This window comes from Euphorbia lathyris, chromosome 9 (genome assembly GCF_963576675.1).
Source record: "Euphorbia lathyris chromosome 9, ddEupLath1.1, whole genome shotgun sequence".
Lineage (NCBI taxonomy): Eukaryota > Viridiplantae > Streptophyta > Magnoliopsida > Malpighiales > Euphorbiaceae > Euphorbia > Euphorbia lathyris.
This window is the reverse complement of record NC_088918.1, coordinates 10665761-10737849: the sequence shown is the minus strand read 5'-3', so window position 1 is coordinate 10737849 and position 72089 is coordinate 10665761. Positions and strand designations below refer to the sequence as shown.

The following is a 72089-nucleotide window of genomic DNA, read 5'->3' as shown; positions in this document are numbered from 1 at the left end:
TACCCTTACCGTTTACAAGTAAGAGTAATTTTACCTTTAAAGTCTAAAATGATATAATTTTGCCCCTAATATTGGCAGCAAAAAACAATTTTACTCCTATAATGACAGCCAAGAGCAATTTTACGCCTAACAATTTCAAACAGTATTCTGCACCAATTGCACGTAAGTTGATTCTAAAAAAAATTCATATTTTTTTTTGTGATTTAATAATGGAATTGGAGATTAATATTTTTAAATTCGGTGAAATATTTAAATTTTTTTTTGTCCAACTCATATAAAATACCATATATGTTTAATTTTTCTTCTTCTAAAATTCCACGTTTAATCATATGTTTGTGATCTGTTACTAATGAGTAATAAAATGACGCAGATGTAAAGTGAGATGACAAGATTCACGACCGAGAAGATAGTTTGATGAATAATTTTTCAAATTGACCCAATTTGTCAACGTTAAGGGAAAAATTGCTCTTGACTGCCAACGTTAAGGATAAAATTGCACCATTTTAGATATTAGAGGTATTTTTGCACATTAACCCTTTATATATTAAATATTTATTTTTAAGTATAAATTTTATTTTTATTACTAAAAAAAATATATATATATTTTTAAGTGGACTTATATGGGCTGCGATTGATATTTGATTTTTGAAATCAGCCTGAGCCTGTCTAAATTAATAGCGGGCGGATTGAGCTTGGGATGAGCATTTTTTAGATAAAAGTCTGTTGAGCCCAATCCGGACCCGACTATGAACAAATCTACTAATAATAATAAGAGTAATTTTTTTTTTTTTTGTATTTTATCCCTTAAAAATATGTTCATACAATGGGATTTTATTGAAAATGTCAAGAAACTCTAAGAAAGTTTTTTTCTTCTAAAAAGTTATAGCAAGAAAGTGTTTTTCTTAGGCTATTTCCTTTGTTATTTCTTGAGAACCAACAACTCAAACCCCTTTGCCACCTTGAATTTCAAAGATTCTACCTCCACCCATATTTCCTACTATAAATACAATTCTTTCCTCTCATTTCTAACCCAACACCTTCTTCCCCTCATTACTTTTCTTCTTCTCTTGATTTCAAGAGAACAAGAGAAAAAAAAAACAAGAAACAAGAATATATCATGGGTGGCAACTACAACAACAACAGGCAAAACACCAAGAAATCTTCTTTCTTTAACTTCTTCAAAAGAAGGCCCCGAAGAGCCGACCGCGATAACTACGACGACGTTTCAATTGGACGAAAAGTTTTCCCTAGCGACGAAGACGGTTGTGGCCCGTGGCGTGTAGGTGATCCCCGTGTTGACACTAAAACTTCTGATTTCATTGCCCATTTCTTTGCTAGTCGTGTCTCCGAATCCGACCGCATTTGCCAACCCGCTTCCAACTCTTGATTGGATTTCTCCGGTATAGCTTTTTTATGTTTTCTTCTCTTTGAGGGAGACATCGCCATCGCCATCGCCATCGCCATCGCCATCGTCTCTAGTTAGCTAGTTCAAGTGTTGATTAGTGTGTCCATATGTTTTATTTGTTCAATAATTATTAATTAATCAATTAATATTAATGTTGTAAGTAGTTAGTTTTGTGAATTTTAATTAATTAATGAATAATAATCCAATTCATATAATGATGAAATTTGTTTAATTATATGTTTTTTTTTTTACATTCAAGATTCACGTGTTTAAAGAATCTTGTTCTATACATATCTACTTAGTAGCAATAATGTTCTTAAAATAAAAATAAAATAATTGTTGCATACTTGTAAAGAAAATTATATTATAAAGAAAATGGTAAGAGCAAAGATATTTGAATTAATATCTGTAGCATATACTAATATTTTAGCATATAGTTATTGACTAGCTACTTACTAATTTCACTAGACTATTCTGGCATCATTAAAATTGGAGTCTGTTTCATAAATGTGAATTTAATTTTCTTTTAATAAAAATCATTAAATTTCAAATTTAAATCCAATATTGATTTCAACCAATTTATATATAAAAATTGGGTAAATTACACCCATAGCCAACTGAATTTTACTCATGTTAACATTGTGGTCACTCAACTTCAATTCTTAATGGTATGGTCACTGAACTTTACACTTTTTTTTAACACCGGTGGCCATTCAACGCCTCAAAACGATCATTGACGGTCTCAAAATAAAAAATTCAAAGAGTTGATGATATTCTATAAAACTTTAATTCTTAAAAATTTTTGTTTTGAGGTCATTTAAGTGTTGTTTGGTTAGGCGAGAGAAAGTGAATTTTTAGAGAGAAAAAACTCCAATAAAGGTGATTTTGGAAAATAAAAAATATGGTTTCATGGTAAATATCGTTCTGAACAACTTTAATTTTTTTAATATTTTCATTTTGAGGTCGTTAACGTTTATTTTGAGGAGTTAGTTAAAGTTGAGTGGTCACCGGTGTTAAAAATTGTAAAGTTCAGTAGTTATATCGTTAAAAGTTGAAGTTCAGTGGTCATAATGCTAAAATGGGTAAAGTTCAGTAGCCATGAATGTAATTTATCCTATAAAAATTCATTAGAATAGTGATGTAACATATTAAAAAAAAACGTTGGATTGTTTGCCAACTAATCGTAATGTTGGACATGTCTAATTTTTATGATTGATGTGAGTTTAAATGGATAGTTAAGATCTAATAATAGTTTTTATTATAATCTTTCTATTGTGCGTGAATATCCGAACTTGAAACATATATATCCATACTCATAAATGGTTAGTTAAGACTCAATAATAACTTTTATTATAATTTCCCCCAACTCTAAATTTCAGTGACCGTCGGTGTAATTTACCCAACTGCTTCATAAGTAGGTGCACAAAACTTTGAAAGTTATGTCACTTAAAAAGGTTTTATAAATCTCGAAACTAGAGATATTATATAACAATTTGGTCTAAAGTAGGTGACACTGCGGTAAAATGACTGAGCAAGAAGCGGTTCTAATAAATTGTGATGAGAGCAGGAATAAACAGAATCCTACGTTGGAAATGGAGAAAGATTGACTATTGTATATTAGCAAGGTGTGTATCCAATATATATGGACGCATGTTAAAGCCGTATAGTCCAATAGATTGGATTTTGCATCAAAATGACAATATCTACGTAACATTAAGTTAGACTGTTATATATCAAATGTGACACTTAATTGGCTTATAATATTAATATTTTGATGAATGTTTATACATAAATTGCGTAGGATGAGTTTATTAATATCAAATGTGAAATTCAATAATTTTATAGAAAGAACGTAAAATTCAAATACACGCAAAATTTTACTTAAAAGACGGCTTACTTAAAAAATTATTTGATCAATTTCGAAACAATTAATCAGATTCATAACAAAAAAAAATCTACATGATTAAAAGGCCATAGCACAAAGAAGTACTATTAAATCCGGATCCGACTAGCTGATTGAACTGAGATTAGACAAACGTTCTATCGGGATATGTTGGGTTTTTAAAAATGCAATAACTCAAGAAAAATAGGGTCAACTTATGATCCGACGGTCCAACCGAAAACCAGAATGACCTTTATTTTTTATTTTTGTTAAAAAATTGATTAAAGAAACATTTTCGGCCAGTATTAAAAAAAAAAATATAACATTGAAATGAAAAAAAGCCATAATCCAGCAAAGGACTCTAATTTGGCACGAGTCCTTCCCCTATCCTAAACATGATATTTTCTTCATCGTATTTTTAAACTTTTTAATTTAGTATTAGATTTTTATTAATATATAATTAATTGTTTCATATATTTTATTGTGATTTTATATATTATTTAGTGACAATGTTTTTTCAGATATTGATTTAATTTTTTAATTAATGTTATTTTGATATATAATTTATAAAAATAGTTTTACATTAATTATTTATTTATTACGTTACCCGTTTCAATCAGCCCGAATTACTTAGTTAAACCAAGTAATCTATATAAATTCTTATATATATATATATATATAAGTTATGTTATTAGTGTTCTAAAAATCAGCTAATGTGGGAATTTTTAGAATACCATCTCGATTTCCTCAAGTCACGTGGTATAATATAAATCGATTTAACGATTTTGACCGCTTGGAAGGCCCAAACGGCCCTTTTATAAAATAGTCCTTGAATTGTATGTAAATAATTTTCATTTTAAATAAAATCTTAAATAATAAAAAAACTACAAAAAAAACCCTAAAACTATTAAATAATATTTTTTTTGGTAGGAATGAAATAATATTAATATTATTTATTGGCACATTTTATTATTAATTAATGTTATTTTGTTGCATCATTTTTATATTTTAAGGATATTAAGGTAACAAAAATTAATATTTCTATATATGTTTTTCTATCTTAAATATTTGATGTTATTACTTTTATATAATGGTGTAGTTGAATTCTGTAAGTCCATTTGCAAACCTGTAATTAGATAGAAACAAGGTCAAAAAGGGGCCATTGTCCGCTAACCAGCTACGATGCCTAAATCAGTTTAAGGATGAACACAACAGTAAATCAAAGATGTAATTTAAACTCAATGAATGAATGCAGTAATGCACCGTTTGTTGTGTTTTCTCTGTATATATTGTGATCGAACTGTAGAAGGCGGTTATATTCTTAGGAGCGGGACGTATTACATATCACTTGTTGATAGATGGACGTGCGCCCATTTATTAGGGTCTGATATCCCTTAAGCCCATTAGGTCCGTGATTTACGGGATCAGGTGTGATTATTGTAACGAATGTTTCCTTGATCAGGTCTTTTCCTGAGCCAAGGCCTCCAAGATGGGGTCGTATTGAGCAGTTTTGCTGTGGTGAGCCATATGTTCTTTTTTCCCGGATGATGGCCCGAGTTTCATAATTATCACATGACGAGTTTATATTCGTCTAATATCACTTAGTATAATTCATATTTTAATTATATTTATATAATAATTTATTTATTAAAAATTATAAAAATAAAAATTCGATTAATCTTCGATTAATTTAGAACTATATCTGTTCAACTAGTTTACAACCTTGGAAAATAATATTGCTTAAGGGTTAATTACAAATAAATGTCTTGTGGTTACACAGATTTGCAGATAGGTACCTCTGGTATTTTTCTTCACAAACACAACCTCGCAGTTTGCAAAATTTTGTATTTTTTTTTACTTTGTCAAATTTGACCGATAACAAGCTCAAACTGAAAATTTTCAAGAATTAAAGTTGTTTAGTATCATATTTACCATGTAATCATATTTTTTATTTTTCAAAATCATCATTTTTTGAGTTTTCTTTCTAAACATTAACTTTTTCTCTCATAAAAAACAAAACCTAAATGATCTCAAATCTAAATAGTTGAAGAATTAAAATTACTTAAAATATCATTTAACTCTTAAAAAATTTCATTTCGGAATCGTTATCGGCCAAATTCTGACAAAGTGAATCCAAATACAAAATTTTACAAACCACAAGGTTGCAAAAAAGATAATAATAAAAAAATACCACAAGTATCCATCTACAAATCAAAGAAACCAAAAAGCGCACATATATATATATATAATTAACCCTAAATAAACTAGTGCATGATTTGAAATATAAAAGAAAAAGAAAAAGTGAAGAAATGTGAAGTGCTTTTTGAATGGTACGAATCAAGGAAGATGCTGCAGGTTGGAAGAGCTTAGACAACACATTATTGATGTAGTCTAGGTAGAAGAATCTAACATTTTTCCAAGAAGAGGGGTTGTGGTTTCTTTAGAACATACATTACATACATCCATACATTATTTTCTTATATATGGTCCCTTTCCCTTCTTACAATCTTTGGATGCTCTTTTTACCTTTCTTTACTCACATTATACCTCTCACTTTTTTCATTTCTTACTTTTAGATGATTAAAGTTAGATATTTTAAACTATTAGCCTTCACCAATCAATTTGATCTTTTGATTTGAGTTGCTATATAAGGGTGGGCCGGGCTAGGCCATCTCGGGTTTTTGAAACAAATTGAATTTGGCTGTAGGCAAAGTCGTTGGCGATCTCAGGCATCTGCAGGAGCGTTGGCTAGGGCAGTGGCAAGGCGTTGAGGAGGATCGGGCCCGTCATCAAGGCAGATTGGGGCAGTTCATACGTAAGTGGTGAATGAGACATATGAATGTTTATTGGCTGGCGGCCTCAAATCGGCGATAGAAACATTATAGGGGGAGACACAGTCACCTGGTGGCGTCGGATCTTCACCAACCTCTAGGTCAGTTGTCGGGACTAATTTAAGCGATCCACTCTAGTTCGGGCATCCGACATTTGGGAAAGGAGACGGATGCCTCCGTAGGATGGAACCCCTACGGAAATTGTGGGCCCATGAGATGGCCCATAGTGCGGGTCCTTTAGGAAGCGAGATTTAACCACGGGAATCCCCTCCGAGACGGACTACGAATATAGGAATTGATGGGATGCTTGATGTCTTAAGGGGATAAACCCTTCTGTAGGAGTTCGCTGGTCGAGACCCGCGGAAATCTCGGCGCCACACGGGGTTTTGGCCTGACTCCAATCCGGCCCCGTGTTCAATCCATTTTATGTGTGGGATTGAGCGGGGCATGGGCCAGACCGGATCCAACATTAAATACGTATGATCAAGCCCAGCCGTGAAGGACGGGATTGGACGAATCAAACGAGACTGTGCCATCTTGGGTTCTTGAGACAAATTCCAAGCTCAACGCATTTTATGCGCAAGATTGAGCGGACCTGGCTTAGCATCAAATATGCATGATCAAGCCCAACCATAAAGGACGAGATTGGGCTGATCAGGCGGGGTTGTGCCATCTTGGGTTCTCAAGAAAAATTCCAAGCTCAATCCATTTTATGTGTGGGATTGAACGGATCTGGACCGAATTGGGTCTAACGTCAAATATGCATGTCCAAACTCAACCGATAAAAGATATGATTGGACGGATGACGTCGGACAACGAGCTCATGAATAAGTCTAGCTGTTACTGGTAGCTGGTAAATGTTAGCTAACTTTTCTATCATGGTAACTATCATCATTTGTTTCTTGATTCTAATGGAACGCTCCTAATCTATTTTCCATACTACAAAAACACAAGAAAATGTTAATAAAATTAATCTAGAAAGATAACGAACCAGAAATAAATAATATTATTCACATCCTTCGTGAAGGGAATAGAGCAGCGGATTCGCAGGATCGATGAGTTTAGGGTATCACAGGTGTGATAATCCCCCTGCAGACCTTATGGACGTCCTTACATCTGATAAGCTTGGAACTGGTATTCTTAGGAGAGCTCGGGATCCTACCTGAGTTCCGTTTTGTTTCTTTTTCCAGAGTGTAGTATCTTTCCTTCTGTTAAAAAAAAAAGAAATAAAAAATAATAAAAAATAATATTAATATGAAATTATAGAATTTTTAACAAACCTTTAGACGAACTCAACTTCTATAGTTGCCATTGTGTTAAACTCAACTTGTAAAGATGGCCTACTAATTGTATTTTAGTTCTTTGACTTCGATGAAATGAGTGAATCACGTAAAAATACACAATAACCCATAATAGATCGTCGTGTACTTTTGCAATTTCCCCAATATGAATATGAGAAGACTTTGAGTCGTAACTATGAGTTTTCTAGATAAAACACATATTGTGTTGGATTACTTTTAACATATCTTAAAGGTAAATAATTTATTAGTCCCTTGCTTTTTACCTAATACACTGTTTAGTCCTCCTATTTTGAAAAACATATTATAAGGTCCCTAGTTTTTGCTAATATTAACACTTTGGTCCTTTTGTCTAGTTTTTTTAGACTTGTAATCGTTATATTTTAGCTTAAACAGATAGATATAAAATAACAGAGTAACATGGTCAACTTGTATTGTACTGTGGTTATTCTAAAAGCTAAGATATGTTCGGTTAAAATTCTAAAAAATAGATAAAATGACCACAAGGTTAATATTGGCAAAAAATATGGACATTAAAATATGCTTTTCAAAATAGAAGGACTAAACAGTGTGTTAGGTAAAAACTAGAGGACTGATAAATTATTTACCCTATCTTAAAATCCATTTTGCTGCAGTTACCTCAGAAGCTGTAGTTTATTAAGATCTTTGATAACAACCCAAATTATTCTAGAATAAGGAATAAATGGAAAATTAATAGAAATAATAGGAAACCATTATTACCTATAAAAATAATAGAAAATTAAGATTTATGCATGATTAATATGGAATTAATGATAATTAATGCATGGGTCACTAAACCGTTATCAAGGAGAAACCTTTGACATTGATGATACTAACAACTCCATTAATACTGAAACCATCGAATATAACTAAAGTAACATCAAAACCCACATTCAATGACAATAAAGGGGATTAATACGATTGTTACAGAATTGCATTTAAAATACCCCAGCTTCCTGGGATCAAATGTACACACAATACTCTAATCCTACTTTGTGATTACAGATTAATATTACTGACTTAGGTATCGGAGTGTCCCTGACCGATCCCAACGGCGCCTCACAGGAAGTGCTCCGATCAAGGATTTTTTCACAAGTTATCAATCTGCAAAAAAAAAAAAAAAAAAAAAAAGGTTTTTCCACTACAAAAAATAAGTTTGGTCTTGTATTAGTCAAATCCTAAAAATAATTTCAGTACTTCCAAATCTTTTATATTGAATTGTTCATGTAAGAAAATTTTGACACTTGTGATCAATTCTTTGTTGTCACTAGATAAAATGATGTCAATCAAGATAAAATACTAGAACTATAAAAGCATTATTGTATTCTCTAACAAATAGAGAAGGATTTTCCTTAGATTGTATAAAATTCAAACTAAGAACAAACTTGTGTTAGTTTGAAATTTCACTGCCTGCTAGCTTGCTTCAAGCTATAAATGATTTATGTAGCCTATACGTATTTTTTGATTTCTTGAGGAAGTTCAATGTAAATTTCCTTTGTTAAATTTCCATGGAAAAATGCACTGTTGATGTCTAAATTTTTTAGAATCCAACTCTTCACTGCTGCAACTGCCAAAATAGTTGTGAATAGTGATGTTCACATATATTCTGAATTCACTGTTAGATCTAGACTTGTTAGATTTAGGCCCTGTTTGGCAATTAGCAATTAGCTGTTAGCTGATAGCTGATTACCTTTTTGGTTAGCTGATTTGATTATCAAATTGTATGAACTTGTTTGGTAAAACTTAGCTGATTGCTAATAGCTGTTTGCATAAAATTATAAATAAGGACATTGTATAACATTTATTTTGAATTAAAGAGTATTAATTAGGGGTAAAAATGTCTATAAAAAGATATGGAACAATAAACTAATTGAAAAAACTCATAAAATGAGCTTTTTCAAAATTAGATTTTTGGATCCAATAAACTCTTTCAAACCTCTATTCACCAAACACCACTATTATCGGTTTGACTAATCAAAACATCTAAAGTGGCTCAAACTTCTAATTTTGCTGCTTTCTACCAAACATGACCTTAAGCTTTATGATTATTTTAATTTCCACCATAGGATTCTAATAAGCATAAGAGGTAGTACACGATTAATACACTATCAACAAAGTTGACTATTGGTTTAGTTCGGGAGGAATAATTAGGGATGATGAGGGTACTTAGATATGTGAGGCAATTCTAACATTTTAAAGTATGTTTTGGAGTGAATTAGACCTTTGTTTATATTAATAATTTCAAAATCAAAACATTTACATGTATTAAGTATAATTAATAGAATTATTTTTGGACCTTTTACTCGTCAATAATTTTTTTTTTTTTTTTTTTTGAATTGAGTGGTTGATTGACACTCTAAATATAATTGAAATTAAATTTGCTACTCATGAATTGACCTAACCTAAACCAATTTCAATGGCTAAAACAAGTCTCACAAAAAAAAGAAAAAATTTCATTTATGTATAAAAATTTCAGAATATTAGACATTCATCATGAAGTGATTTTAATCCTTGATTGAAGAGATTTGATTAATTGAAAAGAAAAGATAATAAGAAGAATTAGTGCTGGAATTACAGACAAGAAAGGATTGGCTAGGATGATTTATAGGTCTAATTTTGAAAAATAATATTCTTTTGAGGACTAAAAATCATGTAGAACAAATAAATAAAATTAAGAATTCAAGGCATCTTAGGACCAAACACATAACAATAGAATCTCTTATGTATAGTGAAGTTCAGTAAGACAGTCACTATATAGGTTTTTGTAAATTACATTTACAATCCTTCAACTATAAAACCATTAATATTATGTTCATAAACTTCATTCTTAAGGTAAAAAAAACCGATAACAATATTAAATCTAAATTAACAAATATCCATTAAAATGAATTTAAGTACAAGTTTGACTATTTTTTACTCTATGTCACGATAAATTAGGATCATATACTAATTTTACTCCAATATAATTAAAAAAAAATCCCGTGTTATTACGTTTTGTCTATTTTGTGGAATTATTTTTGTCCAAATGGGGAGTGAAGTTTTTTTTTTACAACCATGAGATAATTAATGTTCTTCGCTTTAGTAAATACAAGGACCTCAAACTTAAATTGACAATTGACGATCTCAAAATTCAAAAATTCAAAAATTTGATAATATTCTAAGCAATTTTAATTCTTCTACTTTTAATTTTGAGGTCATCTAGGTGTTGTTTGGTGAGGGGAATGAAAGTGAATGTTTAGAGAGAGAAAGCTCCGAAAATGATGATTTTGGAAGATAAAAAATTCAGTTCCATAGTAAGGTGGTACTAACCAACTTTAATTTTTAGAATTTTCCATTTTGAGATTGTTAACAATTATTTTTAGGGTAAATAATTTATTAGTCCCCTAGTTTTTACCTAACACACTGTTTAGTCCCCCTATTTTAAAAAACACATTTTAAGGTCCCTATCTTTTGCTAATATTAATTTTGTGGTCCTTTTATCTATTTTTTTAGATTTTTAACCGAACATATCTTAGCTTTTAGGACAACCACGGTACAATACAAGTTGACCATGTTACTCTGTTATTTTATATATATCTGTTTATGCTAAAATATAACGATTACAAGTCTAAAAAACTAGACAAAAGGACCAAAGGGTTAATATTGGCAAAAGCTAAGGACCTTATAGTGTGTTTTTCAAAATAGGGGGACTAAATAGTGTATTAGGTAAAAACTAGAGGACTAATAAATTATTTACCCTTATTTTTATAGTATAAAACTAAAATATCATCGTTTTTAGGAAATAGATCAATTTACAAGTTCTTGTTTGACAAAATATACAAGTACTTGTTTTCATGAAAATATCACGTCTTATCAAAACATCATCGTACTTATGTATTCATCGTTTTTTTGTTCATCGTTTTTAGCAAATTGATCAAATTGTAGGAAAAGATTAGGGTTATAGAAAAAACTTATCGCAAATTGAAATGGAAATCGAACTGTGCCGTGGCAGGAGGCATTGCCTTGAAAGCGATTTCGGCAAACTGATGTGCAATCTGAAATCTGGTCGCTCCCCAAGATTAACACAGAGGCTTTCGAACATGTGCACTCAAAGTCGAAAGTATTAGAACAACAAGAGTATTTAATTGCCCACAAAGTTTGTGAAGAGCAGAGATTAAAACTGTGTATCACAAAGCTGAAAACCAAACGAATATATAATAGTTATAAAAATCTGAACGTTAAAATGTGCAATTGAGGAGATAGAATATGAGAAAAAACAATATTCATTTTTTGAAGAAAACTTCAAAGGAGTAAAACAGATATAGGGAAGAAAATTCGGGTCCAGTCCAGTCGGGCGGGCGTCACACGAGCGAGCACGCGAGTGTGGTATATTTGACAAAACTCACTAAACGCAATTTAAAGGCTTATAAAGCCCAAGCCTTTATATACCCTTGGAAACTTTGATATGTTTTCCATGTGAATAAGAAAAGAGCTCCTAAGAGCAAAGTGAATTTCTAAATATACCCACACCAAGACTTATATTCAAAGCCATTTCTCACAACAAATATCACGTCTTGTCAAAATATCATCGTACTTAGGTTTTCATCGTTTTTTCAATTTACAAGTACTTGTTTTCATGAAAACCTAAGTACTCGTTTGAATTTTTTTTATAAATACTTGTTTGATAAAACGTGAAAATACATGCGTTTTTTTTTTTTTTGGTTACATACATGCGTTTTTTATGTGAGGAAATGAAATTTAGGAGTTAAAAGTTTCTGAGTAATTATTTCATAAATTTTTATGTGAGGAAATGAAATTTAGGATCAGAACATTAATAGTATTATAGTCCAAGGGCCATAAATGCATTTTACCTTTATATATACGTATATACAGACTACTACAAATTTAATTAATTAGGGTATAAGTCCTAAATAGGGAATAAATATTGTGTCTTTAATATTCTTTTGAATTGTAGCTGTAACTTCTAAAAATGTTGGACCATATTTAAGATGCTTTTTCAGCTTTTCTTGTTTCTATCTTTTGAATAAAAACAAAACTATTTGAATCTTTCTTTTCCAGTCCTTTTATTTCTTGAAAAATAATCTAAAAGTATCTTACCAATCTCGAACCGAGAAAACGAACAAATGATAAAAAAAGGAAAGTACAAAATTAAAATAAACCTCCTGATTTCATCGATTTTCAAAGATAATCCATGTAATTTAAAATTTTGTAATCATGAGGTTTAATTCGTTAGTGAATATAGTCCAAATGACTAACGGCATTAATTTTTGCCGACTTGGCAAAAAATTTCCATTTTTATCGTTATAAAATTCAGATCGGCGAATGAAAAGACAAAAACTCATCTCCTTTTCTCTTATTTCAACTTCAACATTTTTCGAACCCTAACTAATTTTTCTCTTCAGATCCCTCTTTTCCCTCTCCAATCAAACGAAATCAAACCCCCATTTATAAATCATAAATAGAAATTCAGTATCTCGACAAGTCTGTGAACAAGCTCATCCAATTTTTAGAACAAACTAGAATCGTAGATGGTTTGAGTTCGGGAAAGGTGGAAGAACATCAACATATTTTGTGTGTGGTGAGGTAAGTAATCTTACTCCTTAAAGATTTTCTTCTCATTTGATTTTTTTTTTACTTATTTTGATTGAGTAAAATTGAGCCGTAATGAAAGTCGATAATCTCTTTATTTGATTTTGTTTTGTGGGTTTGGTAGTTTATGAAAAAATTAAGGGATAAGTGAACTTACGGATTGCTGGGTTTGGTTTCTCGAAGGAAAGTGTTAAATTTAGAGAAATTTTATTTTAGTTGTAAGTTATTTTTGTGAAGTGCGCAAACGGATTATAATTCTCTACTTTTATTCTTCCAGTCTTGTTTGTTTGTGTTCTAGCTACAAAGTTAATTTTGTCCAATCTTTAATTAATCCAAGTAAATAATAATACCTAAATCATACAAGTCCTAAATGTTTAGAAGAGGGGAAATAAACTCTTTTGTGGAAATAAAAAAGGTAGGTGCTTGGGAAAATAAGAACTTGGCTTTTTTAATATCTAAATTGGTCATTGTTTCATCTTTTCTTTAAGATACTTCTTTTGTTTCTTACATATTTTTTTTATTATAAAAAAGTCATTTTTTTATGGTTTAGCCATGATTCATGTGACTCTTTAATACAATGGATCATTATCAACCTTTCAAACTCTTTTATATATGTAATCTTGACATGTGCGTGGAAAAAAATATTGCGGACGTATTAGAGAAATTTCATATAATTTACCTTACAACAGAGTTTATTGTAGGTTTATTTATAGGTTTAACGTATATCTAGTCTCAGGGATAGATTTAGGGGTTTGAGCATCCATTGGTTACTAGAAAACGCCAATTTTTTTTTATGGAAATTGTGAATGGAGTTCTAATTTTTTTAATGTAAAAAATACTAAAAAGAATTTCAATTTAGCAGTCATAGATCATAATACGCACTCCCTCTCAGTGAATCATGGATTCGTCATTATCCGACCTACTTAGATGTTCGCGTCTAATGAAACGGGTATGAATAAAAAAGATTATATTAGATGTGGCCCCTCCTAGGTGTACTTTGTTTAGGTTTTGTATTTTGTTTTTGTTTTGTTTCTTAATTTCTAGGGTTTAAATTGATTTGCATTTTCATTTTTCAATTTTTCGGCTCTCATTTATTAGTTTTGTGACTTGTATATATATTTTTTTTGTTTTTCAGTATATATCATAATGTTTAAAACTACTTCCAGTAGAAGTGAAGGCCCTAAGGTAGAAGATAAGAAGAAGAAGAGAGAAGAAGAAAATAAGAAGCGGGTAGAAGAAGAAGAAGAAGAAGAAGAAGAAAATAGCGAAGAAGGAGTTTCTGGCTGTCCCAGTAACTTCATGGTATGCAGTTTTTTTTTCTTTTATATAAAAGATAGTGGTTGTTTCTTTTTTATAAATTAGTAAATAGTGTTTTTATAAATGCAGGAATTCATGAGCAAGTTTAAATCAGTGGCTAAGAGATTAGCTACTGATGTTACTGAGATGTTTATTTTGCTGGATGAAGCAGAAAGTATGTTTGCGGAGAATGACTTACCTGTGCGAATGAATACATTTGTTGAGAACATTTTTACGAAGTACAGAGTGAGCAAGGAAGAGAGGATGAGCCAGCATTCAGAACACATGGCAGCAAGTCAGCATTCGGGAAAATTATTTAAAGAATCTGATGGGGAGAATGATTTTTTTAATCTTCCTAGTTTTTGGGAAGAATATAATGCAGTTGACGAAGAATACAACAAACAGGTAGAGAGAAAGAGAGCAGAAGCCTTAGAGAGAGAGAGAGAGAAAGGGAAAGGAGGAGCAGAGAAGGCGAAGAAGAAGAAGAAGAAAGGAGTATTGAAGAAAGTGAGAGGGAAAGTAGAGACAGCGGAAGGACTGAAGTTGAAAATAAAAATGAATTCTGCTCCTCATTTTGAGTTGTTGAGCCAGTCCTTAGGTGATGAAGCTGTTTCAGATAAAACGTAAGTGGTTTTTTTGTTGGAATAATTCTTGTTTGTTTGTTTTGGAACAATTCAATCAATGTCTGTGGATTAATTTATGTTTTATGTTGTTTGTAGGTCTGGTGATATAGGTTGTGGTCCTGGTGCTATTGTTTGTATAAATGAAAATCAAGGCGATGAGGTTGTTGATTGTACTGATGAAATTTTGTAAGTGATTATGTGTTGAACAAATGGTTCAGTTGCTTGGAACCTTTCTATATATATGTCCGGAACAATGTATCCTTTTGTTATGTTTCTGAGTTGTTTTATATTTTGAACAGAGATGTTGATGCTTTGTCAAATAATGGAAGTGAGACAGACAGATCTGATGATACTGATGATGATGATATAGACCTAGATTCTTTGCCTGAAGATATGCCAGATGAATTTGCAAAACTCTGCAGATGGGCTGACAAGCATTTATGTTATGGGAGGACAATTTACACCACTTTTGAAGATTACATTTTTTGTCATGAGGTGAATGCGTGTATTTTGAGGAGGGATCTTCGTGATTTGGCTGATATAGGTGCAATAGGGTGTGGTCCAATTGTTTATTACATGAGGTATTTTTTTAATCTATCATTCCATGTTTGTATTAGTTATTATATATTTTTTTTTAATGGCATGTTTACTGTATATGTTTTGTGTGTGTTTTTTTCAGGCATCTCTATGATGTGATTCAGAATAATGAGAGATTGGATGCGAACTTTTCACTTGTTGATCCAAGCAGAAGTAGTAGTATTGAAAGATTTAAAACGATAGAGGAGAAGATCAAGTTTTTGTCAAAAAGATATGAACAGTCCGGTAGCAAATGTTTATATTTGATACCACGAAACAAAGAGTATGCATTATTTCCCTGTATTGATGATTTATTTTAGTTGGTTAATAATGTAGTTTAGTTGTACTAATGTGATTGTTTTCTTCAGTTATCATTAGACTTTGACTGTAGTTGATTTGGAGATGAAACGTGTTTTTTTGTTGGATCCATTGAAGTCTTGTTTGGGCTTGAAAAATGATGAATGAAGATTTGTTGTTGATGAGTATGTTTAATTATCAAATGCTTTTTCATAATGTATTTTATTTTTTGAATGCAATAGTTTGATATATATATATATATATATATATATATATATATATATGAATTTGATTTTGTAGATTTATTCAATCTTTCTATCATCAGAAGTTTGTAGTAAGATGGATTTACCCTGGGGTACGTCTTTAATTTGTATTTGCTTTTTTTTATGTATATTTGTATATTTTTGTTTTATTGTTTTTAAGTTGTTTGTATTTTGTTTTTGCAGAATATTCCAACTCAAACAGATACCACAAGCTGTGGGTATTACGTAATGAAGTACATGCGTGATATAGTGTCTGAGAAAGTTTTGAAAATTGATAAGATTGTAAGTGTTTCTTCTTGGAACAATTGATGTTTCTTCTTAGAACAATTGGTGTTTCTTCTTGGAACAATTGCTTTTTCTTCTTGGAACAATTTTTTTTCAATGTATGTCATGTTGAAATTATAGTTTTGATGCATGATTTTAATTGTGAATTTAAGCTGTGAGTATTACTTAATGAAATACATGCATGATATAGTGTTTGAAAAAGTTTTGAAGATTGATAAGATTGTAAGTGTTTCTTGTTGGAACAATTGATGTTTCTTCTTGGAACAATTGTTTTTTCTTCTTGGAACAATTATTTTGAATGTATGTCATGTTGAAATTATAGTTTTGATGCATGATTTTAATTGTGAATTTAAGCTGTGGGTATTACTTAATGAAGTACATGCGTAATATAGTGTCTAGGAAAGTTTTTAAGATTGATAAGATTGTAAGTGTTTCTTCTTGGAACAATTGATGTTTCTTCTTGGAACAATTGTTTTTTCTTCTTGGAACAATTTGTGTTTCTTCTTGGAACAATTATTTTGAATGTATGACATGTTGAAATTATAGTTTTGATGCATGATTTTAATTGTGATATGTTTTTTAGTGGGACAATGATCGAAAGAGGTCGGGATACAGTATAGATGTGATAAATGAATTACGACAAGAGTTGGCACATATTGTTTTCAAATTAGTTGTTGATAATGAGGATGCTGGAGGAGGGCGTGGAAAGAGGAATGTTAAGGAATCAAAGTACGTTTGTTCTCCTTTTATTGTTCGGCATCCAAGGTTGGTGTTGAACATGGATAGCTATCAGAGGAGAATTGTCGAATTTGCATTTAGTCCTGATGAAAGCAGGTAAGAAGTTGAAGCTATGCTGTTATATGAATTTATATGTTATTTTGGCATATACTGATTTTTTTTCCTTGTTTTGAAGTGATATATTTTTTAGTGATGGAGAAACATTTATTAATAAAATGGAGATTTTATCTCTTTCTGGCAATAATCATCTTGTTAATAATGTTGTGGATGCCTGGAGTTCAATTTTGAACCGTGAAGAATCAAAGAAATCTGATCGAAAAGTCAGAAGATTTTTTTTCACTACCTATGCTTTTGTATGTTTCTTAACTTTGTAAGTTTGTTTTTTCTTTTCGTTTTGTAAATTATTGTTTAGCTAACCGTTTTTTTTATTATTTTGTAGACTTTACTGTTTTCTGAAGTTAGGGCAGACAGTTCAACCGAAGCTCAAAAGGTTGGCAATTTTAAGCAAAGGCTTGAGAATGAACTTTGTTTTGCCAATGTCAAGAGTTTGGTTGATTTTGACTTGGTAAGTTTTATTTTAAAATAACTGATTCTAGTATAGTTTATAATATATAAAGAATATTAATAACATTATATTTGTTGGAACAATAGAAGTTTCTAGTTGGAACAACATAAATATCCCGTTGGAACAATTTTAAGTTTATTGTGGAACAGCAGCAGCTGAATGGTATGAAATGTATTCAGATACTTATTTATTATGTTGTTTATTAGGTTTTTTTCCCTGCTATCTGTCATGGACATTTGTATTTGATTGTTGTGAACAATCTTTCAAAGGTTGTTGAATTAGTGGATAACAGAACACTCCCCGCTAAAGTTAATCGTGTTAAGAAGTATGGGCATTGCCCAGAACATCTGGTATGTTGTAACATAATTTACTTCATGTTGTGGATTTTTTGCATATGTGATAACATATTTTCTGTTTTGTTTGTTGCAGTTAAAATGCTATGCTGAATTTGTGTACAAAAATAATCATTCTTCATGCAAACAAATTTGTGCATACAAAGTGCTTGTGTCGAAGATGAAGTGGAGAAGCAAGAGTAACGGCAATGATTGCGGTATTTTTGTTTTGAAGCATATGGAAACATACATGGGGCAGAGTGTGAATGAGTGGGATATTGGACTGTCAAAGAATTCTAAGGTATATATTGTAAATTCTTTATTTAACATTTTGTATTACTATTATTCTTCTTTCTTATATCATTATTTTTTTTCTTGCAGGGAAACGAGTTTAGAAAGCTTAGAGTTGAGTATTGCTGGAGGATTCTATTGAATACCAGAAATGATCTTTTTGTTGAAATTGAGGAGAAGTCAAAAGAATGGGCAGTTAGAGCTGGACTTAATTTAGAATAGCATATTTTTATTTTGCATTTGTAAATATACTTAAAAATTTGTATATATACTTTAGAAATTGTACATATTATCTAATGCTTAATACTCATAACCAATTAAATTTACATACCACATTATCCATTTAGTAAACATGATTTTAGATCACATTAAAGTAATTAAAAAGTATGTATCTATTTCTGTTGGAACAATTTTATATGAGTTGGACAAAAAAAATATTTCAACGAATTTATAAATATGATTATTCCATTTCTATTATTAAATTTAAAAAATAGAAAAAAATTAGAACCAATTTATATGGAATTAGTGCAAAATAAAGAACAAAATATTTGTATTTTATAAAAACGTCTGAAATTAACTCAATTGCCAACGTTTAGGGTTGAAATTGCTCTTGACCATCAACATTAAGAGTAAAATGCTCCATTTCAGACAGTAAGGACAAAATTACTCTTAGTTGTAAATATTATTATATTTTTGTACCTTATCCTAAAAAAAATTAAAATAAAACCTACTATAAATATGTTCACAACAATATAACTTTCACCAAAGCATAGTATAATATTATCTTTCTAAAAAAATTCAATTGATCCTTCTGATTAATTATCATAATCAAAAAACATGAAGAAGATTTCAGTAGCAGTTGTGATGATGATGATCACATTAAATATTTTACTCCTCATTAGCACCCATTCCCTTTCAATTAGATCTAAAGAAAATTAACATTTTTCTAATTTAATAATAGAATTGCAGATTAATATTTTTAAATTCGATGAAATATTTGTATTTTTTTTATCTAACTCAATACAGTAAAAAAAATTTAATTTTTTTCAAAAAAAAAAAAATGACATCTATTTATATGATTTTAATCTATTATTAAGTGTGATAAAATAACATAAATGTAAAATGTATATAACATGATTCATGACTGTTAACCCACATTTTCCCGACAATCAATATTAAGGATATTTTTACACCTTCCGCTTTAACTGCCGTGAAATTGTAGCAAAACAACAACTCCTAACAATGCAAGATGTAATAATAATAATAATAATAATAATAAGGGTTAAGGTGCAAAAATACCCCTAACGTTCTGGGCCAGGAACAATTTTACCCCTAACGTTAATAAATTGGATCAATTTGAGAAATAATTCATCAAACTGACTTCGCGGTCATGAATCTTGTCATCTACACTTCATACGTGTGTCATTTTATCAGTAACAAATCATAAACATACGTTGGGATGTGAAAAAAATAAAAAAAAATATACTGTCTTTTGTAGGAATAAGACAAAATAAATTCAAAAAATTCACCAAATTTATAAATATTAATCTGAAATTCTATTATTAAATTATAAAAAACATGAAATCCTTTTTCAAAACAAATTGTTATGCAATTGATGTTGAATAAAGAACAAAAATATCTGTATTTTATAATAGTGTCTGAAATTGACCCAATTTATTAACGTTAGGGGGTAAAATTGCTCCTGACCCAAAACGTTAGAGGTATTTTTGCACCTTAACCCTAATAATAATAATAATAAGAGTACCAAAAAATATTCCCTCAACAAAATTTTATAAATTAAAAAATCATTAATAAAACTTGAAAAATTAATACTAATACTACCCTATATATCTCTCCTTTAATGACTAACATTCATTGACTCCTCTCATTAATTACAATACAATTAGATTTGTAAAATGCAACAATATTCTCTATATTCTTAGCATAAACTTTCAATATTCTTCCTTGTATATTTCTATATTTTTTTTGGAAAGATGCCTATGAGGGATAATCTTTAGAAAGAGAAAATTAAAAAAAAAATAAGTGAAATTGAGTACAAATGATATTTTTCTCTCCCTTGAACAACATATAATTCATAATAGAGGGAGTATAAATATAGAAATTTCAACATTGATAAAACAATCATCACATCAAGTTTAAGAAGCACAAAATCTAAAGTTCTAACCCCAACAATTTGTCTGGTAAAACACACCAGACAAATATCTCATTGCCAAACACCGACGCGACAGCAACAACTTTCGGTTTCTTTGCACCAGACCAAGGTGACTTCTACAAATTCAGAGTAAAAAGGAACAAATCAACAGGAGCACATAAAGGTTGTTAGAATAGTGACTGACATACTAGCAGTTCCATACGTGCTAAACGGTGTTTGAGTCACAGGTACATAGACTGTTCAAAAGAGCTTAATGTATTCAAAAAAGAAATTTGATAAAGGCGTGTATTCATTTAAAAGATCAGAAGCTTGATGCGTTCGAAACTAATTGATCAAGGGCTTAATGTATCCTTTGACCGGAGGCTTAATCAATCAAAATCGAATTGATCCTGGGTTTACAAATGCGTTTTTCCTGAAAGAAAATCAGAAGCTACTTCAAACAGCCATATGCCTTAGAAATGATAAAGTTTTGATGTTGCTATTCTTAGGAGCTACTTTATACAAATTTTCAGCAATGCCATATAGCGGATATTGATGAAACTATCATATTCACTGAAAACAGCTTTTTTTGTAATCATACCGAATAGTTTCCAATCCAACATAGTTGTTAAAGGCGCACCTCAGGCGAGGCTCAAGGTCTTGTGCCTAGTAAGTCCTAGAAGAGGCTCTGTTTAGAAGGCTCTAGCCTTGTGCGCCTCAGATGGGCTTTGAAGGCGCACCTCAGGGGAGGCTCAAGGTCTTGCGCCTAATAAGTCCTAGACGAGGCTCTATTTAAAAGGCTCTCGCCTTGTGCACCTCACATGGGCTTTCTACGCTCTCCTCAGACTGCCTCTTCTGTGTTTTGATTAATGATTAGATTTTTAATTTCTTTTACTGCTGCAATTCTAGCATCTTAGCTCTATTGTCATCACTTAACTTGGTGTTTCTGGCGTTCAACATTATGTTTTCATGTAGTTTTTGTCTTGTTTGTGTGATTATAAATGTGTTTTTAGTTCATAATAACTTGTGCCTAAACTACTAATAGAGTATTAGTGACATTACTATTCGTCAAATATTAATATGAATTGCGCTTTAACTGTCAGCTTAAACTTTTAGTTCAATGGGTGGTTCCGTGACATGGTATCCGAGCCTCTTTGAGTTACCAAGAGATCAAGGGTTCAATTCCTGACAACCCCATTTGTTGATTTAATTTCAACACATGGTAAGATGAGTCTGTGCCAGTTGGCATTAGCGTGCGGAGGTGTGTGAGATATTAAAATGAATTGGGCCTTTAACTATCGGTTTAAACTTTTAGTTCAATTGGTTCCATGATAATTTGATTTTCTATCTATTTTTTTTCATTTTCTGCGCTTCATGTTCATCAGGCGTGCGCCTGAGCCTTGCGCTAGGCTACAGGACCCCTTAGTGCGCCTTGTGTCGTAACAACTTTGCGCTAGGCTACAGGACCCCCCTTAGTGCGCCTTGTGTCGTAACAACTTTTGTTCCCAAGCACAAATATCATGTTACTAAATTCTCAACCTAAGTTGCCTACCTTAGGAGTGGCAGTCTTGGAAGAAAACCCAAACTTTAACACCTTCCGCTGCTCCTGGTCAGCGAGAGCAGTTGCACTTTTCAAAGAATTGGAAATCGGGGTTGATTGAGGTTCCTCCTGTTGTTGTTGCTGTTGTTGTTGCTGTTGCTGTTTACGAGCATCAGCCCTAGATATTCAGAAACGAAGGGATAAAAAAAATGAAGCTGTAAAGATGATGTAAGATGCTAAAGAGCGAAAGCTAAGATATATCAAGAAAACCAAGTATGAGTTGTTACATCTGGGCAAACTTGGCCATTTCTCTTTCTTGTCGTTGTAATTCTCGTTTTTGTCTATCATCACGGCTGCTAGAGCCTTGCATCTCCCTCATCTCCTTAAAACGCTGGAACCAAGTATGAGTTGTTACATCTGGGCAAACTTGGCCATTTCTCTTTCTTGTCGTTGTAATTCTCGTTTTTGTCTATCATCACGGCTGCTAGAGCCTTGCATCTCCCTCATCTCCTTAAAACGCTGGAACCATATCTCGTTTTTGTCTATCATTTCTCTTTCTTGTCGTTGTAATTCTCGTTTTTGTCTATCATCACGGCTGCTAGAGCCTTGCATCTCCCTCATCTCCTTAAAACGCTGGAACCATCAAGAAAGCCGAGGATTAAAACATAAAACGTAACACCACTTTGAATGAAAAGAAAATTCAGTAATATATTAAATAAGTCGTATACCTTTCTGTGATTGTGATCATATGAGCTCAGATGAACTTCAAATTCCATGGCCAATTTGTATTGTTTGTTGCAGAGATCACAATAGAACACCTTCCTTATCTCTTTCACCTCCGTTAGAATTTTCTGCTCACGTTCTGCTAATACCTGAATTTTCATAATGTGCACGAAGCAGGCAGTAGAAGCCACCAGGTAATAAAAACTGCAGGAAATTCTCAAGATCTTCCAAACTTGATGTTCTCCTATGATATACCATTCCCGTCAAAAGACATGCATATATGCTATATGCTGCCTTCTGCTATTAGATGCGGGTTTCAGAAAAAGTAAAGCATCAACCTCAATATAGTATCTACTGGTCAAAGTATTTATGGCCATCTCTACAAATTTATAGACATACCTCTCGTTTCTTTGCGTGTTCCGTCGTTTCCTCAAGCTCAATTTCAAGCTTTTTTCTTTGGATGTTTTCTTCTGCAGTGAAAAAATCATCTTCTTCTTGTTTCCCTATCCCTAACTTGGGATCTCGAATCCCCGATTTTATTGGCTCAGTTATTCCTGAGGGAAAAACCCAAAAAAGATTGTGAAAACCAGAAGAAGCTAAACAAATAAAGATATTTTGAAACAAAATCCACAAAAGAGCTTCAATTATCATATCATAGAACTAGGACTGTAATCGAGCCGAGCAGAGCTTTGGCCTTCTCATGCTCGGCTTGGCAGAAAATGGACAAGCTCGAGCTCAGTTTGAGTTCAACATCCTGTTTGAGCTCGGGTCAATAAAAGAATTATCTGATCGCAGCTCGTTAATTCTATTCATGCATTTTGCTCGCGAAATGCTCATTAATTATGTTCATAAGCTATGTAGTTTCGAACCTATAAAACTAAAGTTTCACACAGAACTACGTAGTCACGAAACCCGATTTACCGCAAACTTGGCTGAATATAGAGATGTAATATTAAATTTAAGAGCATTTACAAGAGTTGAAGAAAACGCTAACAGTTTAAGAGAAAAATCAGACGTAGAAGATCATTTCACCAATTCAAATAACGAGACATGCAATATTGTCGTTTAAGTTTTTGGGTTCTGAACATACCCTGCTCATCCTTCCCAAGACCTTTCCCTTTCCATCCCATTTTCTGAAGAAGCCTAAACCCGATATTAGATGATGTCAACATTGTGTCCAATGAAGCTTGTTCAACATTATCCAGGTCAACATTTTCTGTTGGTTTTTGATTAATAGGCAAATAAAAATCTTCTACCAAATCCTCAATAAGAGAATCCTGATGAGAACAGAGCAGAAAGAGCAAACATTACAAGTCAAAACAGTGAAATATGGACAAATCTTCGAATGAATGACAAGAAAGATATGCATCAAACTTCACTTAACACGTATAGATACAAATGTATGGAAACAAAGTGCTTTCCCAACTAAGCCGGTTCACATGCAAACCATTAATGCAGCAACGAAAGAAAAAAAAACATATATGAAGAAAAAAGCGTGGAACTGACATTCCTTACTTGTTCGCTATCTCGTTGACCTTTATCATGAGCATCTATTTCCTGCTTACTGCCGTACCATTGTTTTCCATTTAATACACCTAAATTGCAGACCAAGAAAAAAATATAATAACATAAAACAAATTAAAATGCTTATCTAAAGGTGAAGAGAATGAGGAGATCAATAAACATCTAAATAAGAAGTCTCGAGAGAGTACAATTTAGGGATAAAAGTCAAATTTCCCCCTAACATTATTGGAAAAGATCCAACTTTACCCTTATTGTTTAAAATAGTCGTCCTCATGGTAGAAACTTTAGCTCAAATTTAACATTATGATAAAGAACTTAGTTCAATTTTACACTTTTCTAAGTAAATGCAAATGAAAATTAGCGTTCAAATTTCTTGGAAAATGATAAATTGACCAAGGATTTCTACCATGAGTGCAAAATTGAGTCGATTTATACAATGAGGAAAAATTGAGCTTCCACGATAACCATAGGGGAAAAAATCCACTTTTATCCCTAAAATTATGTAGACTGCACACAAGTTCATCCAAGCAAGTAAATTAAAAGCAGAAATTCATATGAAAACATCAATTAGAACCCTTAAGCGGATAAACCTTTATCTGACTGCCAAGAGAAAAAACTCAGAAAAGAAAAAAGAAAAGGTTTCTTTATCCCCCATCACAATCCTAAGGAGCAAATTACCAACGTTGGGTAAATCATCTCTAATCTTTAAAACTTGCAACTGGATTAGTCTACCTTGAAATTATAAAAACACTAGGTGATTAATCTCCGATATCCACATAGCTGCAGAATTTAAAATTTCTCAAAGGGCAAAAGAGGTTCCTTTAAATTGAACACAAGTCCAAAACAACAAATCCTTTCAGTTTACTAGATGATATTCAGAAAGCTCTTTAAGATCAGAACTTAGAATCCCCCAATCTAGACTACTAGCAAAACCATTATTATCAAAGCAGATGGAGATTAAGGTCAATGAAGTCTCCCCAAAAATTGAGTAACTAGGGTATGAAATTGCATCGATTGACGAAAACATAATCTATGATTAAAGTGAAACATACCTGTTTCTGAACTCCGATCCGCGTTTCCTGCAATCGGATTCTTCGTCTCCATTTGGTTGAATTGATTTGGGATCGGCCGAGTTTCTTCATCATAAATGGCTGGAAAAGAACTATGGGCTGGGCCTGGATGGGCTGGGCCTGGATGGGCTGGGCTTCAGGACTAGCATTTTCTGGACAAATGTTTTATTGGGCTTTCTACAATGAAATTATAATTGGGAAAATTTTAGGTCTCGATAACGAAATGTGACATTTTATTCATATTATTCCGTTAAGTTCTGATTTTTCACTCCACGTACAATAACGGAGTAATATGAATAGCATGTCACATTCCGTTATGGAAGCCTAAATTGGTACTCTTTTTTAAACTTTAAACCTACATTTATGCTATTTTGTACATGGAGTCTAAATTAATACTTCTCCAAAAATCATAGTCTTATTTTGATACCGTATCTCTATAATTAAATTAAGAAAAATTTACATAGTAATAATTTGAACTATGTGAAATTATATAAATCATTATTTTTATTATTTATATGTGAGTTTCCAAAGTGAGAAATTTGTAGACCTTGACCATTGCCAAATTGAACCGTGTCATATCCTGGATATGGTTGCATCTGTTGAAGCTAAGCTGGATTGACTGTCATGTGGTTTGTGGCTCCAGTGTCGGGATATCACGACTGATGAGGACCCATAAACGGATTTGGTGGTTGTTGCCATGCCATGTGTGCTTGCGGTCCAGAATTATAGTTTGGATGTGAAAAGTTCTTCGGTCTTTTGCACTTATCAGTCCAGTGACTTGGATCTCCACAGTTGTAGCACTTGCCACTCCTTCTCTTTTTTGGATTCTGCTTCTTTGATTGTGTTGATGCTATTGTGGAGACATTGGCTTCTTGGTGCGTAGGTATACCATCAGAATGAAGCAAAGTTGTCTTTCTTGTTGATTGAATCATGCCTTCAACGATCTTTAAACTGTTCAGAAGCTCCTGATAATTGATATTTATGTCGCGCTGGATGACAAGATTCTGAACGATGGAGCGATACTCTTCTCCCAAACCCTTGTAAAGCACTGACGGTAGTAAATGTCGAGGATAAGGGTTCCCTGAGGTAGCCAGATCATCAAGAATAGACTTTACTTTTTGCATGTAAGTAGTTACCGACATCCCCCATTGCTCAAGCTCATGTAATTCAATACCTACCTAAAACTGTTTGGTTCCTATGATAAGCCCATAGGCATCTTCCAAAGCTATCCAAATGTCATGTGAATATTTGAGATATGTTATAGAACTTAGATTTATAAACTATAGATCTAGGATATATTTTTTAGAGTTTATGATTTATAAATTGGGTTCTAGAATTTTTAAATTCGAGTATAAAATTATACTTTATTTTTTTATATAAAGAATATATAGAAAAGAGTAACATATTTAAACTTAATTTAGTAATATGATTTAATTGTAATTTTATATTTAATTATGAGTTTCATATAGAAAAAACCTTAAATCAAGCTATAAAATTTAAAAAATATATATATATGTATAAATTTATTTTCTATATATTGCTGATTTATTTTTATACCTTAATTTATAAATTCTAGGTCCTAAATCATAAATTTAAATTTTAAAAAATATATCCTAAACTCTAAAATATAAATCCTGAACCCCTAATTTATAAATCTGAGTTCTTAAAATATATATATATTTTTATAAAATTTGGGACAATGTAATATCCTGAAACCTGGCATCCCAACTAGGTTGGCACCCCAGGAACAGGAAAAAGCAAAACCCGAAAGGAATCAATAAATAAAAATATAGAGTTAAATAAGAGGGGAAAAAGAATAAAAAATAAGAACAAAAATTAAACTAAAAAAACACAGAATTAACGAAATCTAAAGTGACCAATGTTACAAACATCATCAGACAACAACGAAGCACAAAATGCAGGGGCCGAATTCCACCAAGAAATGGTGGGGGAGGAAACACCAAAACGAGCTAAGGCATCAGCGACCCTATTGCCTTCCCTGAAGATATGTGAAACAATAATAGTCATCTGCGAACACTGGTTCAGACATTTCATCCAATCCTGGTGAACAAACCATGGAAGAGCTTGCTTTGAGCTTATTGACGACCAACAGAGAGTCCGATTCAATCCATAAGTGGTGCCAGTTCTTCTCCCACGTGATATCTACTGCAAAAATTACCGTTTTTAATTCGGCAAGAAAGGCAACCGCATAAGGGATCGGGAAAGCAAAGCTACCACGAGCAAATCCCCTGCTTGTGCGAAAAACTCCATCGGCACCCGCAGATCCAGGAGCACCCAGAGCCGAACCGTCAACATTAACTTTAAGCCAGTCGTGTGGCGGACACAACCAACGGACCTGATAGATATTTGGAGCCGGGGGAGACCTGCGAGGCACTTGCAACCTGATTAAAATGCTAGCATCCCGACTGGTGAAACATCGTCCCTTTCACTAAGGGTGCGATTCCCGCGATAGGCGACATAATAAAATTATTACTTGATATAATGATAGATGATTTTTTAAAAACTGAATTTCCATGCAAATTTTCCTATGTTATTTAGGGAATATTTTGAAACATTTCAATTTGCGATTATATAACTATTATACTTAAAGTATTATTTCACATATCACCTATAAAAAATATTTACGAGATATGTTAATTTGTTACACTTACCCCTCTAATATACAATAATCAATCACATTTAATCCCATCGTGTAGCAATAAATTATATTTGATATAATTGAGAGGGAAATTAGCGTGTTAAAACATGCGTGAGATGATTGACATCGGGTGGAGAAAAATTAATGTTTGTTGAAGCGGAGAAACAAGTTGTTTTGGGGTGAGATATTATATGAAAACTGAGGCAACTAAGTCAATTGGTAGGGGTGTTCAAAAACCGAATCGAACCGAAATAACCAACCGAATCGATGAATTTCAGTTTTTCGGTTCGGTTTTCGATCTATTAGGTTTGGTTTCGGTTTTAAATATTAGATTATATCGGTAATATTGGTCGGTTCGGTTTTTATGATAAAATAATTGAATTAACCAAACCGACCGAAATTAGAATTAATTATCTATTATTAAGTATTTGATGATTAAGACTCCTAATATAAATCGGTTAGGTTCGGTTTTTATTTTAGGTGTTATTCGGTATTCAGTTATTTCGGTTCGGTTCAGTTTTCGAACCGAACCGACCGTTGAACACCCCTATTAATCGGTGAAATCGTATTACAGTTGTGTAGGATTAATCATCAAACACATACATTTAATGAGTCTCCTTATATATTTCTTATTTTTTTTTATTTTTTTTGTCTAAATTGGACCAAATGTGATTGATTGTTATACGTCGGGGGTCTATATTACAAAATAGAGGTTAATAGGGAAATTATAATTTTTAATAAGTTAGAATATCACAAACTGATAACGTCAAAGAAAAAACATAAATATTACTGATATGCCAGGAGCTAAATAATGCTTTAAGCGAAACAATGGTGAAAATATCAATTTTATACCTAATTTCTCTCCGCGCTTCTTTTGGTTGTGAAATAAGATATAAAAATATGCATAGAATTACTGCATAGGAGTAATTTTATTTCTAACACCATAAATAGTCTAATCAAGTGATTAATGTTGGCAAGTTATGTGAATTTCAAACATCATTTTTCCATATATATATGTCTTATGATCGTTCCCCAATAACAAATCAAAAACATGTCTACATATGTAGCATCGTGTGAATTTAATGTCATTTGAATTCTTATTGCGTGTTTTGTACATGTTAGACGAAAAAATCAAACATGTTATCAAACTTAATGGCATTCCAACTCTAATCGCAAAAACCGCAAAACCTTTGAATCAACTAATGTGTAATTAGTGTAGAAAAACGAGAATCTAATATTTGAGATTTTTTTTACGATGTTTGAAATTGATACAATTTATTAACATTAGACCTTCATATATATAGTACTATTTATGATGTTAGAAGTAAAACTATATAAAAATATATTTTGAATTTTTTTTTTATTCATAGATTTTCTTAATCAAGTTGCAATATACCTTAAATTCACCATCTTGCAATAGAGTGGTTTAATTTAAGGCATTTTAAATTAGTTATAATATTATAATTGAATTATATTATTAAAATTAATTTTTAAAATGTCATTATTTTTTATATATCATAAATAAAATATATTTTTATATTTCAATTTAAAAAATTTAAATTTAAATTTATAAATTTTAAATTCTAAAAAATATATTTTAAATTTCTAATTTATAAACTTTAATTTTTAAAATATATTAAAAGTACTGTTATATTTAGTTTGATATAATTTAAATTACTATTTAATTATTATAGATAACTTTTTAAATCTGAATTTCATGTAAATTTCCCTTTTAAAGATAGACCTACTAATGCTCCATCTTATCCGGCCCAACTAGGCCCAGTTTCAATTATAATTGGCATGGGCTTATGCAAATCCAAAATCTAAATATAGTATATCATCATTATTATTAAATATAGTATTTTTTTTGAAACAAAAAGAAATTCAATTCCTTAAATCGAATCAGCAACAATAGTTTCCTGCAGCCAAACCGGAGCAGAAAAAGAAACAAACTCGCTAGCATTGGACAGGGCATGTCGTGCAACAACATGAGCGCCCCTGTTCGCTAGGCGAGGAGAGAAAGACACTTTAAAATCGTGTCGACTACTTAATAAAACCTTACAATCCTGAATAATTGACCCATAAACAGACAAGTCTGGATCAACCGAATTGACACTATTAACCACAATCAAAGAGTCACTTTCAAACAAGACATTAGTACAATTGAGATAGACACACCAATGCAATGCCTCACGTAGAGCTAATGCTTCAGCTTCCCTAATATCATCAACAATAGGGATTATGCGACTACGACAAGCCATGAAGGATCCATCAGAAGATCTAAGTAAAGCTCCCACCCCACTTTGAGATTCAGCTTTAAAGGTAGCCGCGTCACAATTGCATTTGACGAAGCCTAAAGGGGGGCGAGACCAGCTAATATGTCGTACCTGTGGCATTGTCGTCCGCGCCGTATGCTCAAGCCGATGGGCACCAGTGTTAGCATTGGCATTGGCTTCGATGATATTGGAAGTGGACAGCCTTCGTTGCGCAGCAGGGCGGGCGTTGACTGGTTGGCCCGCCTGAGGATCTAGACTTGGGCGATTCTGTGCGATGCTGACATCGGATTGGGCCACTGAGGGCGTGGGCCGGTGACGGGCAGCAACAGGGGGGTTCTTCATCTGGGACTGGCGCCAGGCAGCAAGGTAGTCATCCGCAAGAGAGATAGCCGTTACTGGTAGTTGGATTTTGCTCTCCCAGACTATCTGATTCCTTTGGTTCCAAATGACCCAAAGCGTCATTGCCATCTTGGTTATGGTTTCCTGATCATTGGACAAGAGTACCTGCAAAATAGAACCCGTTAGATAATCAGGTTGGAATACATCCGTATTGATCCCGGATAGGTTCCAACATTCTTGGGCGTATACACAATCCACAAAGAGATGATGGTCATGCTCAATATCAGAGTAACAGAAGGGGCACTGCGTTGGGATTGACAACCCCCTCCCTGCCAATCTACGTCTAGTGGCCACACAGCCCGAGGCCAACTTCCACACAAACATTCTAACTTTTGGGAGAACATGCATCTTCCAAATTCTACTCCACCCATCATCCTGATTCACATCACCATATCCATCACAAAGCGCTCTATACCTAGATTTACTTGTGTACATGCCATTTTTGGTGAAATTCCACAATGGTCCATCTTCTACTTCTCTGGTTGGTAAGATCATCCTGCACACAATTTTGGCATCTGCCTCGTTCAACAACTCTTCCACCTTCCCTCTATCCCAGATTTTCCTACCTTGGATAAACAGGTCAACCACTTTTGTATCATCCTGCTCCATAACAACATCCCCCTGGATCCTAAAAGGTGCCACAGTATTCACCCATGGGTCTTTCCACACATATATTGACTTACCATCCCCAATTCTCCATCTAAGTCCCAGTCTCAGTACCTCAATGGCTCTCCAAACACTCCCCCAAACAAAACTAGGATTATTGCCCAATTTGGAGGAAAGAAAAGGGTCTTTAGGGAAATATTTAGCTTTGAACATTCTACCCACTAAAGAATTTGGAGTAACCAACAACTTCCAGGGCTGTTTACCTAATAAGGCTAGATTGAATTTTTGGAGGTTCCTAAAGCCCAAACCCCCCTCTTTCTTATCCCTGCTAAGCCTATCCCAACTTTGCCAATGAATCGATCTCTTGCCCCCTGGTTTTATACCCCACCAAAAGGAATTCATTATCTTCTCCAAATCCAGGCAGAGGGATTTAGGTAATTTAAACACACTCATACAAAAAGTTGGCAGAGCCTGAGCAACCGCCTTAATTAGCACTTCCTTACCTGCTGCAGAAAGGAATCTAAATGACCACGCACTTAACCTCTTCCTGAGTCTATCTTTAAGGAAACTAAAAATTGCAACTTTGGACTTCCCAATAAGTGAAGGGAGACCCAAGTAGCGACCAGTATCCAGAGGATGAAAGACCTGAAGAGAGTTACATACCTCATTTCGCAGATCCAGGCCAACATTCAGACTAAAGAAAATTCCAGATTTTTGCAGGTTGATAGCCTGACCAGAAGCAGCCTCATACTCGGATAAAATCATCCCAATTTTGTTACATTCATCCATAGAAGCCCTGAAGAACAGGAAGCTGTCATCTGCAAAAAAACAAGTGTGTAATAGTTGGCGCACCCCTAGCAATGAGGCACCTATGGAGGGAGCCCTCATTCGCAGCCCTTGTAATCAGGTTAGATAAGACTTCAGCACACAGTATAAATAGGTACGGCGACAGAGGATCGCCTTGTCTCAGACCCCTACCAGGGTTAATCGGGCCCACAAATGTACCATTAATCGACACAGAGTACTCCACAGTAGAAATGCATAACATGATCCAATCAATCCACTGCCCAAGAAAGCCTAATTTCTGCATAACAAGTCTCAGGAAGGTCCAATCAACCCTATCATAGGCCTTGCTAATATCCAATTTTAGGGCCACCTCACCAATTCTACCTCTATTCTTTCTCTTCATAAAGTGTAAAGACTCAAAGGCCACCATAATGCTGTCAGAGATAGACCTGCCAGGGATAAAAGCTGATTGAGACTCAGACACCAGGAAAGGTAAGACAATCTTGAGCCTATTGGCCAGGACCTTGGCTATCAATTTATAAAGCACATTGCACAGGGAAATAGGGTGAAAATCCTTCTTACAATCAGGCCTATCAATTTTAGGGATAAGAACAATTATTGTGTTATTTAGATGTGGGGGGGATTCCTTTCGGGCCAGATAGCCCTTGCATGCATTAACAATCTCGGGGCTGATGAGGTCCCAAAAATGTTGAAAGAAGCCCGTATTTAGCCCATCAGGACCAGGGGATTTATTAGGGTGCATTTGAAACATGGCAATCTTGAATTCTTCAGAAGTAAAAGGGGAGCACAGGTCAGCCTGCATTTCAGGCGTAACAAGAGGGACAAGGGTATCCACGGCATCATAACATGGGCTAATAGGACCAGCAAATAGATCAGAGAAATAAGCTTTGGCAATAATCCCCATATCATAAACTCCTTCTACTACCAGGCCGTTCATATCCTTAAGGTGGCGAATGGTGTTCCTCTGCTTTCTAGCTTTGACACAGGCATGGAAAAACTTAGTATTTTGGTCCCCCTCCTGTAGCCAAAAATTCTTGGCCCTTTGTTGCCAATATCTAGCTTCACAATCAAGAAGGGAATTCAACTCACTCTTGGCCTGAAGAAAACTGACCACATCAGCCGGAACATTGCTATCCACAAGTCTATCCAACTTCTTCTTGCATCCCTCAATTTGCTTTCTAAACCTCAGCCGATACTTCTTTCCCCATTGTTCCATGCTGCTGGCACGGGCAGCCAGCTTTGCAGCAAGGTTATGACAGTTACTGCTTAGCCAACAAGACCTCACCAAAGCCTTGAACTCAGGATCTAAAAGCCACTCTTGTTCAAAACGAAAGTGGTTACGCCTCACATTACTAACCGGATTATCGAACTCTAACAAAATGGGTGCGTGGTCAGAATAAGTTGAGATTAGAGTCTGAAGCCGATGTGATGGGAATCTGTCTGCCCAGGCACTAGTGACCATAGCCCTATCCAACCTCTCCCTGACCCACAATCTAGAACCCCGACTCCTTTCCCACGTAAATTGGCTGCCCTGTGTAGGGAGATCAAGCAAAAGATTCTCTTCCACCGCCTCCTGGAACCGGCACATCAGCCCCTGAGGGTAGCCTGGACCCCCAACCTTCTCTGAATCAGATAGAATGCAGTTAAAATCCCCAATAACCAGCAAAGGGAGAATCGAGCATGAGCACAGTTGAGTCAGGAGACTCCAGGACCACACATGATTCGCTCGGTTAGAATGACCATAGAAACCTACCAACCTCAAATCCCCCTTCTCAGCATCATGCATCTGAACTTCAATATGATGATCCGAGAAAGAAACCACTGAAGCCATGTCAGACTTCCTCCAAAGTAGGGCAATACCCCCACTCCTACCCCTACAATCGACTGCAAAAGAACCTTCAAAACCAAACTTCCTCCTTAACCCATCAATAGAGGAATTAGTACCCAAAGTTTCAATTAGGAAGACCAAATCCGGCTTACTTGTCTTAACAAGCTCACTGAAAGAACGAACTGCCCGAGAGTTCCCCAACCCCCGGCAGTTCCAGCTCAGGCAATTCATAATCCTCAGTGGACCTACTCCCCAGGTCGCGTCGTTTCTGTATCAATAGAGGTGGAAGAATCAACCGGAGAGGAAGAAACTGTCACCATTGGGCTTTTCAAACTTACTTCGGATCCGTTACCCTGTAATTTACTCACTATTGCTTGGACGGAGATTGAATCCGGGCCCGCTCGTCTACGTTTACGATCATCTGCCAGCTCTAACCCTTCCTCATCACTATCCACTGCCATGTTATCAACCACCCCCACCTGATTACTCAGTAAGCTCGCACTCCCACTCCCCACAACATTCTTACCCTTCTGCTTCTCGCTTAATTGGCTCGCAGGTATGTTTTCCTTACCTGCCTCCTTCTCTTGAGTGACCTTCCCATTCATAGAGTGTTTAGGTACCGTGGTCTCGTTATGATTCCTGTCTAGTGTTGGCACTATGGCCTGGCCCCCTGGCTCCCTTAACCACTTCACATTCAATACCTCACCAACCCTACGAGATGGGGCCTTCAGCCAGTCGCCCCACTCCCGTGTAATCTCCTCAGGCTTCAATGTAAAAATTTTCTCACAGTATCTGTCAGTGTGTCCCAACAGCCCACAGATGTAACAGAAATTACCCAGTCTTTCATACTTGAAGGATATATAGGCCCATTCCTCCTTACCCTTCTTGATCTTCTTCATTCTCTTCAGAGATTTTCTCACATCAATAGATACTCTAAGGCGTATAAACTGCCTTCTCAGCGCGACATTGTTATTCGGATCATACTCCCGATACTTACCGATGAAGTCCCCAATCTGTCTGCCTACTCCTTTAGACATAGAGCCTATCGGCAAGTCATATATTTGGACCCAAAAATCTGCAAAGTTCAACTCAACCAATTCAGGGGACGGCTCGTCCTTCCATACAGCAAGGACCAATATGTGATTATCAAAGGACCATGGACCTCCCTCCAGAACACGAGCCAAATCTACCGCATGGTAGAATTCGAACACATACTTATTTGTAGCTAGTTCAAAAATTGCTACACCCCTCCCAGGTCTCCAAATAGTTGCCATCCTCGCCTTCATGGCTACAGTGTTTATTGATCGGTCCGACAGGAAGCGACCAACAAGGGTTAATCCACTATTTTTAGCAATAGGATTGGAAGAGGGACCAGAGAGGTCAATTTCCTCCTCCTCCCCGTTAGAAAGGGATAGATTGTTTATCTCTTTCTCCACCCCAGCCATAACACTGGACGAATTCCAGACAATGAAAGCAGAAGCCAAACAGCAAAACAGTGAGGACCAAGCACAACACATGACGAATACCAGCCTATAGAACAGGAAAAACCAAGCAGCAAAGCAGAGAAGACTAAACCACAACTCAATCCCAACAACTTAGAAAATCACAGACCCTGCACTTCTTTGAATTTCAAGAAAACCAACAACCACAGCACAAACTGCAAACTCAATCTTGGAACACAAATTCACAAACACGCAGATACTAATCGACGATGGAGAATCAAAACCAAGCCAATCCAAACCACAGTCAATTCCGCAAATAAAGGACAGAGAACACACCTGGGTCACCCTAAAAAGGTGAAACGCAGATCAGGAAACGGACGGGAGATCAGAAGCCGGAGAGTCTCGCTGGGCGGCGGAGCAAGGTGCGACGACGGTTGCCCGAGCCTCAGGTCTGGATCGCGCGACAATGAAGTCTCAAAAGCCGAATAGGTCGAGAGGGAGAATCGACAAGATACCGGGGAAGCACGACGGCAGGACCAACTCTCACAGCGCCGGCGGCGAAGGAGGGACAACCGGACTCACGGCGGTGCAATATTCGCGGCGACGAGGCGGCAGGGGGTTAATAGGCGGTGGTGGCGGCGATGTTCTGGGCAGGGAAAGAAAGAGGAAAAGGGGAAGCGCGATACATTATTATTGTTAAATATTAATTGGAAATCATTATTAAATACTGAACTACTATTTTTTTTTTTGAAGGACTGAACTACTAAGAGTACAAGTATTTAAATCATGGTGGAGTAAATTACACTTATGGTCACGGAACTTTATTTTTCTTAATATTATAGCTACTGAACTTTAATTTTTAACGTTACTAAACTTTATACTTTTTAATACTGGTAATCATTGTAACCATTCACAAGTCTTTTTACTTTTGACTCTCTCTTTTCACGGTTCTATCTCTCATTCCCTCATTCTAAAATACTCATTTTACAATTTTTCCATCTTCGTGAATCAATTCCTCTCTCTAAAACCAGTAGAGTCTCTCTCTCTCTTTGTAAAACCATTAAATCAATTATAGATCTGATTTAATTATAAGGACGAGCATAGAATATCCCATTTCTTAATATAACCCGAGATATTTCATGCCCTTCCTGATAATTAGCTCAGATCTATAATTGATTTAATGGTTTTAGAGAGAGAGAGAGAGGAAGAGTTAGAGAGTGTATTTGTTTTAGAGAGAGAAATTGATTCATGGAGACGGAGGAGAAAGCTAAAATGGATATATAAGGTTTTAGAAGAGAGAAGGAGAGAGAACCGCCAAAAAGGGAGAGGCAAATGTAACGTTGATCAATGGTCATAGTGGTCACCGGTATTAAAAAGTGAAAAGTTCAGAGTGGTCATAACATTAAAAATGATACAATTCAGTGGCCATAGATGTAATTTACCCAATCAATGCACAATAGCAGAAGTAGGGAATAATTAGTATCCGCGATCACAAGTCTAGACAATATCTCTAAAAAGTCATAAAAGTTTAATTTGTCTCAATAAAATCACTTAAGTTTTTTTTGTTCTAATAAAATTACTTTAGACATTTTTTTTATCCGTTTCCTGCCGGAATTTATTACGTGACAATCACATGTCTCAACGCCATATGACATAATAAAAAAAGATTAACTACAAATTAACCCAAGTAAATAAGGATTATCAATTAAATTTTTAACCACAAATTAACCCAACGTATGAAATCAATTGTCAATTAAAATGTGTAGTTATATTTTTTTAATATTCCAGGTGGCGCTAACGTGACGTTGAGAGATCAGCTTAGCAATTTCGGCGAAAAAATAAATGAAAAATGTTCAAAGTGACTTCATCGAGACAAAAACAAATTTAAGTGATTTTAGAGCATCTCCAATAAAGGATGCTTGAAAGAGTACTTGGTGATGTGACAAATAACTTTGACAACTCTTGAATAATATCATCTATTGGAGTAACAGTGAATGCTTGAAATTTTCAAGCAACGTTGCCACTTTTTGGTAACCTTCTAACAAAGTTGCTTGCTTTTTTTTAATATAAGAAAATGATTTAGTCGATTACTATTGGTCTATTTTTATGACAAAATTTATAATGAAAATAAATTATATCTAAAGTAATGATTTATGAGGTCACGGTATCAACTTTTAAAATTGCTTATTATTAGAGTGTTTTTTTTAAAAAAAAAAGTTGGCAAAAGTGATGTAGATTAGTTAAAAAATAAAATATTATATTTTAGTATGATGTTTTAATTTGGCAAAAAGCGTAATTAAGCCCTTGGATTTTGACTGTTTTAAGGATCAAGCCTGTGATCAATTATTTTTCCACATTAAGCCATTGATCATTGATTCTGTTATGGACCAGATCCTTGTTTAACTTTTTCTGTCGAGTTTGGAATGCGTACATTATTAGGACGGTTCGGTCTGTTGACATGGACAAATAAAAATAAGAATTTCTCGATTAGAATAGATAAAAAAATTAAAAACTAAAAAGAAATTATAGAAATTAATTTACAGTAGGTGCTTCCAAACTCGGTATTTTCCTCTCCAATTTCCTGCATCAAAATCGCCAAATGAATCTTCTACCCCAACTCCAAAATTCATTTCCATCATGTTCTTCCAAGCTCGATTTCTAGCTTAGAAAAACCTATAGGAAATCGATTTCTGTAAATTATTTTTGAACTTTTTACTCTCTCTCCCTAGTGAAAAAACTTATTTTTTTATTTGTCTATCAGCAAGCTGAATCCCTTAATGACGCTTGTCGTCCAAACTCGACGGAAAGGTTAAATAATGGTCTGATCCATAACAGAATCAATATGATCAAGAGTTCAACGTGGAAAAATAATTGTTCAGAGCTTAAAGTGCAGAGGTTTAAATATACTTTTTACCATGTTAATTTTAGGCAATTTTTAAAACCAACTTTATTAGAGATGTTTTTTTTGGAGATCCACAAATTAAATCTCATGACCTTTTTGAGAAGATTGTCAAAACTTCAGTGACCCAAGCATACTAAATCTGAAAAAAAAATACTAAACTTATCTCGACCAAATATTTATGAGATGCAATCGTACGAGAAACTTGACTTCCACAGGTAAATTCAGTTTTAAATAATGGGAAACTTGAATGCAAAAGTAAATTCGTCTCATCAAATATGAATTCCATTACATACAGTGGCGGTACCAGGACCCCGAATGATCCGGGGCTCAAACATATCCATAAAATAAATTTCAAAACGTCAAAAAAAAAAATCGAAATTAACTATACGGTTGATGGTAAATTTTAAAAGTCCAGCACGTTAGGATTGGAGAAATTTTTTTTAGCCTTCAACGCATTAAAACTGTAAAAATGTTATCATTTTTTTAGAAACTAACATTGAACTAATAGAAAATTAAACATGTTTACGTTTATTTAATGGTAAAGACATAATAAAAATAAGTATGTTTAATTTTTTAATGGTAAATACATATTAAAAATGAATTAAAAAATGTTATGCAAATAAAAATAAAAATAAAGAGTCCATTTAAATTAATTAATAATGGTAATATGTTTTTATAATTATTGAAAAATAAAATTAAAATAAATATTTTTTTTTAAAGAAAATGAAGTTGAAGGGAATCGAATACAAACCTCTCAAATAAAAGTAAGCATCATTAACCATCTCATTACCAGACACCATTACTAAAAAAAAAATTTCTCAATTCTCGGCCGACCGGCCGGCCGGGGCTCGAGCCCCCCAACCCTCCTGGTTCCGCCCCTAATTACATGGGAGAAAATCTGTTGTCCCCATTTCGGTGTCTCCTTCCATGTCCCTCTCACAAAAAAAAGTGGTCCCTTTTAATCATGTGGATCTCCTTGACTTATAAAATATATTATTTTAATTAAAAGGGACCACTTCTTGTGAGAGGAACATGGAAGGAGACACCATAATATTAACTCTCAATCCTTATACGTTCGATCTCTCAAACTTGCAACACTAACTCTTATAATAGGTTGAAAGGTAGGAGAAGAGAAAAAATTAATTCTCGAATAGATGAAGATGTATTTTTAGAATTTAGTTTTAATAGGTTTTTGTATTTAGTTGTTACGGAATAAAAAAATTTAGGGAGCACTACAACAAATATCTAATATTGTGACGAAAATTCGTTTGACAAAATAATTTTTGTCACAATTAATGTACTTATTGTGATAAAAAAAATAATTAGTAAAAAAATGTGAAAATTCCAAATAAAATTATGACAAAATAATGTTTCGTCTAAATATTTATCACAATAAAGCACTAGTCAATCAATATTATGACAAAAAAAAATTGTCACACATTTTTGTCATAAATACATAAGATTGTGACAAAATTTCATACGTAAAAATAATTTTTTTTATCACAACTAATGTACTTATTGTGATCAAATAATAATTAGTAAGAAAAGGTAAAAAAAACCAAAAGAAATCGTGAGAAAAAATATTTTGTTGAAATATTTATCACAAGAAAGTAGAACTTAATACGTATTATGATAAAAACAAATTGCCACGTCATTTTTGTCATAAATATATAAAGATGTAACGAAATATTCATACGATAAAATAACTATTTTCGCAATTAATGTACTTATTATGACAAAATTACAATTAGTAAAAAAATGAAAAAACAAAACCAAATTATGACAGTAATATTTATCAAATTAGACTAATCTATTGTTTCGGAAATCAATTTACAAATTTTCACATTTATTTGGGGATTAGAATGTGTCAAAGATTAATATAAGATATACGATTAAGCCTTAATCATCTTGAGCTTTTAGTTCAAACGGTTCCATGACATGGTATTAGAGTTGCTTGGATCAAACGGTCGATGGTTCGAGTCCTGGCAACCTCATAAATTTGTAGAATTAAAAACACATGGCGGGTTGGGCCTGTGTTGTACACGCTGCAAGCCCAATGAGCATTTGTATGTGGAGGTGTGTCCGAGATTAATATAAGATATATGATTTAGCGGGTTGCGCCTATGTTGTACAAGCTGCAAGCCCAATAGGCATTTGCGTATGGGGTGTGTATGTAATATTTTTCTTACTACATTATGTAGTCACAATAAATCATATTTCACGGTTATTTAAATTTTGTCATAATAGCTAGATTAATGACAAATTATAGTTGTAACAATAATTAAAAACTAATTATGAGGTAATACAATTTTGTCACTAAAAACTTATTAAGACGGACTTATTGTGACTAGGATGGTGACAAAACACTTTGTAACAAGAAGTTTCTTATGACAAAAATATAACTTATTTTGACAAATTAAATTGTCGCAACAAGCTTGAATTCTTGTAGTGAGTTGATGAGATACTTATAAAGTTCAAGGAGCTAATCTATTTTTATGGACAAGTTCAGGGAATTGGTGATACGAAAAAAATCAAGTTCAAAGAGTTAGTGAGACACTTGTAAAGTTTATGGGAGCTAATTTACTTTTATGGATAAGTTTAAGGAGTTAGTGATACGAAATAATCAAGTTCAAAGACCTGGTGAGACACTTGCAAAGTTTAGGAAATCAATCTACTTTTATGATAACTTTAATGAGATGGTAATGTATTAGGCTAAAAAAGTTTGATTAGAAAACTTATAATAATATTAAAGTATGATTGGAAAACTATCCAGAATAAATAAATTGAATAAGGTTTAATTATAAATAAATGTTTTATGGTTTCACGAATTTTTAGATGGGTATCTATGGTATTTTTGGTTACAAATGCAACCATGTGCTTTGCAAAATTTTTATTTTTTTCGTTGACTTTGCCAAATTTGACCGATAACGACAATAAAGTGAAAATTTTCAAGAGTTAAATGATATTTTACGCAACTTTAATTCTTCAACTTGTTATGTTTGAGATCATTTAGGTGTTGTTTTTTTATGAGAGAGAACGTTAAATGTTTAGAGAGAGAAAACTCCAAACATGATGATTTTGAAAAATAAAAATATGGTCTCATAGTAAATATGATACTAAACAACTTTAATTCTTAAAAAAATTTTATTTTGAGGTCGTTATCGGCCAAATTTAGCATGATCAATACAAAAAGAAAATTTTTGCAAACCACAAGGTTGCGTTTGTAACGAAAAATACCACATGTACCCATCTGCAAATCCATAAAACCACAGGTTATCTATTTACCTTTAACCCATATAATAACTAAATTGAATCCCCTTGTATCATGTCCACTTATTGCAATTGAATCTGTTTCCCAGATATCACGTTTGCCAACAACAACACACGATCCCCAAATAAAGTTAAACAACATTATAGTAGGATATCTGTCAAGCAAGAGCTCGCTACTAGCGGACAAGTAGGTAGCAGCTAACAAAATGAGGTATCCGTACACACATATCAAGAATGTATTACCAAGCACCGTGGTGGTGCAGGGGAGAAACCATAAGTATACTCACAAGATTCGGCTTCGGCAGAGAGTAGGATATAAGACAAAGTTCAACTAGTGTGGAGGCCATCGGAGAGTAGATTAGATCACGTGAATGTGAATGGCTCTGATGACAAAATAAAAAAAGTCAAATATGATAAGAAGAGATAAAACAATAGTCGTCATGGTGTTGGATATGCCATATGTGGATGTTATTTAATTTGCAGGTTTGTGGTTGCATTTTAGTCTAAATCTCTATAAATTAGAGTTTGCCAATTGTATTATATATATTCGGAAAAACCACTGCTTCTTCACAAAAATTACATTTTCAGTCCTTAACAAATTACGATTCCAATCCCTTGCTTCAAACAAAGTGATATCAGAGCCTATGTAGAGAGAGTTTATTCTTCCATAAAACAATATTTTTTTAGTATTTGAGAGACCCTATAAAAATGGTAGGCAGTTCCAACAACATTTCTTTCCACTACCCTCAGCTCACAAAAACCAATTATGCAAGTTGGTGCATTCGAATGAAGACAATACTCAATTTTCAAGATGTTTGGGACATCATTGAAAAAGGCTACCAAGTTCCAGCAAACGAGTCACGACTATCCCGGACAGAAAAAGATATTCTGTAGAAAAATCGTAAAAAAGATCAAAGGGCGCTTACTCTCATTCATCAAGACTTGGATGAATTAATGTTCAAGAAGGTAGCTGATAAGTGTCCAATTCAACGTTCAAATGTCCACTTTAGTGCTAGGTTATTTAATTAATTTGGTGTTATTTTGGGTAGTATTGCTTGTTTTGGTTTGATTTGCCTCCACAGGACTCAAATGATTAAAAGGAGCAGAATTGGACTTAATTGAAGAAACTTTGGATCAGAAAGGAATTTGGAGCTGAATTAAAGGAGCTGAAACGAGAATGGAGTTAGTCTTGCCCAAGACTAAGGACCTCCGAATCTGCTGATGTCCAGAATTGACCAGGACTCTCCTTTATTCTATCAAGAATGAACCTGGACAGTTGGATGACTAAGCATGCACGAAATTAGGAGATATGACAGATTAGAAAAGATTTGTGATTAGGAAAAAGATTATTTTGTTAGCTAATTTTTAGGAGAGACTTTTCTCTACAAAAAGCCTCATTTACGTTCTTAGAATAGCTTCTTTTTAGGTTTTATTTTGCAGTATCATTTTTGTTCTCTTTTTGAAACAGAAACATGTGTTCTTCCATGGCTATTCATAGCTAACTTCCAATTTCGGTTAAGGGTTAATTCAAAGGAGGTTTTTCTTCATTATCGTGAGACTGTTGTGCTTTAATTATTCTTATTATTCTACCGTTTATTTGTTCATTGTATTTAGGGATTTATTCTCGATTGATTATTCAATCTTCGAATGATAACTGCAGGTCGTTCTTTGAATTGGATTGTCATACGGCTGAATTGGTAAAGTTAGAGTTTTACCTAAATGAACCAATCATAGTAGAAATCGATAATATAAATTGAGTTACTTTTGTATTTGAAAGAATAGATTCAGATTTGACAACCTGAGATTGTCTTTCATGTGACATTAATACAAAATTAATTAGGTTTATTTGAGTCGAATGAACAAGTAATTTAGTTTCTGAATCGTCTACGCTGAGTGTCGGTTGGCTAAGGTCGGGTTCTTCTAATTCATCAGGCTGTCAATAAATTAAACCCTGACCGCTGAGGCAGGATTATTTATTGATTAGGAACTGATTATTCGCGCGTGCTTGACCAGTTTAATATTAAGGAAGAATACTCCAAACTGATCCGGTATGTATATACGAGTCTATTTTATCTGTCTGTGATCGATACTGAGTGAATTACCTACCTGCGAACCCCCTTGATCGGATTTCTCCAAACGTTGTTTACAAATCATATTTACTCTTGCTAATTTTATTTTATTTGAAATTCTCAATTGGTTAAATCTCACAAATCAAAACCCCATGTTTATTTACTTTGTTTATTTATCAAGTCATTATTGTTTTGAGTCAGTAATATTCCCTTGGGTTCGACCTTTGCTTACCCTTGTTACAAATCCATATTTCGGTCAAGTGAAGTTATATTTATTTTTGGTGGTTTCGACACCCATCAAATTTTGGCGCCGTTGCCGGGGAATATTTAACTTGATTTAAAGCAATTTATGACCAGGTCTGAAAATTTGGAACAACTTTTTTTTTTCAGAAATAGAAAAAACAGCAAGGAAACTCCGAAAAGAAGCAAAGCTGCAGAAACTTCAAGGTGTTGAAACTTCAAGTTCTAGTGAAGAAGAATAAATTTTCAGTGAAGAAAGTGAACAATCTGAAGAGGAGACGATGGCAGCCAGAACTTTAAGACAACTTCATGCACCTCAGGCTGATCAACAACCCTTATGCGTCACATACCCAGTCCTAAATGCGGCTTTTGAACTTAAATCGGGACTGATTCATTATTTGCCTAAGTTTCATGGAGTGGAAAGTGAAAATCCACATAATCATCTCAAAGAATTTCACGCGGTCTGCTCAGGTATGAGTCCACAAGGAATAACCGAGTAACAAGTGAAATTAAGAGCTTTTCCCTTTTCTTTGCAGGATGCGGCTAAAGACTGGTTTCTCAACCTGCCATCTGGATCCATCACAACATGGATGGGTATGGCACAAGCGTTCTTAGAAAAGTATTTTCCAGCTTCTCGAGCAGCAATGATTCGAAGGGAGATTAGTGGGATAAGGCAAAAAGATATTGAGACACTCCATGACTATTGGGAGAGGTTCAAAAGGTTATGTGCAAGCTGTCCCCAACATGGTATAACTGAACATTCTCTTATTCAATATTTTTATGAGGGAATGTTAGGAATGGAAAGAAAAATGGTAGATGCTGCAAGTGGGGGAAGCCTCATTGATAAAACACCATCTGCTGCTAAAGAATTGATCCAAAGCATGGCAGCAACTTCCCAACAATTTGGCAAACAACAAGATGCTCCACGAAAAGCGTATGAGGTAGGTACTTCTTCCATTGAAGAAAAATTAAATACTTTGACATCTCTTGTACAAAATTTGGTTGTAGGGAAGGTAGCTCAAGTGAAAACATGCGGGATATGCTCAGTTATCGGACATGCCTCGGATGAATGTCCCACAGTGCACGAAGGTACACTGGAGCAGATCAATGCCGTCTTTGGATATCAAGGGCAGCCCCCACAGAAGTATGATCCATACCTCAGGTACAAGCAGCAAAATAATATGCTTCAACCGAATGCATCCCAACAATATCAGCAAAGACCTCAACAATATAGACATGTTCAAACAGATCTAAATTCAGGTATGTTGTCAAATTCTAATGATCAGTTTGTATTGTCTAATCTGCTGAAATTTCAGGAAGAACAAGGCAAGGTCAATGCCAATTTTCAAGCCAGCTTACAAAATTTAGAGAAGCAAATGAATCAGATAGCTACCATTCTGAGTGCAATACAGTCCCAGGGGAAGTTACCTTCACAAACTGATCTGAGACAGAATGTGAGTGCAATTTCGCTTCGCAGTGGAAAAGAATTAGTCTTGCCCAAGACTAAGTCTATTTCCGAATCAGAACAGCCTGTGTCAGAGAAATCTGCAAGCAAAGATCAAGTATATGAAAATGAGACAGAAGGTTCAGTTGGTAAGTCATCTGGAGAAAAAGCCACAAATCAAGACACACCTTTGGTAATTAGACCACCTTTCCCTAGTCGTTTAGCCAAATCAAAGAAAGAAAAGGAGGAGAAAGACATCTTTGAGACGTTTCGCAAGGTTGAGGTAAATATTCCATTGCTTGATGTTATTAGACAAATCCCTCGATATGCTAAATTCCTCAAAGAATTGTGTGCTAACAAGATTAAAAAAATTGGGTATAAAAAGATAACAATGGGTGAGAATGTGTCTGCTGTCCTACAAGGAAAAATGCCCCAAAAGTGCAAGGACAGAGGTATGTTTGCTATTTCCTGCCAAATCGGAAATACTAGTATTAAAAGAGCAATGTGTGATCTAGGAGCGTCAATTAATGTCATGCCTAAACCAATTTATTCATCTTTAAATGCTGGACCTCTTGAGAAAACGGGAGTAGTGCTTCAACTTGCTAACCGGTCTATTATTTACCCTGAAGGGTTGTTGGAAGATGTTTTGGTGCAGGTTGATGGTTTAATTTTTCCAGCTGATTTCTATATCGTAGACATGGAAGATGAAGATCGCTCTTCGGATTCATCGGGAATCCTGTTAGGTAGACCATTCCTAACAACTGCCCGGACAAAAATCGATGTCCACAAAGGAACAATGACTATGGAGTTTGATGGTAAAATTGTTCAATTTGATGTTTATAAGGCCATAGAAATTCCTAATGAAGTGTCTTCTGTTTGTGGCATAGATATTATTGAACCCATAACACGACATGATTCTGAGTTTTATAGGGAAGATGAATTACAGGTGGTTGTTGAAAAGAGCATCGAAATTGAAAGTGTTAGGAAGCCACAAGTACATGAGCTTGAAGAGTTGAAAAATGAAGCTTGCGAAAGCTCGAGAATCAATAAGCTGAAGACCAAGAAATTTCATGATGACATAATTGTCCAGAAACAATTTCAAATAGGACAGAAGGTATTACTACACCATTATCGATTGAGATTGTTTTCCAGGAAATTAAAATCCAAATGGACAGGACCTTTCATGGTCATGAAGATTTACCCTCAAGGTGCTGTAGAAATTAAGAACTTGGAGAATGGGAAAGTGCAAAAAGTAAATGGCCACAGACTCAAGCCATTTTACAAGAATATCCCAATTGGAGTCTCTGGAGAAGTTCAATATCTTGACCCAGGAGACTAGTCTTAGAGTTCAAGAGTGTCTAGCCAAAGACGTTAACTAGCGGCGCTATTGGGAGGCAGCCCAAGTTGGTCTTGCTCAAGACCCAAGTTATCCTTTATTTTTAGTTTGTTTTATTTTGTTTTATTTTGTTCTCAGCCGTTTCATACCTATCTCACCAAGGTAGTGCCACCGTTAACTTTGACGTCGACAGCCTCATTCTCCTCTAAAATCCTCCTCAAAACAGGGCAGTAAGCACACTTTTCTTTTTTAATTCATTTATCTCTTATTTGCTGCCCTTCTCCCCTGATTGTTTGAATTCCGCATTGAGGATAATGCAAGGAGAAAAGTGGGGGAGGGATCTTGGCTATAGAAGTGCTGGATTTCATGGTTCATTGGCTGATTAATTTGTTGAAGGGCTTCTGACTGTTTTGAAAATTTACTGCTGCTGAAATTTCCTTATTTTACTGCTGCAATTTTCTAGGTTTAATTTTATGGAATATGTGCTAAATTAGTGTGAGGTGTCCACCTCAAGAAAAAAAACCCAGAAAATATGCTCGAGTCTAGTGTGGGGTGTCCACCCTTTGTTTTGTCCCTAGAAATAACAATGCTAGCTCTCAGTTTTGCACTTGGTTGAAAATAGGTTACCAACTCAGTATCGAAACCCCTAAGTCTTGTTTTGAGTAAAGCTATCAATTTCAAAAGGTCAGGGTTGCACAATTGTCTTGAGCATGCATATGAATCACTTGGTTAATTTCCCATTACATGACAGACGTTTTGAATGAAACAACACCAATTTACCCCAATTTTTGGAAAGTTTTTGAGCCTAAATGCAAGAACAAAAACATTACACTTTGTTCTATTCTTTCTGAGTGTTATCCAATTCTAGTTTGGATTCTAGAACTTGCCATGTTATGCATTTCGAGACCACACTGATGTATTCAAGCATTAAAAATGATAAGGGCAGTAGGTTTCTTTTCTTAGCCATTTCAAAGAAAATTCGAACCCTTAGTCTTGCTCAAGACTAACAAAAATAACAGTACTAGCCCTTAGTTAGCCACATTTGAGACTTTTCCCATTCTTGACACACCTTTGTTTGAATCCCTTGGCCAGGGACATGCTAGCCATCAGAGTCTGTACATTCTTTCATTTATCTTAGTGTTTAGTTGTTGCTTTGAGCAATTTCCATATTCAAATTAACCACAAGTTCATCAAAGTATGAGGATTCAACTGAATGATCCTTAAGATATATATATATATATATATATATATATATATATATATATATATATATATATATATATATGGTTGTACTTCAAAGGTGTCTAAATGGACATTAGCTTGAAGAGTAGTAGCTTTTTTATTCTAGTCTGAAGTATGATCTTTAGTAAAAAAAAAAAGAAAAAAAAAGCCTCAAAGAAAAAAAAAAGAGAAAAAGAAAAAAATCAGAGGCAGAAAAAAAAACATAAGCAAAAAGAACAAAACAAATTTTTGTTTAGTTTGTTCATTTCAGTTTGTTTATAGTTGATTAAGTCTGTCTCATTCATTCATTCATTCTGAAGTCTGAGAATTGTAAGTAATTTGTATATAATTGTGTTTTGGTTTTCATTTGGCCATTTCCATTTTGATCAATTACCCTTCTCCTTCATTTCCTTTCCAAACCTTACCCCCAGCCAACATTACACCCTGTTTTAAGTCCCTTTGATTTGGTGTCTTGAATTCATACTAAGTGGTGGAGATTTGATATATTGGCAAGCTTATGGTAATTTCATTCTAGGTTGCGACTTGAGTGATTCCTTGAAAACTAATCATAGCCTAAACACTTGAGTGCAATGAGTGGCTTCCGTGAGGGTGTTGTTGATTTTAATTCATACCTTATGTACATGGTCAAAAGCTTGTTTCTTGAGATTTTTCAAGTGGTTACATTGTATGTTTAAACATGAATAATGTCTTGGCTTTGAGAGTTTATGGTTGATAATCTTTACATTATGAGGGGGGTTGAGAAAGGTTGGTAAACACGAAATCATAAGAGTAAAGAGTTGATGACATGATCTGATATGCTTGGGGACAAGCATTGGGTAAGTGTGGGGTATTTGATAAGTGTCCAATTCAACGTTCAAATGTCCACTTTAGTGCTAGGTTATTTAATTAATTTGGTGTTATTTTGGGTATTATTGCTTGTTTTGGTTTGATTTGCCTCCACAGGACTCAAATGATTAAAAGGAGCAGAATTGGACTTAATTGAAGAAACTTTGGACCAGAAAGGAATTTGGAGCTGAATTAAAGGAGCTGAAACGAGAATGGAGTTAGTCTTGCCCAAGACTAAGGACCTCCGAATCTGCTGATGTCCAGAATTGACCAGGACTCTCCTTTATTCTATCAAGAATGAACCTGAACAGTTGGATGACTAAGCATGCACGAAATTAGGAGATATGACAGATTAGAAAAGATTTGTGATTAGGAAAAAGATTATTTTGTTAGCTAATTTTTAGGAGAGACTTTTCTCTACAAAAAGCCTCATTTACGTTCTTAGAATAGCTTCTTTTTAGGTTTTATTTTGCAGTATCATTTTTGTTCTCTTTTTGAAACAGAAACATGTGTTCTTCCATGGCTATTCGTAGCTAACTTCCAATTTCGGTTAAGGGTTAATTCAAAGGAGGGTTTTCTTCATTATCGTGAGACTGTTGTGCTTTAATTATTCTTATTATTCTACCGTTTATTTGTTCATTGTATTTAGGGATTTATTCTCGATTGATTATTCAATCTTCGAATGATAACTGCAGGTCGTTCTTTGAATTGGATTGTCATACGGCTGAATTGGTAAAGTTAGAGTTTTACCTAAATGAACCAATCATAGTAGCAATCGATAATATAAATTGAGTTAGTTTTGTATTTGAAAGAATAGATTCAGATTTGACAACCTGAGATTGTCTTTCATGTGACATTAATACAAAATTAATTAGGTTTATTTGAGTCGAATGAACAAGTAATTTAGTTTCTGAATCGTCTACGCTGAGTGTCGGTTGGCCAAGGTCGGGTTCTTCTAATTCATCAGGCTGTCAATAAATTAAACCCTGACCGCTGAGGCAGGATTATTTATTGATTAGGAACTGATTATTCGCGCATGCTTGACCAGTTTAATATTAAGGAAGAATACTCCAAACTGATCCGGTATGTGTATACGAGTCTATTTTATCTGTCTGTGATCGATACTGAGTGAATTACCTACCTGCGAACCCCCTTGATCGGATTTCTCCAAACGTTGTTTACAAATCATATTTACTCTTGCTAATTTTATTTTATTTGAAATTCTCAATTGGTTAAATCTCACAAATCAAAACCCCCTGTTTATTTACTTTGTTTATTTATCAAGTCATTATTGTTTGGAGTCAGTAATATTCCCTTGGGTTCGACCTTTGCTTACCCTTGTTACAAATCCATATTTCGGTCAAGTGAAGTTATATTTATTTTTGGTGGTTTCGACACCCATCAAATTTTGGCGCCGTTGTCGGGGAATATTCTAACTTGATTTAAAGCAATTTATGACCAGGTCTGAAAATTTGGAACAACTTTTTTTTTTCAGAAATAGAAAAAACAGCAAGGAAACTCCGAAAAGAAGCAAAGCTGCAGAAACTTCAAGGTGTTGAAACTTCAAGTTCTAGTGAAGAAGAAGAAATTTTCAGTGAAGAAAGTGAACAATCTGAAGAGGAGACGATGGCAGCTAGAACTTTAAGACAACTTCATGCACCTCAGGCTGATCAACAGCCCTTATGCGTCACATACCCAGTCCTAAATGCGGCTTTTGAACTTAAATCGGGACTGATTCATTATTTGCCTAAGTTTCATGGAGTGGAAAGTGAAAATCCACATAATCATCTCAAAGAATTTCACGCGGTTTGCTCAGGTATGAGTCCACAAGGAATAACCGAGGAACAAGTGAAATTAAGAGCTTTTCCCTTTTCTTTGCAGGATGCGGTTAAAGACTGGTTTCTCAACCTGCCATCTGGATCCATCACAACATGGATGGGTATGGCACAAGCATTCTTAGAAAAGTATTTTCCAGCTTCTCGAGCAGCAATGATTCGAAGGGAGATTAGTGGGATAAGGCAAAAAGATATTGAGACACTCCATGACTATTGGGAGAGGTTCAAAAGGTTATGTACAAGCTGTCCCCAACATGGTATAACTGAACATTCTCTTATTCAATATTTTTATGAGGGAATGTTAGGAATGGAAAGAAAAATGGTAGATGCTGCAAGTGGGGGAAGCCTCATTGATAAAACACCATCTGATGCTAAAGAATTGATCCAAAGCATGGCAGCAACTTCCCAACAATTTGGCAAACAACAAGATGCTCCACAAAAAGCGTATGAGGTAGGTACTTCTTCCATTGAAGAAAAATTAAATACTTTGACATCTCTTGTACAAAATTTGGTTGTAGGGAAGGTAGCTCAAGTGAAAACATGCGGGATATGCTCAGTTATCGGACATGCCTCAGATGAATGTCCCACAGTGCACGAAGGTACACTAGAGCAGATCAATGCCATCTTTGGATATCAAGGGCATCCCCCATAGAAGTATGATCCATACCTCAGCTACAAGCAGCAAAATAATGTGCTTCAACCGAATGCAACCCAACATATCAGCAAAGACCTCAACAATATAGACATGTTCAAACAGATCCAAATTCAGGTATGTTGTCAAATTCTAATGATCAGTTTGTAATGTCTAATCTGCTGAAATTTCAGGAAGAACAAGGCAAGGTCAATGCCAATTTTCAAGCCACCTTACAAAATTTAGAGAAGCAAATGAGTGAGATAGCTACCACTCTGAGTGTAATACAGTCCCAGGGGAAGTTACCTTCACAAACTGATCTGAGACAGAATGTGAGTGCAATTTCGCTTCGCAGTGGAAAAGAATTAGTCTTGCCCAAGACTAAGTCTATTTCCGAATCAGAACAGCCTGTGTCAGAGAAATCTGCAAGCAAAGATCAAGTATATGAAAATGAGACAGAAGGTTCAGTTGGTAAGTCATCTGGAGAAAAAGCCACAAATCAAGACACACCTTTGGTAATTAGACCACCTTTCCCTAGTCGTTTAGCCAAATCAAAGAAAGAAAAGGAGGAGAAAGACATCTTTGAGACGTTTCGCAAGGTTGAGGTAAATATTCCTTTGCTTAATGCTATAAAACAAATACCCCGATATGCAAAATTTCTCAAAGAATTGTGTGCTAATAAAACCAAGAAAGTTGGATATGAAAAGATAACAATGTGCGAGAATGTATCTGCTGTCCTACAAGGAAAAATGCCCCAAAAGTGCAAGGACAGAGGTATGTTTGCTATTTCCTGCCAAATCGGAAATACTAGTATTAAAAGAGCAATGTATGATCTAGGAGCGTCAATTAATGTCATGGCTAAATCAATTTATTCATCTTTAAATGCTTGTCCTTTAGAGGAAACAGGAGTAGTAATCCAACTCGCTAACCGATCTATAGTTTATCCCGAAGGTTTGTTGGAAGATGTTCTTGTGCAGGTTGATGGATTAATTTTTCCAGCCGACTTCTTTGTTATCGACATGGAAAATGATGATCATTCCTCAAAGGCATCAAAAATCTTGTTAGGGAGACCATTCCTAACAACTGCTTGGACGAAGATAGATGTTCACAAAGGGACACTGACTATGGAATTTGATGGTAAAATAGTTCAATTTAACGTTTATGATGCCATAAAATTTCCTAACGAAGTGCATTCCGTTTGTGGTATAGATGTTATTGAACCAATAACACAACATGATTCTGAGTTTTATAGGAAAGATGAATTACAGGTGGTTGTCGAAAAGAGCATCGAAATTGAAAGTGTAAGAAAGCTACAAGTACAGGAGCTTAGAGAATTGAAAAATGAAGCTTGTGAAAGCTCGAGAGTCAATAAGTTCAAGACCAAGAAATTTCATGATAATATGATTATCCAGAAACAATTTCGAATAGGACAGAAGGTATTCTTACACCATTATCGATTGAGATTGTTTTCCAGAAAATTAAAGTCCAAATGGATAGGACCTTTCATGGTCATGAAGATTTACCCTCAAGGTGCTGTGGAAATTAAGAGCATGGAGAATGGGAAAATGCAAAAAGTAAATGGCCACAGACTCAAGCCATTTTACAAGAATATCCCAATTGGAGTCTCTGGAGAAGTTCAATATCTTAACCCAGGAGACTAGCCTTAGAATTCAAGAGTGTCTAGCCAAAGACGTTAACTAGCGGCGCTATTGGGAGGCAGCCCAAGTTGGTCTTGCTCAAGACCCAAGTTATCCTTTATTTTTTGTATTGTTTTTTTTATTTTGTTTATTTATTTATTTTTATTTTTTTTCCAATAACTAAATTAACTACCATCATCTTCTACAATGGAGTCATGAATATAATTTTCAGGTGTTGAAGAAAGGAAAAAATGGAGAACTAGGTTTAAATGGTGAAATAAGGGGGTTAAATGGACCCTAAGGGAAGCCTGATGTGCTGAGAAATAAAAAGAGGGAGTGAATCACAATTTAACCATGATATTTATCCCTTTCTTTTTATTTTTACAATTCTCACTCTTTCACCTCATTTACTCAAAGAAAAAAAAACTAAAGCCCTAACTCCATCTCTTCCACACTTCGACTCCCACCTTCATTGCTTTGCCGTCAAAACCACCACAGACATAGGCGGAACCTGTTTGATGCTGAAATTTCTAGGAATCGATGGTCAGACCTACTATCGGTGAGTTCTCAACCGTTTCAGACACATCTCACCAAGGCAGCACCACCATTGACGTCGACAGCCTCCTCCTCTGAAATCCTCCTCAAAATAGGGCAGTAAGCACACTTTTCTTTGTAATTTCATTTTTCTCTTATCTGCTGCCCTTCTCCCCTGATTGTTTGAATTCCGCATTGAGGACAATGCGAGGAGAAAAGTGGGGGAGGGATCTTTGCTATAGAAGTGCTGGATTTCATGGTTAATTGGCTGATTAATTTGTTGAAGGGCTTCTGACTCTTTTGAAAATTTACTACTGCTGAAATTTCCTTATTTTACTGCTGCAATTTTCTAGGTTTAATTTTATGGAATATGTGCTAAATTAGTGTGAGGTGTCCACCTCAAGAAAAAAAACCGGAAAGTATGCTCGAGTCTAGTGTGGGGTGTCCACCCTTTGTTTTGTCCCTAAAAATAACAATGCTAGCTCTCAGTTTTGCACTCGGTTGAAACTAGGTTGCCAACTTAGTATTGAAACCTCTAAGTCTTGTTTTGAATAAAGCTGTCGATTTCAAAAGGTCGGGATTGCACAATTGTCTTGAGCATGCATATGAACCACTTGATTAATTTCCCATTACATGACAGACGTTTTGAATGAAACAACACCAATTTACCCCAATTTTTGGAATGTTTTTGAGCCTAAATGCAAGAACAAAAACATTACACTTTGTTCTATTCTTTCTGAGAGTTATCCAATTCTAGTTTGGAATTCTAGAACTTGCCATGTTATGCATTTCGAGACCACATTGATGTATTCAAGCATTAAAAATGATAAGGGCAGTAGGTTTCTTTTCTTAGCCATTTCAAATAAAATTCGAACCCTTAGTCTTGCTCAAGACTAACAAAAATAACAGTACCAGCCTTTAGTTAGCCACATTTGAGCCTTTTCCCATTCTTCACCCACCTTTGTTCGAGTCCCTTGGCCAGGGACGTTCTAGCCATCAGAGTATGTACATTCTTTCATTTATTTATGTGTTTAGCCGTTGCTTTAAGCAATCTCCATATTCGAATTAACCACAAGCTCATCAAAGTATGAGGATTTAGCATAGGCCTTTTGCTTATATGTGGTTGTGATTCAAAAGGTGTCTAAATGGACATTAGCTTGAAAAGTGGTAGCTTTCTTATTCTAGTTTGAAGTATTATCATTAGAAAAAAGAAGAAAGAAAAAATAAGAGGCACAAAAAAAAGAAGAAGAAAAAAAAAACACAGAAGCAAAAAGAAAAAAAAAATGTTTCATTAACTTATTCATTTCAGTATGTATACAGTGGTTTAAGTTTGTCTTAAACATTCATTCTGAATTTTAAGAATTGTGAGTCGTTCGTAAATAATTGTGTATTGATTTCCATTTTTGGCCATTTTCAGAGTGAATGTACATTTTTATTACTCTCGACCTCCCTTTCTTCCTCAATTCCTATCCAAACCTTAACCCTAGCCTACATTACACCCTATTTTAAGTCCCTTTGATTTAGTGTCTTGAATTCATACTAAGTGGTGGAGATATGATATATTGGCAAGCTTATGGTAATTTCATTCTAGGTTGCGACTTGAGTGATTTCTTGAAATTAATTATAGCCCAAACACTTGAGTGCAATGAGTGGCTTCCGTGAGGGTGTTATTGATTTTAATTCATACCTTATGTACATGGTCAAAAGCTCAATTCCTGAGATTCTTCAAGTAGTTACATTGTATGTTTAAACATGAATAATGTCTTGGCTTTGAGAGTTGATGGTTGATAATCTTTACATTATGAGGGGGGGTTGAGAAAGGTTGGTAAACACGAAATCATAAGAGTAAAGAGCTGATGACATGATCTGATATGCTTGGGGACAAGCATTGGGTAAGTGTGGGGTAAAAAAAAAGAAAAAAAAGCCTCAAAGAAAAACAAAGAGAAAAAGAAAAAAATCAGAGGCAGAAAAAAAAAGAAAAAAAAACAGAAGCAAAAAGAACAAAACAAATTTTTGTTTAGTTTGTTCATTTCAGTTTGTTTATAGTTGATTAAGTCTGTCTCATTCATTCATTCATTCTGAAGTCTGAGAATTATAAGTAATTTGTATATAATTGTGTTTTGGTTTTCATTTGGCCATTTCCATTTTGATCAATTACCCTTCTCCTTCATTTCCTTTCCAAACCTTACCCCCAGCCAACATTACACCCTGTTTTAAGTCCCTTTGATTTGGTGTCTTGAATTCATACTAAGTGGTGGAGATTTGATATATTGGCAAGCTTATGGTAATTTCATTCTAGGTTGCGACTTGAGTGATTCCTTGAAAACTAATCATAGCCTAAACACTTGAGTGCAATGAGTGGCTTCCGTGAGGGTGTTGTTGATTTTAATTCATACCTTATGTACATGGTCAAAAGCTTGTTTCCTGAGATTTTTCAAGTGGTTACATTGTAAGTTTAAACATGAATAATGTCTTGGCTTTGAGAGTTGATGGTTGATAATCTTTACATTATGAGGGGGGGTTGAGAAAGGTTGGTAAACACGAAATCATAAGAGTAAAGAGCTGATGACATGATCTGATATGCTTGGGGACAAGCATTGGGTAAGTGTGGGGTATTTGATAAGTGTCCAATTCAACGTTCAAATGTCCACTTTAGTGCTAGGTTATTTAATTAATTTGGTGTTATTTTGGGTATTATTGCTTGTTTTGGTTTGATTTGCCTCCACAGGACTCAAATGATTAAAAGGAGCAGAATTGGACTTAATTGAAGAAACTTTGGACCAGAAAGGAATTTGGAGCTGAATTAAAGGAGCTGAAACGAGAATGGAGTTAGTCTTGCCCAAGACTAAGGACCTCCGAATCTGCTGATGTCCAGAATTGACCAGGACTCTCCTTTATTCTATCAAGAATGAACCTGGACAGTTGGATGACTAAGCATGCACGAAATTAGGAGATATGACAGATTAGAAAAGATTTGTGATTAGGAAAAAGATTATTTTGTTAACTAATTTTTAGGAGAGACTTTTCTGTACAAAAAGCCTCATTTACGTTCTTAGAATAGCTTCTTTTTAGGTTTTATTTTGCAGTATCATTTTTGTTCTCTTTTTGAAATAGAAACATGTGTTCTTCCATGGCTATTCGTAGCTAACTTCCAATTTCGGTTAAGGGTTAATTCAAAGGAGGTTTTTCTTCATTATCGTGAGACTGTTGTGCTTTAATTATTCTTATTATTCTACCGTTTATTTGTTCATTGTATTTAGGGATTTATTCTCGGTTGATTATTCAATCTTCGAATGATAACTGCAGGTCGTTCTTTGAATTGGATTGTCATACGGCTGGATTGGTAAAGTTAGAGTTTTACCTAAATGAACCAATCATAGTAGCAATCGATAATATAAATTGAGTTAGTTTTGTATTTGAAAGAATAGATTCAGATTTGACAACCTGAGATTGTCTTTCATGTGACATTAATACAAAATTAATTAGGTTTATTTGAGTCGAATGAACAAGTAATTTAGTTTCTGAATCGTCTACGTTGAGTGTCGGTTGGCTAAGGTCGGGTTCTTCTAATTCATCAAGCTGTCAATAAATTAAACCCTGACCGCTGAGGCAGGATTATTTATTGATTAGGAACTGATTATTCGCGCGTGCTTGACCAGTTTAATATTAAGGAAGAATACTCCAAACTGATCTGGTATGTGTATACGAGTCTATTTTATATGTCTGTGATCGATACTGAGTGAATTACCTACCTGCGAACCCCCTTGATCGGATTTCTCCAAACGTTGTTTACAAATCATATTTACTTTTGCTAATTTTATTTTATTTGAAATTCTCAATTGGTTAAATCTCATAAATCAAAACCCCCTGTTTATTTACTTTGTTTATTTATCAAGTCATTATTGTTTTGAGTCAGTAATATTCCCTTGGGTTCGACCTTTGCTTACCCTTGTTACAAATCCATATTTCGGTCAAGTGAAGTTATATTTATTTTTGGTGGTTTCGACACCCATCAGTAGCTAAGGCTACAACCTCCAAACAGTCATGAGACATTCTATGTGTTTTTCTTGAAGGTGAAGAGAAAGTTAAAAAGGTTTGTTTGTAAATGTTGAGGGGAGAATTTGACACGATGAGGATGAAGGAGACGGTGACTGTTATTGATTACTCATCTCGAGTAAAATCTATCATGAATCAAATGCGATAATATGGTGAGAAAATGGAAGAGTCCAGAATTGTTGAGAAAATTCTACGATCAGTACTACCAAAATTTGATTATGTAGTGGTGGAAATAGAAGAGTCCAGAGACATCATCATAATGACCGTTTTGATGAAGTTATATGGACATTACAAGCATATGAAGAAAGGTTCGAGAAGCATAGAGAAGAATCAATAGAACACGTATTAGCAACAAAGGCTTCGGTTAAAGACGACAAGAACACTCAAGAAAGAAACCTATTTGGTAAAGGACGCCGAAGAGGTCGAGGAGGAATGGAAGAGGAAGAGGACATGGAAAAAACCAAAGAAGAGGTGCCAACAACTACAACAATGAAAAAAGCAATCAATCCATAAGAGGCAGAGGCCAAGGACATAGACATGGACACAGAAGAAAAAACTGGAGGCCGAATGAAGCATGTACAAGTCCAATGTTAAATGTTATAATTGCTTCAAGTATGGTCACTATGCAGCAGAATATTGGAGTCCTCCCAAGGAGATAGAGGAGACAACCAACAATATTCATGATGAGGAAGTAGCAGGCACAATGTTACTTACCTATGAAGGAGAAGAAAGTCATGAGAATAACATATGGTACCTTGACAATGCGACAAGTAACCATATATGTGGTGACAAAAAGATGTTCGTGGAGCTCGATAAATCTATCAGTGGTAATGTTGTATTTGGAGATTCGTCCAAGCTTCCCATTACCGGTAGAAGAACAATTCTTATTCGGCTGAAAAACAACACTCATCGATTTATCGATAATGTTTATTATGTTCCAAACATAAAAAAAACAGTATTTTGAGTTTGGGACAATTGCTTGAGAAAAATTATGAAGTTTATATGAAAGACTGGAAACTGATCCTTCACAATTAACATCCAGACAGACATAGCCAAATGCATGAAAGCTTATGTGAAGAGTTTCCCCTGGCTTTAGCATCTACAACATGGGCATCTTGTTAAGCCCAAAATATACCTAAAATATCATTAATATTCACGTCAGTTTTGTCATGAAATCGTGCTATTTATATCTATTTAGAGTACTTTTACATCTGAATATGTTTCTTTGATGTAAGGTACCTAAATATTTGGTAAAATCCAAATAGGAGCTAAAACGGATCAAAAACGAAGGAAAAACCCTAAGTTACGAGCTGAAAGTACGAGAATATCAGTGCACCGATACGAGGAGATGGGAACGGAGCAAGACCGGGAAGGACATCCCATGTCGCGATTGAGATTCCCATATCTCGGTCGCGACACGCCATTTTCAGACACCGAAGACAAATTCGTTCTGAGGAAATTTTTACTCCCCAGGTCATGACTGAGATTCCAGAATCTCAGTACGACCAGCAGCAATCCAGCACTGATTTAACATATCAAAATTCCAAGAAGCATGTCTGTTCGGGTGGATAGAAATGACTCTTCGAAGCAGACACGACTCTTCAACATCTATAAATAGAGAGTTGATTTCAGAGTTCAATGTTGGTTAGATTAATTAAGTATTAGAGAGCAGAATTTATGTAGAAATTCTGAGTCAGAAATGATTCAGAGTTAGATCTCGATTTTGTAAAAGCAATCTTGATGTACACAAATTGTTCTTAGATTATTACAAACACAGTAGCGATTAAGTTTATATTAAGAATTGATTCGAAGATGAGTTTTCATTCTGGTAGAAGACGATCAATCTCTATTCCGAAGATTCAACGAGAAGAACTAACAGCGGAAGTGACCCAGAGTCTGACAAACTCCAACGAAGTTTGAGGAAAGGATTGACAACCCGGAACTCAAATTAGTTAGAATGCTCTCCATGATCACCTTTTCTCTGTTAACTTGTTATGATTCACAATTCTATAATAAAGCGTTTACATAATTCAATAAATATTTATGTAGTTACTTTGATGATACATTCGAAGTAAGGTTCTGGTGTTTCCATTAAAACGTATTTAATTTGACATAGTTACAAGGAAACTTAGTTGAACACTTGAAAGAATTAGTGTTTATGGAAGATATGATCGTTAGATTGGCTTATCGGAAATAAATACCAATTTGATTAAGGTAGAAATCTACTCCAAACCAGAGAGATTTTTACGGTTTAAAGCCTGTTAATTGAAGGCATTTACGATTTATTACATGCCTATAATCTTTTCAAAGTTTAATTTGTTATCTTTGCTTAATGCAAATGAGTTTAACGCTTTTCTTATTTTAAATGCTAAAGTTTCTGTCTCGTAATCACATCTCAAGACATAATTGTTTTTTAGATTTCTAACATAAAGTTCTCATCTGATTCTGATTAATTCAGTTCAATTCAATCCAATTCAATTAAACGATTTTCTATGATATAAACCTAAAAACGTACTCTAAACTGTATTAAAATAAGTTTTTGTGAAAAAACGTTCCCTGTGGGATCAATATCTTTTTATTACTACAAGCGAAACCGTGCACTTGCGGAAATCGCTCAACACATCTCAACTTCGAAGGACTGGAACTGTTGGGTTAGAAGAAGATGGTAAATGACTTACCTCCTATTGATCAAACACATTAGCTATGTGAAGGATGATTGGTTGGAAAACAATTCATAACCAGTTTTCCAAAAGAGTCAATATCAATAGTAAAGGCGCCACTTGAGCCCGTTCATACAGACATGTGCAGACCGATCACTCCAATATCTTTGGTTAAAAATAAATATTTTCTAGTTTTCATTGATTATTGTAGTAGAAAAACTTGGTGTAAAAATTAGAAGTTTTTGACATATTTAAAAATTTCAAAGCACTTGTGGAGAAAGAAAGTGGCCATTACATTAAAACGCTTATATCAGACAGAGACGGCGAATACATATCCAACCCTTTCAAACAGTTTTGTAATGAACATGGAATTTGTCATTTCCTTTCAGTCCCGAGATCGCCTCAAGAAAACGGTGTTGTTGAAAGGAAAAATAGACGGTGCTCAACATGGCAAGAAGCATGCTGAAAAATAAAAATTTACCAAAAGAGTTATGGAGCGAAGCAGTAGATTGTGTCGTCTAGCTGATGAATAGATCTCCGACAGTCAGTGTTTGGGATCAAACACCTCAAGAAGAATGGAGTGGAACAAAGCCCAATATTTATTATTTGTGTGTTTTGGGAAGCGTCGCTCATGTTCATGTTCCAAATGAAGAAATGAGTAGATGATAAAAGTAAGAAATACTTGTTCGTGGGCTACTCTGAACACTCAAAATTTTACAAAATGTTTGGTCCACAAACTTAGAAAATCATCATTGGCAGGGATGTCACCATTGACGAAGAAGCTGTGTGAGACTGGAGTGTTGATATAGAACAGAAGTACAATTTTTATCCTTTCACTATGAATGAAAATAATGATCATGAGGAACCAATCATGACCATGACAGCAACATCCAGTTCAAGAATACATGCGACTGAAGGAGACTGTTCGAATAACATGAGTCTAGGAGAAGGGCCTAAAAAATTCAGACGTGTTGAAGATCTCTATGACATAACAAGAAATCTTAATGATGAATTAACTCTTTATTGTCATTTTTATTGACAATGAACCTGTAGATGCAGAAGAAGCCATACAAGGCGAACAATGGATAAAATCCATGGCAGTGTGGAGATGAAAATGGTACCTTTTAAGTTTGCACAAGAAGAAAAAAACCAAGAGAGAAAGAAGAAACAGGAAGATGAAAAACGATGTCTTCAATTTGCACAAGAAGAAAGAAACCAAGAGAGGAAGAAGAAAGAGGAAGAAGAACGAATGCCTTCGGTTCGCACAATAAGAAAGAAAGGAAGAGAAGAAGATGAAACGATAGAAATAAAGAGAGGAAGATGAAACAATTGGGGTATTTAGGAAAAATCACAAATAAATAGTCTAAATATGTGATGTATCGGGTAATTGGTCTAAATATGTAAATAAGTCTCCAAATTGATTTAATTTTGTAATTCTCCCATTTTATCATGTTTTAGGCTAATTTAAAATATCAAAGTCGTCACCGGAATTAATGTTCGGAAACATAAATTAGATGGCATACGGGTCACACTATCTCATCTCTTCAGAGTTTGGTTCGTGAATTAAAACATTCCAAGTGTTTGATTAATAAACTCAGTCCGAGAGGTTTTGGACTTATATAATACCTCGTCCAAGAGGTTCTGAGAACTACTGTGGACTTGAGACCTCGCCTGAGAGGTTTTAGATTTTTATGATATTTTGTGAAAGAGATTCTGAGAACTGGTGTGGATTTGAAACCTCATCCGATAGGTTTTGGATTTTTATGATATCTCGTGAACGAGATTTTGAGAACTGATGTGGACTTGAGACCTCGTCCAAGATGTTTTGGATTTTTTATAATATCGCATGAAAGAGATATTGGATAATTAATTTTGCTCGATCTCGTTCGAGAGAGGCATTGGGATCTGTGTCCCGTCCAAGGGTTGTCGGATAATTTGCATCACAAATACAGAAAATTCCTTTTCTCGGGGTCAATAAGGCCATAAAAAATAATCAACTGACCATATTCAATGAAGTTAAGTTATTAACTAGTAACAAAAACAATCTATACTATATATAATTACGGAAGCAGAGAGAAATGAGAAGAATTGTTTTAGAGGTCTTTTTGATGAGTTGTCAACGTAATAAAAAATCAGATTAAAAATATTTAATTAATTAAAAATATTTAATTAATTAAAAATAAATATTTAATTAATTAAAAATAAATATTTAATTAATTAAAAATAACAAATTTATATTTATAATATATTAAATAATTACTAGCCTATTAATTAAAATAATAAAAGAAAGCAAGAGTTACGGGAAGATGAAAAAACACAAAGCAAAGGAAATCTAAAAGTCACAAATAAACTTCTATATAAAGCATGATAGATAGTATTCCACCATTATATTAATTGGTCACGATAGATAATATTATATTTCTGAAGGTAAATATTCGATTTTTTTCATATGTTGTAGTTATTTTGTTCTCAATTATGTTGTTGTTTTATTTTTATTAAACAATAGTTGTTATAGTTTCATCTTTCAGATTCATTTCTGTTATTAACCAGGTGCTATACCTCTCGCTATCTTATCCATGTTTTCTTTTTTATTTGTTTTTTTTCCAAACTGATAGCTTCAATTGAAGAAATCCGACAGAAATAGAAGATGCATGAACAACTAAAACCGGAAAACAAAAAAGTGTCAAAAATTACAAGAAATTCTTATGTTTCTCAAGGTAATTATTCTATTTTTTTCATATGTTGTAGTTATTTTTGTTCTCAATTGTGTTGCTGTTTTCTTTTTATTAAACAATAGTTATTATAGTTTCATTTTTCAAAGATGAAATTCCATTTCTGTCGTTACCCAGGTTCCATACCTCTCGCTACCTTATTCATGTTTTCTTTTTTATTTGTCTTTTTTTTCAAAATGACTAAAATAAAGATTTTGTAAATTTGTCTTCTTTTTTAGTAGGCAAAAAGCATCCTGAACCCCATGATCTTTCATTGTTTGGTGTATTAAGCCCTCAATCTTAAATTTAGACACATTGAGCCCTTGATCTTTCATGGTTTGGTGCATTAAGTCCTCGATCTTTCATTTAGACACATTGAGCCCTTGATCTTTCATATATGGATGTATTAGGTCCTTTTATAAATCAATTCACATATGAGTGTATTAAGGGCATGTTTGGTTCAACTAGAAGTGTTCAACGATCGGTTTGGTCTGAAAACCGAACCGAACTGAAACAACCGAATACCGAATAACACCTAGAATAAAAACGAACCTAACCGATTTATATTAACAAACCGAACCGAACCGATTATTCGGTTTTGGTTTTCGGTTTCATCATTTATAAAATAAATTATTAAATAATTATTAGTTTATATTATATTTAAAATATGTACATTAAAATTTCATGATCCTAAACTTAAATAAACACCCTAGAAGTAAAAATAAAAATGGGTACTTAGACAATGGCCGGAAGAGATATACATTGTCAAACAAAAATACTCTATGCATTATAAATTGTCACATTCAAAATAAATAAATAAAGTTTTTGAAAATTTTCAAGCAAGTATATTAAAGAGATCAGACTGAAATTGTCTTTCCTCCTATTGAGAGGTTTTGATTGAGCGACGACTAGGGTTCCTCCTGTTGACAGTTTTTCCGGCGAGCGACGGTTTGAGAGACTAAATCTCGTGGTGCGATGGAAGACGAGATGCGAAACCTAAGAATCGTGGAGGACGAGTTCGAATTTGCGGAGGCATCAGAAGGATCGGCTGTAACTGATCACAAACTTTGTCTTGTTGGTTCTCTCATCACCGATAGAACTATCAATTTCCAGATTTTCAAAAACCGTATGGCAAGTATTTGGAGGCCAGGAAAAGGGATCTCAATCACCGAACCGTATGTCCACCCCGAATACCAAACTGAACCGAACCAAAATAATCGGTTCGGTTCGGTTTGTTAATATAAATCGGTTAGGTTCGTTTTTATTTTAGGTGTTATTCGGTATTCAGTTGTTTCGGTATTCGGTTGTTTCGGTTCGGTTCGGTTTTCAGACCGAACCGATCGTTGAGCACTTCTAGTTGAACCAAACAGGCCCTTAATACAATCATATGTGAATTGATTTATGAAAGGGCCTAATACACCCATATATAAAAGATCAAGGGCTCAATGTGTCTAAATGAAAGATCGAGGGATTAATGCACCAAACAATGAAAGATCAGGGGCTCAATGTGTCTAAATTAAAGATCGAGGGTTTAATACACCAAACAATAAAAGATCAGGGGGCTGAAGATGCTTTTTGCCTTTTTAGTATATATTGCTAGGTGTTATGGTTTCGATTGCTAACTCTTAACTAAAATTTAGATTTTCGGCTTTATACGAACTCAATTTTTGGCTTTCTCAATTGTGCTGTTGTTTTATTTTTATTAAACAATTGTTGTTATAGTTTCATCTTTCAGAGATGAAATTCCATTTCTGTCGTTATCCAGATTCCATACCTCTCGCTACCTTATCCATGTTTTCTTTTTTATTTATTTATTTTTCAAAATGACTAAAATAAAGATTTTGTATATTTGCATTCTTTTTTAGTATATGTTCCTAGGTGTTATCGTTTTGATTGTTAACTCTAACTAAAATTTAGATTTTCGGCTTTTTATGAACTCAATTTTTAGTTTTAATTGAAGTTAAATTAATTTTTCTAATTCGGAACATGTTGAAATGCACTCATTTTTTTAGTTTGAGTTTAGCTAATTGATATGGATTGTATTTTTTATTTTTATGCATTTTGGTACAAATAGATATAAAGTTTCACACGATAGTTGTTCATTGAAGTTTGAGACATATTAAATAAAATAGGGTGTTGTTAAACCCAGCCCCAAATTCCCACCTCTAGCCTCGTGAAAGGACGAAAATGCCCTTTCATGGAATTTGGGAGGGGAATTTCTAATTTTTTTTGCCAATCCGACACGCGGGCGTGTGGATATCACGCCTCACCGCATGGTCGGACGTGATATACACACGCCTCACCGCGTGGTCGGACGTGATAGCCCCACGCTTCATCGCAAGGTCGGACGTGGGGCTATCACGTCCGACCACGCGGTGAGGCGTGTGTATATCACGTCCGACCACGCGGTGAGGCGTAATATCCACACGCCCGCGTGTCGGATTGGCAAAAAAATAGCTTTTTAACCCCGTAAATAGTTCGTTAAACCCGTAAATAGACCGTGAAATCCGTAAATAGGCCGTTAAGCCCGTAACTACAGAATTGTACGTAACAAATAAAAATAGAAAACTTAAAAATTAAAATAAACATTAATAAACATAAACATTTATAAACGTAAATGGTTAAATATAATATATACAACAAAAAGTGTTAAAATATATGAATTTTTACAATAAAAATTCAGCTCGCCCGACGCCACGCATCCATAAACTCATCCATCTCCCTCTTAATGCGTGGAACATCCTCGTCAGATCGGTGGGTAGCCGATAGTTGGGTGACACGCCACAACCAGCTAACCCACTGCAAAAAAATAAAACTTAATAAATAAATAAATATTAACAATTAAACACATATAAACTAATACTAAATAATAATATTAAATAATAATAAACATACAAATTCGCTGTTGGCGCGAGCATGCTGTACCGGTGCAGCCTGTGGTGCATGAAGGAGATGGGGATGCGAATGTCGCCTATACCAGTCCATATAATCAGGCTCACAGGCAGTGCGATCGTATCCAACGGGTCGGCATCTCCTCCGATCAATGTCCCGAGCCGATGGAAATCTCCGCCACGTATCCTCAACTGTGACTAAGGAATGCGTGAGCTTATACGCGATAGATCTCCATGGTCGTACTGCTTTATCAGGTCTAATACGCTCAGCTGGGATAGGCTGAATATATCCGACCTGTCGCAGCGCTCGATCGGGCATATACGGCTCGACGATGTCTCTACACCGTATCCAACCGGCGTAGGACACTCGAAGCCGATCATCATCGGCGACAGGACCATAAGGCAACCACGTCACCTGGAAAAAAGTAATACTCAATAAAAAAATAATAATATACTATAAATAATACTTAAATAAATTCTAAAATTTTATAAAATACCTCTGCCGCCGTCATACAATCCAGCTGCCCGCGAAAGGTATCTAGTCGGGCGGTCGTCTTGCCTGGTACACCGACCTCCCATCTCAGTGCACGTGCATGGTCAGCTGGGATCAAGTGAGCTCCTCTATGCGGCCAGAACACCGGAAAATACTCGTATATCCATCCCTGCAGTAGAGTCAAACATCCGCAAATACCTGAACAGTCTCCCCTACTCGCTATCCCCAGCTGCCGGTACAACATGGCTAGTGTAGCAGACCCCCATGATAGTCTAGCTGCCCCGCTGACACCGCTATAAACCTCAGCAAGATGGGCCGGCCTAATCTTATCTCCACTCTTGTCAACAAACAGAGTGGATCCAAGCATAAGCCACATCCACGCTGTGGCCCGAGTAGCGTCATCCCTACCCTCGGCGAGAAGCCCCTGTACAGCCTTAACAAATACACCTCCACCTCCCCATAAATGACTAGTCGACAACAGAAGCTCAGCCTGACTCACCCCAAACATCATCATGCACATGGCATGAAGCGAGTCAGTAGGGGGAGACTCGGACACCATCGGACCGTCGATCGGGATCCGAAGAATCTGCCACACATCATGCAGCTGGATAGTCATCTTCCCGAACGGCATGTGGAAGGAGTTCGTATCAGGCTGCCACCGCTCCACGAACGCAGTCAACAGTGGAGTGTCGAGGTTCTTGAACATGGCATGTGGAAGGTGAGACAAACCAGTCCTCTCGATCATCTCCCTCAGCTGTAAAATGACACATATACAATTTATACAATTACTGAATGTTTTTTATGTTTATAGTTAAAAATACAAATTACAATAAATGTTGACACACTATATTATGCTTACCTCGGGTGACGCATCAGAAAACCACTGACACAAATCTTTGCATGCTGATGATCTATTATAGCATGTCAGAAACGACCGAATCTCCCCTCCCAACATCCGTGAGGCAACATGTCCTAGAAAACTAGGAATCACGGAACCATCAACGGGACCACCATCAACCGGTGCAGTAACTACCCAGCTCTCGTCCTAGCTTTGAGACGTTTGCTTGTCCTTGAAAATTATAAAATTATATTAAAATTATAAATTATAAATTATACTAAATATACTATAATTATACTAAAAATACTATAATTATACTAAAATTATACTAAAGTTATACTAAAATTATACCAAAATTATAAATTATACTAAAATTATAAATTATACTAAAGTTATAAATATACTAAAGTTATACTAAAATATACTAAAATTATAAATTATACTAAAATTATAAATATACTAAAATTATAAATTACTAAAGTTGTACTAAAATTATACCAAAGTTATAAATATACTAAAGTTATACTAAAATTATAAATATACTAAAATATACTAAAATTATACTAAAATTATAAATATACTAAAATTATAAATTACTAAAGTTATACTAAAATTATAAATATACTAAAATTTTACTAAAGTTATACTAAAATTATAAAATATACTAAAATTATACTAAAATTACTAAAGTTATACTAAAGTTATAAATATAACTAAAATTATAAAAAATACATGTACTCGCAAAACGACCTCCTACGCGCTGGGTCGGCTGTCTCCCCGGGGTCGGCTGCTCATCGCTCTCCTCAACCTCGCGATCATGTGCAACTGCAGACTGTCGTACTGCCCGGGCTGCCACATCCAGGTAGTCCTCAAAATCAGTCGCCCCCTCTGATCCATGAATATCGGGCTGATCCGCAATCGGCCCCCTCCTCACCTGCTCCGTCGCAGCCCCTCTCCGCCTACGACCAGATATATCTATACCACGCAATCTCGTATGCCGTGGTGTATCATCCTCGTCGTCCATATCTAGACGACGAGCAGATGACGGGATGGTTTTTTCACCCCTAGTAGGCCGCTCCGTCTACAAAAAAAATTACACTAAATTAATAAAATTGTAAATAATGTAAATTATACTAAATTTATAAAATTATGCTAAAATACTACTAAATTAATACAAATGATAATAATAAATTACACTAAATTAATAAAATTATAATAAATTATACTAAAATTGTACTCAATTTATACTAAATTATACTAAAGTTATACTCAATTTATATAAAATAATACTAAAATAATACTAATTATAATAATAAATTACACTAAATTAATAAAATTATAATACATTATACTACAATAAATAAATTACACTAAATTAATAAAATTATAATACATTGTACTAAAATAAATACTACTAAATTAATACTAAAATTTTAAATAATATTTTTTTATACAAAAACAGCGTGGGGCGTAAGGGAATCACGCCCGAACCACTGGGCGGGCGTATGAGCATCACGCCCTATCAGTGGTTCGGGCGTATGAGTATCACACCCTACCACTGGTTCGGGCATGTGGCTATCACGCCCGCACCACTGGTCGGGCGTGATACTCATATGCCCGAACTGCAGATCGGGCGTGATGTTCATACGCCCGACTGCGATTCCGGCGATTTTTTTCAATAAACCAACAGATTCAATTCGAGCTACAAATCAACGAAATAAAGCGGTAAATCTTACCATTTTATCTTTTCCTTTACGAATTCTGTCACCATCCATGATTCGGTTCAGTAATTTGTCCGGATTTGAGCAAAAATCGTATAGGGTTCTTGAGAGGTTTTGGGTTTTTTGAAATTTAGTGCAAAGGGTAGTATGGTCTATTCCAGGGGCTATAAGTATAAATTTAGGGCTGGGTTTAGTAACCCACATAAAATATTAAAGAGATATTGGAATATTATACTTACAATGAAGTTTATTTTTTCCCAATTTTCTAGACAAGGAGATTGTAAGTGTCTAATACGCTTGATAAGATGTTTATTCTTGAAGAATGTGGATTATGCTAGATACGAATTCAAAATCAAGGTAAATAAAAATAAATTTTGATGCTCAAAATCCTAAAAATGTACATTAATTATGCATATTGAGATAATTGTTTTTGCAACATTGGCTTATATAATTTTTAACTATTATATTATGGTTCGTACAAAATTGTTAGTATTTCAAGAGTTTTTAACAGATGAAAATGAAATATAATCACAGGACAAATTATTGAAAAATATTAATTAAGAAACTATTATTATTTGAATCTCTTCAAATTCTCAAATGTTGAGCATAATGATTCTAATTAATATAATTAATTTCACATATTAATTATAAAACGTTTTTTTTTGTACTGAGTGGTTACAATTGCGATTTAATTCTATTTAACTAAAATTAATTTATGGACTTAATACTTCATTAAGAAAAAATAAAATGTCTAATTAATGGGCAAAAAATATTTTCACTCTCCTCTTTATACGCTTATGTCTCGACATTCTCTCTTATTTTCAAAAAAAAAAAAAAAACCCGAGAGGAAGATGATTCTCTCCTAATTATATTTTTCGCCCCTTCATTTTTTTTTCAATTGTTTTGTTTGTTTTTCTTACTTACAAAATTCAAGAATATATAATTATTAGAAAATATTAATGAAGTCAAATAAGTGATATCTGCGAGTATGGCTGATATTCTATATAGTGAAAGAATGAAGAACAAATTGATCGAAAGTCTTGATGAGATATTACGAGATGAAAATATGAGAAATCATCATCTTAAAGAGATTCAATTAGATATATTGGGTTATTGTAGCAGAATGAATAATTGAATTCGAATACTTGGTGATCTTGAAATTCCATCAACCAAAATAATTATCATCAAGATGAATTTGTGACTAATTCTTACGAATTTTATTTTTTTTATATGTAACATATTGAATTGATAAAGTTTCTTCATATGCAACATTAGAAAGTATTGATTGTAATAGTTTATAGAATAATATATTGATGTTGCTTCCATTTTAACATAGATTGTAATTCTTTTGTATCGTAGATATAGTATTTAATTTTAATTGTAGTTTAATTCAATTTTTGTTTAACTGTTGAGCGATTTCCGCAAGTGCACGGTTTCGCTTGTAGTAATAAAAATATCGATCCCACAGGGATACGTTTTTTAACGAAAAACTTATTTTTGAATCTGTTAATTTCGAACTTGTTAGATTTACTACTGAATGTTAATGAAAAGTGAAATTTGTCTAATTGAATTTAGGAAAAATACTTGTTTAATTGAGTTTGTGGACTTTGAGTATTTGAAAATGCTAGAATAAGATTTTATATTAGAATATATCGATCGTTAGAAAAGTTTTCTGATTTAGGGATGAATTTTACAAAACAGGAACCTTTAGAACTTTTAGAAAAACAAATAAATGTATTCGTTTGCATTGAGCAAAGAAAACAACTTAAACTTTGTATTAATTATGATGATGAAATAAATGACGGAACCTCTAATTAATTGGCTTTGAACGTGGCAAAACCCTTTAGCCGGCATAATGCCCTTAACCAAATTAAAACTCTACCGAGATAATAATTTGCCTAAGTGTTCAACAAAGTTTCCTTGTAATGATTTTGAATTAACTACGTTTTAATGAAAACACCAGCAATCACTTTAGTGGGTTGGTTACCATAAGTGCTGCATAACGATTTATCAAATAGAACGGACTTTATTAGATGAAATATAAATTGATACAAGTTTACAGAGAACATGGAGCATCGAGTTCTTCGAGGGCATGCAAGTGAACGGCTGATCAGTCCTTTCCTTGGGTTTCCTTAGAGGTTGTCAGGCTCAGGGGCGAACACTCTACTCAATCTTCTCGCTGTAACTTCGTAATAGAGATTCGGTCGGCCTCTACCAAAATGCAAACTAAAACTGGAATAATGTCTAAACGCTACTGTGTTTGTAATTAAACTATAAACAATATGTGTACCTCATCTTGTTTTGTACAGAATCTAATTTCTAACTCTCGAATTGTTTTTACTTAGAACTTATACATTAGTTCTACGCTCTGATTCTATATCTATATTACATAACATTACATTCATTTTTCTCAACATCAACTCTTTATTTATAGATGTTGAAGGGTTGTAATTGAAGTGATATGTCCTTTTATGAAAAGACGTATTCGTTGGTAAAGAGTCGTGTCCGTTGTTAAGAATTGTGTTCTTTGTGAAGAGTCGTTTCTATCCACCCGAACGAACGCGTTTCTTGATTTTCAACATGTGTTCATTGCACCTTTGGCAGAATTCTGCACTTACCGAGAATGGGGATCCTCGGCCGTGAATGGGGGAACATCAAGTTAAGCTTTGGACGAAGGGAGGAAGTAGCTGAAGGACGCGTGTCGCGGCCGTGGGTGGTGGATTCGCGGTCGCGGCACGGTGCGTTTTTTCACTTCTTTGCTCTCGTTCGTGTCCTTGACTTGGCGCTTTTGATTTACGTCGTCTTTGACTCCTTTTGTAGGGTTTTTCTTCTGTTTTTGATCCTTTTTCGTTCCTATTTGGATTTTACCAAATATTTAGGTACCTTGCAAGAAAGAAAGATATTCGAGAGTAAAAGTAATCTAAACAGATATAAATAACACAAATTTGTAATAAAAATGATGTAAATATTAATGATATTTTAGGTATATTTTGGGCTTAACATTAACCTATATTGTAATTATTTTGTATCGTAAATATAATATTTAATTTTAATTACAGTTTAATTCAATTTTTAGTTTTTTATTATATTCTAATATATTTCTTAATTAATTTGCTATTTTATTATTATTGTTTCACAGAATATTTGGAATATGAAAATGTATTAAAATTCCTAAAAAGTACAAATCATTAAATTTTGTAAAAATAAATAAATCATTCATCTTTAGTTAAAATTCTATAAAAAAAAAGTAGTCAATTATTTTTAAAATTAATTTAATTTGAATTATCATTAAAAAATATATATTAATTTCAAATATACATAATATAAATTTTTTTCATAGCATGATATAAAATTATTTAAAAGTAAATATGTCAATTTATTTATTTATCTAAATTATATAAAAGTTTCCTACCCCGTGCATCGCACGGGTTTTCGA

The 72089-nt window shown here is 34.2% G+C and overlaps 1 protein-coding gene and 2 long non-coding RNA genes across 3 annotated transcripts; 2 read left to right on the top strand and 1 right to left on the bottom strand.

Annotated features, from left to right (window-relative positions):
• The first annotated feature begins 17786 nt into the window (after nucleotides 1-17786).
• On the top strand, nucleotides 17787-18294 carry LOC136205858 (uncharacterized). Its single transcript, XR_010676111.1, has 3 exons — nucleotides 17787-17831; nucleotides 17939-18019; nucleotides 18099-18294. It is a non-coding gene; the product is annotated as an uncharacterized lncRNA (long non-coding RNA).
• Nucleotides 18295-20324: 2030 nt separating this feature from the next.
• LOC136206185 (uncharacterized) lies at nucleotides 20325-25335 on the bottom strand. Its single transcript, XM_065997142.1, has 8 exons — nucleotides 25284-25335; nucleotides 24214-24302; nucleotides 23798-23984; nucleotides 23107-23261; nucleotides 22713-22856; nucleotides 22400-22617; nucleotides 21997-22162; nucleotides 20325-20581 (listed from the first exon to the last, which is right to left on the bottom strand). Exons 1-8 carry the CDS (start codon nucleotides 25333-25335, stop codon nucleotides 20465-20467), a joined length of 1128 nt encoding a protein of 375 aa, XP_065853214.1. The 3' UTR covers nucleotides 20325-20464.
• A 16714-nt stretch (nucleotides 25336-42049) lies between these two features.
• LOC136206718 (uncharacterized) lies at nucleotides 42050-43046 on the top strand. The gene is made up of 2 exons (XR_010676399.1): nucleotides 42050-42456; nucleotides 42573-43046. It is a non-coding gene; the product is annotated as an uncharacterized lncRNA (long non-coding RNA).
• The last annotated feature ends 29043 nt before the right edge of the window (nucleotides 43047-72089 follow it).

What these genes read in the sequence shown, in the direction of transcription:
- LOC136206185 (XM_065997142.1), bottom strand. Translation starts at nt 25,335, where the DNA reads ATGGAGACGAAGAATCCGATTGCAGGAAACGCGGATCGGAGTTCAGAA. An exon ending in TCTTGGGAAGGATGAGCAGG is followed by an intron (nt 23,262 to 23,797) that starts GTATGTTCAGAA and finishes TTTTTCCCTCAG; the next exon opens with GAATAACTGAGCCAATAAAA. An exon ending in ATGGCCAAGTTTGCCCAGAT is followed by an intron (nt 22,163 to 22,399) that starts GTAACAACTCAT and finishes CTGAATATCTAG; the next exon opens with GGCTGATGCTCGTAAACAGC.